At 40.7% G+C, this 71527-nt stretch overlaps 3 protein-coding genes and 5 pseudogenes across 5 annotated transcripts; 4 read left to right on the top strand and 4 right to left on the bottom strand.

Moving 5' to 3' along the window:
- Window positions 1-5849: 5849 nt before the first annotated feature.
- Window positions 5850-25578, bottom strand: LOC139017965 (glycine N-acyltransferase-like). Of its 3 annotated transcripts, XM_070426586.1 has the most exons (6): window positions 25485-25578; window positions 20814-20909; window positions 19647-19754; window positions 12548-12674; window positions 10442-10613; window positions 5850-8313 (listed from the first exon to the last, which is right to left on the bottom strand). In XM_070426586.1, exons 2-6 carry the CDS (start codon window positions 20889-20891, stop codon window positions 7911-7913), a joined length of 888 nt encoding a protein of 295 aa, XP_070282687.1. In that variant the 5' UTR covers window positions 20892-20909; window positions 25485-25578; the 3' UTR covers window positions 5850-7910. The 3 variants fall into 3 exon arrangements, with proteins under 3 accessions (XP_070282687.1, XP_070282689.1, XP_070282688.1); XM_070426588.1 differs by lacking the exon at window positions 20814-20909; XM_070426587.1 differs by lacking the exon at window positions 25485-25578 and having other exon boundaries at window positions 20814-20911.
- LOC139017964 (histone deacetylase 2 pseudogene) lies at window positions 13782-15272 on the bottom strand (annotated as a pseudogene).
- On the top strand, window positions 21508-22652 carry LOC139017731 (large ribosomal subunit protein eL6 pseudogene; annotated as a pseudogene).
- A 7005-nt stretch (window positions 25579-32583) lies between the features above and the next one.
- On the bottom strand, window positions 32584-39882 carry LOC139017966 (glycine N-acyltransferase-like). The gene is made up of 5 exons (XM_070426589.1): window positions 39805-39882; window positions 38594-38701; window positions 34726-34852; window positions 33199-33370; window positions 32584-32986 (listed from the first exon to the last, which is right to left on the bottom strand). The coding sequence occupies exons 1-5, from the start codon at window positions 39880-39882 to the stop codon at window positions 32584-32586; spliced, it is 888 nt and encodes a 295-aa protein (XP_070282690.1).
- A 2509-nt stretch (window positions 39883-42391) lies between these two features.
- LOC139017732 (large ribosomal subunit protein eL6 pseudogene) lies at window positions 42392-43383 on the top strand (annotated as a pseudogene).
- Window positions 43384-52153: 8770 nt separating this feature from the next.
- On the top strand, window positions 52154-53428 carry LOC139017968 (nuclear prelamin A recognition factor pseudogene; annotated as a pseudogene).
- Window positions 53429-58020: 4592 nt separating this feature from the next.
- Window positions 58021-65547, bottom strand: LOC139017969 (glycine N-acyltransferase-like). Its single transcript, XM_070426590.1, has 5 exons — window positions 65470-65547; window positions 64259-64366; window positions 60388-60514; window positions 58632-58803; window positions 58021-58423 (listed from the first exon to the last, which is right to left on the bottom strand). The coding sequence occupies exons 1-5, from the start codon at window positions 65545-65547 to the stop codon at window positions 58021-58023; spliced, it is 888 nt and encodes a 295-aa protein (XP_070282691.1).
- Window positions 65548-68058: 2511 nt separating this feature from the next.
- Window positions 68059-69050, top strand: LOC139017733 (large ribosomal subunit protein eL6 pseudogene; annotated as a pseudogene).
- Window positions 69051-71527: the final 2477 nt, after the last annotated feature.

Consider the following 71527-nt stretch of genomic DNA (forward strand, 5'->3'; position numbering starts at 1 on the left):
TTCCTCCTTTTTCTGGAATGCAACCTTTTCCAGAGCCAGCCAGCCTTTTTAGGTGAGACCAGAAATTTAGGGAAAAAAGTAATTTTTCACCAAGGGTCAGAAGAATTTGATACAGAGTCCACCCATCCCCCAGTAGATCAAGTGCATTGCCTATAGAGATAAAACCACTGTCCTGGGAAGAAATCATCACTTTAACCCCTTGAACTCACCAGGTTATGGTTTACCTGGTAGAAGCTGCAATATGGTGGAGGGGATATGGAGGTAGAACCACGGGGGCAGTGTAAGGGGGAAAAGTGGAGGAGGGGGAGGCTTTTCACCTTCTTGGTTTATGGTGCAGACATTTAACCACAATTGTTCTTACCCCAGGAGCATACTTTCTTTCTGTTTTAAAAGCTGAGTGCCTATAAAGTAAAAGACTCCCCTAGTGGTGAGCAGATTTTATTCTGAACGCAGGGAGCACTTCTCTCTACGTTGGCATTACCTACCAGCAGAGGGCAGTGCAGACCGCAGTTGTTGCCTGCCCCAGTCACTTCCTTCTCCAGGCTTTTTTTTTTTTTTTTTAACTAACATAAAACACTTCCTTTGATTATCTATTAAAATCCACAAGAAAAGTGAATGAATGTTATTAAGCCTTTATAAACAAGTATGAACATAATTGACTATTTTCTTTAATTTCCTGCTCATATGCCCAGCTTTAGAGGCACTGGAGACAGCCAGCCAGCTTCTTCCAATGATCCATAACACCTGCAAGCTAAGGATGTCAATTAGGGTGGGTGCTTCGGTTCCACACAGACACATCACCTTGCAGGCTGTTTTGTGAAACTGAATGACTCCCCTCCCCTCCAATTATGGTTAAAAAGACACATCTATAATAATAAAAGTGTAATATGCTAATTAGACCAGAAGTCTTTCTGGACGAAGCTGGGGCTGTGAGGGAAGCCTGGGTCCCGAGTGCCAGAAGGAAGCCGGTGCTGGCAGCTGGGGGAAGGAAGGCCTACTCGTGCACGAATTTTGTGCATTGGGCCTCTAGTAATATAATAAAACTTACCGTTAGTAACCATTTTAAAGTGCACAGTTCAGTGGCATTAAGAATATTAACATTGTCGTGCCACCATCGCCACCATCTATTTCCAAAACATTTTCATCTTGTACAATTGAAACTGTACACCCATTAAACAATACCTCCTCAGTTCCTCCTCCCTCCAGTGACTGGCCACCACCATTCTACTTTATTTAACTACTTTAGATATCTCAGATAAGTGAGATCATACAGCGTTTTCCATTTTGTGTCTGGCTTATTTCACTTAGCATAATGTCTTCAAAGCTCATTCACTGCAGCATGAGTCAGAATTTCCTTCCTTTTCTGATGACTCTTTTGCCTTTTGCACACTATCGCACAAGTCTCCTCCTCCTCGATTTGAACACCTCCTGGTATGTCATGTATTTGGAAGTGGGAGCATTAGGGTCTCCCTTCACCTCCTGTCTGTGCCAGCCACACATACGTGTTTACTGTACAGCCTGGTGCTCAGTACAAGGGGTCAACTGAGGATGGGGAAGGAGCAGGAAAACTGATACACTCACTCACTGGGCAACTCTGTGGAGGGCATTCTAACTATCTATATAAAACCAGGACATTCTTCATATTCCCCCTTTAACTCAGTGTTTCCATGTATGAGACTCCATTTAAAAGAAATCATTCAAGGAAGGAAAAATCACATTCAGAACATTTAGAGTGGCATTAATGGTGAGGCACAGATCACATCTCACTGCAAGAACGAACCTGCTGGGTCCAAGGAGTGTCCAGTCCTTGCCAGCAGGTCTTAGTGGCAGAGGATCTGCAAGAGCATGTCACAGCTTGCTGCTTGTGCCATCATTGTTTGTGCCTTGCCTGTTGCATAACAACTAATAGATGACACCTGGCCTTTTCCTTAAATGACATTATGGTCAGCATACCTAAGGGGTTGGTATCGTCTTGTTCACTTTTTAGCTGAGAATTTTAGCAAGCCTCTGAGTGTTGCATTGGGCACTGAAAAATGTAATACTCTTAAGTGATAATAATAGTAGTAAATGTAGCAAGTTTTTACCATGCGCCAGGCAACTGAATGAGTTAGCACCATTAGCTCCATTTTACAGATGAGAGAATTGAGGCACAAGGAGATTAATGAACTCAGCCAGGATTGCACAGCCAGAGGAGGCAGTCAAGTTTTGAATCCAGCTAGATGAATACCAGAGACGCTGCTATCCTACATGTTCCTGATTCATTAGGAGTCTCTATAGCAAATTGGGATATGACTGTGAATCATTTAAGAGGGCTAATGTAGGTGAGACTATTTGTAGCTTCTACTGTTTAATTATTACAGCCTTTAACCTATAAATCCCATGGACACTCATTGTAGCATTCTTTCTCTTAAAGAAAAATTTGGGTAAAAATTCTTATATGGCTAATAAGTAGGAATTGGTTAAATTATAATATATCTCCATGATGCCAACATTAAGATAATCTTTCCTACTTTCCAGTTGCTTCTTTGAACAGCATGCCAAAGGGAGAGCAAGCCTGGTTGAACTTATGTTATTTCAGTAAAAGGCATCATTGACCCTTTCCCAGCTCCCCAAGGGCTGCTTCCCTGAACACTCTTTCCTGAGGATGTCCTGCTTTCCAGCAGATTAAATACACCCGCCTTTAGCCCATCTCACATCAAACTTGCTAACAGACTAGAACTTAATCATTTCCAACACAATGGCAATCATCTTGCAATATGTAAACGTACCAAGTCAACAAGTTATACATATAAACTTACACCATGTCATGTGGCAAAAATATTTCAATTAAAAAAAAAGGATCGTTTACAGACTTAAAAAAGAAAAGATTCACTCCAGCCCCCTCTTGTCTGGTTATCGTATTAGCTATAAGATTGGACCAAGAGGCAAACAAAACAAAACAGAAACAAGCTCATAGATACCAAGAACAAAATGATGGTTGCCAGAGGAGAGGGAGTGAGAGGATGGGCATAAAAGGTGAAGGGGACCAAGAAGTACAAACTGTGATTTATAAAGTAATTCACAGGGATATCATGTCTAGCATAGGGAATTGAGTCAATAATACTGTATGTGTACTATGGTGACAGATGGTTACTAGACTTATCAGGTGATCACTTTGTAAGGTATATAAATGTCTAATCATGTCTAATCACTAGGTTGTACACGTGGAACTAATATAATATTGTATGGCAACTATAATTTAAAAATAAAAATATAAAGGATAAAATATTTAAAAAGAGGCTTCCAACTCTTGTAAGATTTTCAGAAAGCTCGAATATTGGAACTTCTACTACCAATCTTGCAGAAGAACCTAGAGCTCGGGTTTATTGACAACTTCCCCCTGTGTAACTGGGAGAGCCTCCTCCCTATCATCTGTGAAGTGAAGGTTGCTTTGAGCTTAGCCAACTTAATATAGAAACAAGCAGTTTGCAGCCAGCTGAAGGCTTCTGGGTTTAGGTTGCTCCTCCTACACTTGCTTGGCTCAGCCCCAGCCCCATGCATGATAATAAAAGCACTGGATTTGGGTTTTGAAGCCCTGGCATTTGGCATTAGCTTTGACACTAAATTGGGGGCGAGGGTGATAATAGCATATAACATTTACAGAGTGCTTACCAGATATAATATTAAATGTTTATTTTTGTTCATTATCTTTATTTAATGCCTGCAACACCAACACCAACACCTATTTTAAAAATAGTAAAACTGTGACCAGCCAGTGTTGCTCAGTGGTTTGAGCATTGACCTATGAATCAGGAGGTCATGGTTTGATTCCTGGTTAGGGCACATGTCCCGGTTGGGGGATTGAAACCCAATGTGGGGCGTGCAGCAGGCATCCAATCAATGATTCTACCTCATCATTGATGATGTTTCTATCTCACTCTCACTCTTCCTTCCTCTCTGAAATAAAAATATATTTGAATAGGAAAACTGGGGCACCAAGCACTCAAGCAAACTGCTTAAGGTCTCAGTTTATAAGCGAGTGGCAGAGCCTTGATTCAGCTCCAGGGGGCGCACTTGTGCTCACTGTGCTGCCTGGAAGACTTTGACATAGCCTCCCAAGCCTAGAACCTAAAGGAAGTCAGCCAGTCTGCAAATGAAAAGCCGTTGTTTCACTTCACCATACTTCCAACTTGGAATGTATTATTTATATCAGCATTTCTCCCACAACTCTCCCCCTAACTTTGATCATATTAAAGAAGTAGAGGCCAAAGCGGAATAATCATGAGGTATAGAGCTGAATAAACCTGGGATTTCCTAGCCACACGAAAAAGAAGGATCTCTTATCCTTTGAGACAGCATGGAGGGACCTGGAGAGTATTATGCTAAGCGAAATAAGCCAGTCAGAGAAAGACAAGTATCACTCATGTGTGGAATCTAATGAACACAATAAACTGATGAACAGAATAGATCCAGAGATATGGAAGCATGGAACAGACTGACGAATGTCAGAGGGAAGGGAGGGAGGGTGAGAAGAGATTAACCAAAGAATGTATATGCATATATATACAACCCATGAACACAGACAATAGTGTGGTGAAGGCCTGGGGCAGGGGCAGGAGTTGGGTAGAAGGGGTCCATGGAGGAAAAAAGAGGGCATCTGTAATATTTTCAACAATGAAGGTAAATTTAAAAAATATTACCTGCCTCCTCCATACTTATGAGAATTAAATTAGATAATGTAAATTCAGTGCCTAGGATAGTAGTTGGCATATGCGAAATGGTTATTAAGTAATCATAATTGTTACTAAGGCAGTAACCTTCAATTACATGAAATTCCATAGGGTGAAAATGAACAGTGATTCTGTGTGGCACCAGACTGAGATGATAAAAGGAGTCACAAAAGAGACTTATCAGACAAGTCTTTTAAATAATAGAGCTACCAGGACAGATTAGGTTGTCTTTGGGATGAGTTCCATGTGACTCAAACCATTTAAGCAGATACCACTTGGTGAACATGCTGTATGTACACAGACCCCAATCCCAGCGGTCCTTAGAGTCTATTTCGATTTATCCACAACCATAGGATGCTCTGTTGTCCTAACTCTCCCTATCCTTTGGGTTGCTACAGGTTTATGGTACCATTTTTCATATACACCATAGAAACCCATTCAAGCTTCAGGGGCTGGTGGGCAGGTGACCTAATTTGAACACAGTCATCATCGGCCACAAGAGTTGATAGGAGTGACTGTTCTCTTATTGGAACCTGAGCTCATTCCTCTGTGATATTTGTGTCAGAGTTCAGATGAACATGTTTTCTATAAATATAGATTCTCCAGTGTTCCAAAGTGCATTTTTAGGAGTCTTTTTCCAATCTGTCCAGATGACAGATGACCTTGATCACTACACTAACACTTACCAAGTTTATTCTAAGAATCTAAAGGATTTACATGAGGTTCTTGGTTTGCCAGGCATTATCAACTGGCAGCAACATTTGCAAATTCAAGGTGAGAGTATGTTTGGGGCCATTTGTGGGAAAGAGATGAGTCTGGTGGGAGCACAGCCCTTGGTAATCAAGGTGGTACTAGGCGGCTTTTGTGTGGCATGTATCTCAGTCAACCAATGACAGGGGTAAAGAAGTTTATACAAACTTATTAACTTGTGGGTATGGGGTAGGTCTTTGGATGAGGTCAAGGTCAAAGATTATAAGAAGCACAAGGTATGCAATACATGCTATATAATACAGGGAAGAATAAAACTTCTGACTAAATCTAAGGCCAGGGCCAAGCCCAGGGAAATCTCTCAAAAAATCTTTGAAAACTATTTTTTAATAGGACACTGATGATTTCTTATAAGATTGATGATCACTTATATACGTTTACTTTACATATGTTTGTTGCCCATTGATATTCTTCCTATAAATTAACTGTCATTGCCTTTGCCAGACACTGCTTTAGCTTGTTTATCTTTTGTGCACTAGTTTTTTTTATATTTATTTTTATTGCAATACGAGTCACACACCATAAACCTCACCTTTTTAAAGTGTACAATTTAGTGCTTTTAAGTATTTGTAAAGTTTGTCATGTGCGGTCACAAAAGTTTCTGATCAGTTAGCTTAGTGGCCAACCAAGTGATTTCCTTCAATGATAGGAACCATTAATCTCCCATTTGTGCTGGGGGCATGCTTTCAGTGTGTAGGCAGGCAGTGCAATTCAGAGACATGGAAACATTGAACAGAATGTGGAATCTCAGAGGGAAGGCAGGGGAGGGTGGGAGGGTGGGAGGTAATCAACCGAAGACCTTGTATGTATATATGTATAACCCATGGACATGAACAACGAACAATTAGGTGTGAAAGAGGGGGGCGAGAGGCAGGTTGGAGTGGGTTAATGGGGGAAAAAGAAGGACATATATAATACTTTCAAAAATGAAGATTTTTTAAAAATAAAAAAATAAAATAAAGATATGGCAGTTAGAGGTGAATGGAAAAAGAGATGGGAGTAGGTGGGAAGGGTGAGAAATTGAAGAGGAGACGTGACTCAATTTGACATAGACAGGATAATGTCATTTTCAGACTTGTTGAGATTCCCTAGAGACCATGAAGTTGTAGGAAGGGATCAAGAGTTTCTGATTAGCACTTACTTCAAAGAATAAGATTATGACACTTACAGGTCATAGAACACCCTGACAGAAAGCAAGTCATTTGCTTGTGGACACATCTATAAGAGAGGCAGGACAGTGGTCCAGGTTTTTAAGTGACTTACCTGAGTGAGTCATGGCTACTTCGGAGTAAAACTAAGACTCTTAAAATCCCATCTCTTTCTAACACTGCTCAGAACATGCTTCCACCTCTTTTTCTAACAGGAGCCTTTTCCCACCTCCTGAAGTCAAGTGAGATTCAAATTTGTAGCTACTTTCACTTTTTATTTAAAGCACTGCAAATTTCTAAGACTATATTCATGTGACTGTACTTGTGATCTCCATCTCTTTCCTTAGATAATTGACTTATTAGATCCGTACAGTTAGGAATCACCTGTTTTGTTCACCGTGGTATGTTGACCAGCACAGGGCCTAACACTGTGCTCAGCAAATGTTCATGGTATGTGTGAATTCCAACATACGGCATTCTCACCAGGCACTCATATTCTCTCTCTCTCTCTCTCTCTCTCTCTCTCTCTCTCTCTCTCTTTTAATTGTAGTAACATTATATAAGTGTCAGGTGTACAACATTATAATTCAACATCTGTATATACTACAGAATGCTCACCATGAAAGGTTTAGTTTCCCTCTGTCACCATATAATTGATCCTATTTACTGTTTTGCCCCCCCCACCCCTTTCCATCTGATAACCACCAATCTGCAGTTTGTGTCCATGAGTTTTGTTTCATTTGTTTGTTTTAATATTCCACACATGAGTGAAATGATACAGTATTTGTCTTTCTCCATCTGACTTATTTCATTTGCATAATACCCTCAAGTTATATGGATGTGCGTGTGTGTTATATTTCACATGATTATAATATAAGGTTTGAGATGTGACCTGGGGAAGGATGACCAGCTGAAAAGACAGACTACTCTCCTGCCAACATTAAAAAGAAAAAAGAAAGCCAGAGGAAAAATCATAGAATCCACCAAATATTTCCACTTCCTGGCAAATTGGCAAGGGTCAATCAATGAGCAAGAGTTCCAGGAAGGACAACATAGGAAAACATGCAACTGATATGAAGTGTGAGGAAGACCCTGGAAATATGGGAGCTATGCTGGCTGGGCAGCTTTCCAAGGAGGAAGCTAAGGGGAGCCTAGGAAGGTGGAGTATGAAGATTGAGCCTGTCCTGAGAGACCACTTCGTTACCACTGATGACAATGCATTCTTTCTCTCCATTCATCCATATGTTCCTCCTGCTACAAGACCAGCCCACCCAACACTGTCTTGTCACAGAGGCACACATTGCCACTGGTTCCAGTCACAGGGCATAAGGACACTCTGGATTTTTGGACTCAGTCTTTGCATGCTGTGGTTGGCTTTATCCACATGGGAATACATGGGGAAGCCAAGTTTATCCAGAGCCTGGATCTGGGCACAGATGACATGAAAGATGAGACGGTGTCCTCGGTACTCAGGCACAGTGCCTGCCATCCGCAGCTCTCCTGTCTGGTCCATCAGGGTCCAGGACACAGGGGTCCCCTCGGGCCCCAGCAGACAGAAGGAGGGGAAGGTCTGGATACAGCGCTCAATGAATCTCTGGCTCCTCTCATTGCCGCCGAAATGCCAGAATTTATTCACCAGGCCAGCATGTGTGACATCCAGGGATGAGAGTTTAAACATCTCTTGGTTGCTATTGGGAACAAGAGAAAAGAACAGCCCAAATATCATACATATTGTGAAGTATTATATTTGTTTCCACGCAGATAGTGTCAAGAGGCAATTAGGCGTACATTTAAGGGTTTGTGCTTTGCAGCCACACTGCCTAGGTTCATCAACTGACTACTTGTGTGATTTGGGGCTGATTATTTAATCCCTCGTTTCCTTTATTTTGTCATCTAATAACTAGAGATGATAATGACACCTCCCTCCTAGAATCATCGTGAGGCTTACATGAGCCCATAGATATCAACGAACCAGTACCTGACAGAGAGTGAGCACCCCACAGAGATTAGCTGCAATTGTTTTATTTGGCCCTGACCACCACCCTCCAAAACTAGGTAGGGTAGGTGTCCTTATTCTCATTTTACCTAGAAGTAAAATGTTTTCAAGAAATTAAACAAGTGCCCTGATGCACATGTTAACGAGCTGTAGGTAAAATAAGAGATGAGAATCATGGACTCTTAGAATGTTGGAGGGGAAGCTCAAGTCCAGAGAGGGGCAGTGATGTGGAGTGCAGGCAGCCCCTGAGGTACAGAACACTGAAGTCTGAAGGCTTCTGCTGTGGTATTAGGGGCTTCAGCAAATGTCTGGGAAAGAACCCACAATGTAGAACTAGAAGATGGAGACTCAAGTCCCAGTTATGCTTGACCTTCCATGTGACCTGAACAAGTGATTTTTTTCATCTGAGCCTGGTTTCCGGCAGGAGATGGATAATATCTCCTACCTTGTCTATCTCATGGGATGGACAAGAAAATCAAGTGAGTTGATAGATTTGGCGGTATCTTTCAGGTGGAATGTGCAATGCCATGCAAATAAAGCTTTCTTAAGCATATTAACACAGAGAGGGCCAAGGGTTTGGGTGTCTCCAGATCAAATCTCTGCCATCACTTTTTAATTCTCTTCAGTGTTCAGTAAAGCACCAATGGGAAAAAATGTATAATTGGTCGAAGTTCTCTTTATTGGAAATCCTTTGTTCTGTGAAGCAAATTCGCTAAACACGTATTTGTTAAGCGCCTACTACATAGCAGACACTGTTATAGCTATTAAGGCTCTATCAGTAAACAAGACAGAGAAGGTGTCTGCAGTTACAATATTGTTGGGCAGAATTCAAACATCAAATAAGTATATAAGTTAACTAAGTTAGCTAATTACAAATAATCATCAGTGCTATGAAAAATAAAAAACTGAGTCATGTGTGGAAAATAACTGGGAAGTGACTTCAGGTGGATGGTATAACCAGGACTCTATGGTAAGGTGACATTTGAGAAGTCCCGAATAACAAAAGAAGTCATGAGAGTAAAAAAAGGGTGGGGTGGAGGGAAAGACACTTTAGGGCCTAAAGTTTAGGCAGAGGGAAAACCTGATTGAAAGGGCCTGATTTTGCAATGATCAACAGCAGGAGGAAGACCAGTGTTACTGGGGGAGTAAGCAAGGGAGATGAGGTCTAAAAGGTAAATGGATGCTGGCTCTTGTAGGACCATGAAGGAGTTCAGAATTATTTCAAGGTGAGACAGGAATACTAGAGTCTTTTAAGAGGAGAGAGACATGTTCTAATTTTTGTTTTTTAAAAGATTAGTTTGGGTGCTTTGCAGAAAATGGATTATAGGGAATCTTAGCAAAAACTGGAAAAGAAGTTGGGAGGTATAATGTGCTGAATGGTGTGTCCACTCAAACGTATTTCTACCTGGAACCTGAAAACATGACCTTATTTCAAAAAGGGTGTTTGCAGATGTAAATAAATTAAAGGTTTCAATATGAAATCATCCTGGACCTTAAATCCAATGACAATCCTTATAACAGACAGAAGAGAAGACACACACAGAGAGGAGAAGGCCATGTGAGCACAGCACCAGAGACTTGAGTGATGCAGCCACAAGCCAAAGAATGCTTAGAGCCACCAGAAGCTGGAAGAGGCAAGGAAAGACTGTCACCTAGAGGCTTTGAAGAGAACAATGGCTTGCCAACACATTGACTTCAAAGAATAAATTTCTGTGGTTCCAAGCCACCCCAGTTTGAGGCCATTTTTCACAGCAGTTGGAAAACAAATGCACGACTCCTGAGAGATATGAGCAGTGCAGAGTGGTTGCTGTCAGACTTACATGGAATCATGTGTGCCCCCACTTGGAGATAACTTCTTTGCATTCAGCAGGGAAGGAACCAATTTCTTTGCTGTCTGAAGGATCATATAGAGGAAGCATTGCGTTCGCTTGACCTGACTCAGTTTAACAGCTACAAGATTTTCTATCACCTCATTCAGGTTGGATTGTGAACCTAGATGAAGAAAAGAGGAATAATATGAGGTATCACTCTTTCTTTCTCTGTTGTCTAGGGGCTGGAAAGTTTGTGGTTTAGAGTCCTCAAAACCCATGTTCAATCATGACATGGCCTCTATAGGATTGAGGCTAAATCACTCCCACATTTTTTAAATTAAAAGTTGGGACTACACAGTACAGTCATGACTATCAAAGTTGATGAGGTATAATTGTGATAACCAAAATGTATCAAACAAGCCTATGCACTGCATGCCATTGGTTGTTGCTGCAATGGTTTTGAGAAGGTTGTATTTTCCTCACTACCCTGATTTTTCCTCCTGATATGACTCTGAGCTTAACCATGAAACTTGCTTTAGCCAGTGAAATGATAGTAAATGTAATTTAACAAGAAGCTTGAAAAGGGATGGTGCACTGAGTCTTGCCCTCTCTTTATTTTTTATTTTCTTTTTCTTGCCTTCTCTTTCTGCTTTTGAAAACTCTGTGACTTCTATATGTTGCCCAATCCATTTCCGCCAGCACAAGCAAAGCCAGTGATAACCAGGCCTGGGGCGGTGTCTAACTAGTTCTACCAGCTCATAGACAAACCCCTGTGGATAGCAGCCGCATGGATGAATCTAGGGGGAGCTAGCCAAAGAATCACCCAGATGAGTCCCATCTAAATTGCTGCCTCATGCCTGACTGGCATGACTCAGTGGTTGAACCTATAACCAGGAGGTCACAGTTCTATTCCTGGTCTGGGTATATGCTCAGGTTGCAGGCTCTATCCCTAGTGGAGGTGTGCAAGAATCAGACAATCAATGATTCTCATTCAACACATTCTCTCTCATCATTGATATTTCTGTCTCTCTCTCCCTCTCCTTTCCTCTCTGAAATAAATAAAAATATATTTTAAAATATAAATTGCTACCACACCAAATTGTGAGCTAATAAATTATTGCTGTTTTAAGTCACTGTTTCGGGATGGTTTGAAAACCAAATGATAAAACCAGACATAGAGGGTGCCAAGCACTTCTCATTCAATATCTGATTTAATCATTCAAAGGCTCTATATTTTAAATACTATCATAATCCTCACTTTTACCCAGGAGGAAACTGATCCACAGACAGGTTGTTACTTGCTCTAGATTACATCCTTCTATATAATAGAGGTAATATGCAAATTAACCCTCACATCCTCACAAGATGGCTGCCTACGATCAGGCCTGCAGGGGGGTTAGTGAGGGATGACCAAATGACTGAATAGCAGTCTGTGTGGGGCGACCAGGCCAGTGGGGGGAGGGGCATGAGGGGCGACCCAACTAGAGGGGGAGCAGTAAGAGGCGACCAGGCTGGTGGGGGGATGCAGTTGGGGGTGACCAGGGCAGCAGGGGGGCAGTTGGGGTGATTAAGTCTGGCAGGGGGGCAGTGAGGAGCAACTAGGCCAGCAGGGGGGGCAGTTGGGGGCAACCAGGCCAGTGGTGGGAAGCAGTTAGAAGCAACCAGGCCAGCAGGGAGGAGGCAATTGGGGGCAACCTGGCTGGCAGCAGGGGGCAGTTAGGGGCAATCAGGCTGGCACACAGAGGCAGTGAGGGGTGATCAGGCTGATGGGGGGGGGGGCATTTAAGGGCAACCAGGCAGGCAGGCAGGTGAGCGATTAAGAACCAGCAGTCTAGGATTGTGAGAGGGATGTCCGACTGCCGGTATAGGCACAATCTCCGGGATTGGGCCTAAACCAGCAGTTGGACATCCCCCAAGGGGTCCCGGATTGGAGAGAGTGCAGGCTGGGCTGAGGGGACCCTCCCCCATGCACAAATTTTGTGCACCGGGCCTCTAGTAACTAATAACTAATGGGGCTTGAAGTAAAGATATATTGAATGTAGGGGTGTTATTCAAAATGAAAAGTGTATAGACATGGAAAATCCCAGCAACTGGAACACATTCCAATCCCCTTACTTTGAATCTGCAAATGTTGTTTCCAGTTTATGACTTCTGGTGAGCCAAGGAATTCATGACAGTTCTTGGGGTCCTTGGAGTAGATTTGGTAAGTATTGGTGTAGTGATCAAGGTCATCTACCATCTCCTGTTTGGGTTGGGAAAAGCAGAATCAACAAAAATAATTGTAGTTTGTGATTGCCATACATGGTTGTCAGTGTTCCGTTATACTATGGTATTTTTAAGTACTAAAATATTAGGTTTTCCTGTTGGTGTATTACCTTTATTGAAGAATGATTTATATTATTAGGTCAAATCAAGCACTTCCTTATTCAACTAACAATAAAAATATCCTGAATAAATTATTCCTAAATCAACTATTACTATAAAATTTCAAACAGAAATGATCCATTTAGAATTTAACATTTCTTTCAAAAAGCACAGGAGAGTCAGACTTCTAGTAAAATGTCTTTTGTACAAGTTTATTCTCTGGTAGTAAATGTGTTAACTCCAATGGCTTCAGTATAAAACAATAGCAAAAGCCCTCCCAAAGCAAAGATACTTTGTGTTGCCTTCTTGTGATTTTTAAAACCAATCAGAATAGGGAAATAATCATATTGTATCATGCTATGCAAATTCTTAGGAACAGGCAGATGCAATGGTCAGATATTTCTAAACATCAATAATGATTTTCTTTCTTTTTTTTTGCTTTTTTTTCCAGAAAGGCAATTACTTCTTTAATAGATCAGTTTTTGACATAATAACACATCTATTTTAAATACTATCACATAAAGCATGGTGGAGAAAAAAAATTTTGCTTCATAATTAGAAACTCACACTAAAACTTGCCAAGAACAAAAACAAACCAAAGAAAAAAGCCATTTTGAAAATAAATACAGTCCATGCCAAAGTAGCATAAAATGAAGCCAGAAGTCTTCAAAAAGAAAACACTTTTCTTGCCAATATTTTCTTTTCTTTTTTTTTTTAAATATATATTTTATTGATTTTTTACAGAGAGGAAGGGAGAGAGATAGAGAGTTAGAAACATCAATGAGAAACATCGATCAGCTGCCTCCCGCACATCTCCTACTGGTGATGTGCCCGCAACCCAGGTACATGCCCTTGACCGGAATCGAACCTGGGACCTTTCAGTCCGCAGGCCGACGCTCTATCCACTAAGCCAAACCGGTTTCGGCTATTTTCTTATTTTTTAATGTTTTCTGAAATTGGAGATGTAAATAAATTACATCTAAATTCAAGGGTTGCTGAGCTGTTCTGATTTGGCTCCTTTGGTATCTGTTTTTTCACCACTATTATCCTTGGATTTATATTCTTCCTTAACATCAGCTTTTTTTGTCTTCTGTTTCCTTCTTGTCTTCCTCAATTCTAGCTTTCTTTGCTCCTTTCTTATGATCAGCCACATTTCTACGACCTCCTTCTCCTTCATCCTCTGAATCTGAGAATTCTTCATCACAAGCTATCTGTTTGTCTGATGCTCGAATAGAAATTCTCTTGTCTGGGTCTTCTCCATCTTCATCTCCACTGTCTTCATGAACAGCATCTTCTGGAATAGCTTGCATTTGGACACCAGGTGCATGAGGCAACATGCGTAAATTTTCAAATAAACGCTGTTTTATCTTTTCCATATATTCTGGAGTGTTCTGGTTTGTCATATTTGAAGGACTGATATGCAGTTTGAAGTCTGGTCCAAAATACTCAAAGTAATCATTATATGGCAATTCATTAGGAATCTCACAATCAAGGGCAACTGCAGTCTCATATGTCCAACAGCGAGCAACGTTACGAATTGTGTATCCACCTCCCCCAAGCATCAGTAACGGTAAATTGAAAGTTTTTACAACTTCTACACATTTAGCATGACCTTTGACTGTCAGATTGAAGCAACCAAGTCTATCACCAGATAGCGAGTCTGCACCACACTGTAGCACCACAGCACTAGGTTGATACATCTCCATCACTTTTGAGATGATAGGCTTAAATATTTGCCCATAAGATTCATCATCTATACCATCTCTCATTGGAAAATTGACAGCATAGTATTTGCCTTTTCCTGCACCAATATCCCTCAAGTCTCCTGCTCCAGGAAAGCATTCCCCGTATTTATGGAATGATACAGTCATTACACGATCTGTTGTATAAAAGGCTTCTTCAACACCATCACCGTGATGGATATCAATATCAATATATAAGACTCTCTGGTGATACTTTAGTAATTCAAGGATGGCAAGCACAATATCATTAACATAACAAAATCCTGATGCTTCTGATTTCTTAGCATGATGTAATCCTCCAGCCCAGTTAAGAGCCATATCAGTTTGTTGTCGGTTTAACTTCACAGCTCCAGCAACTGAGCCACCAGTTGAGAGCTGACAAAACTCAAAGAGTCCATCAAACACTGGACAGTCTTCTCCAACATTAAATCTCTGCATCTGCTTACTGTACTCAGATATGTTATCTGGTCTTATTGAACGTAGAAATTTGATGTACTCATCACTGTGGTATTTTGTCATTTCTTCAGCAGTGGCTTTATGGGGCCTATATATTTCCATTTTTCTATATAAACCATAATTTAGCAGCAAATTATGGGTCATGCGGAGTCTATGAGGTTTCATAGGATGGCCTTGTCCATAGTAATAGTTTCCAATATCATCATCGTAGTAGTAGCAGACTTTCTTTTTGCCGCCTTCCTGACTGTACGCCATGGGCTCCCCGGCCACCGCTGCCTCCGGGCTCCTCCTGCTGCTGCCGCCGCCCCGGCTCTGCGGGGAGAGAAAAGGGCTGTGGCTTAAGTGGGGGCGGCCGTCTCACTGGGGGGAGGACGGCCCGAGGGAGGAGAGGGTGCTGGAAGGGCTCCGTACCAGGCAGAGGGGCTGAGAGCACGCAGCGGGAGAGGCTGCGGCGCCAACTCCAGAAATGTATTTTTTAAACTTACAGAATGGTATTGTTGGGGTCCAGCACCAGCAGGTCCAGGGGTTCCCAAAGGTGTGGATGGAGTCGGCGTTCAGTTGATCAGCATAGCGAGGTTCTCTAGCCGGGTTTGGTTCTTATTGTCCTGTTACATCCGTATTTATACCAGTTGATTTTAATCCTATCCATTCTATTCCAAAGGTTAGGGTGTTTGTTAATCTAGTTCTGTTGAGTTTAATCCTAACAATTCTATTCCAAAGGTTAGGGCGTTTGTTAATCTAGTTCTGTTGAATTTAATCCTGTCTAGGTTAATCTCTGTGTTCCATTATAAGGGCTATTCCAAGGTCACTGCTCTACTGATAAGCTACAAGGAAGTAACTGAAGGAGATTATCCTACCCAGTAAAGATTATGTCCTCTCAGCCTCGATGCTTGCCTTCCCTGGGCTTTGGTGCTTTCCCTGGTGGGCAGACCTCTGGGGATGTGGGCCCAACAAGTCCCAAATTTATTGCCAACAGTCTTAGTCCAAGTTCTTCATAAGTAGTACATGGTATTTCTGTAACACTAGGGGGTTTCACTGATTTATTCTCTTCCTGTTAATCCCTAACTCCAGAGAAAAAATCCTCACCTGGGGAAACAACCTTTCTTGGGGAGGTGGTCTTGTTTAAAACACATAGAGCTAAGAGGGAGAGCAAACATATTAAGAACAGTATGCCATATGCGCCAGGTCCCTTGAAACATATGCTGTGCAGATGTTTCTTCCCTGCAGCGACTGTGTCAAGCAGCCAGGATGGACCGGCTTCCGGCAGCTATGTAAAAACTACATTCCAAATTCCAAGTACTAAGCAAATATTACCTATTAATTACTCCATGGAGTTATTTTCATCTTGTCTTACCTCCCCAATGAGACCTTCAAAGTATGCACTATCTATCTATCTATCTATCTATCTATCTATCTATTTATCTAAGCCTAAGCAACCGAATGACCGAACAACCGAATGACCCGTTGACTGGTCGCTATGATGCGCACTGACCACCAGGGGGCAGGCGCTCAACGCAGGAGCTGCCCCCTGGTGGTCAGTGCACTGCTTAGCTAACCAATGGGTGTCAGATGCAGGGCTCACGGCTGGTGAGCGTTGCTGCGGTGGTGTGAGCCTCTGGATCGGGACTGACTGGGCATTAGCACACAGCAGGTGCAGCAGGGCTGGGATGAGCGGGAGCAGGAGTGGCAGGCAGGAGTGGCAGGCAGTATTGGACTGCCAGTTTTGCCCAATCCCCCCAGGCCACACCGAGGAACCCCACTGGTGTGTGAATCCATGCACCAGGCCTCTAGTATTTTATACATTTTTATATAGCTAACACATTATTCAGCTCAAAACACTGGTTTCCTCAGCAATAACTATTAGAAAATATGGTGAGAAGATAATCTCACCAATAATGATTTTCTAAATAAAGATGCAATATTGCCCCCTCTCCACCTCAAATAAAATAATTTTTCTAACCTTTATAAAACTCAACTAGAGAGTAAAATTGCAAGCAAAATCTTTGGCCAGAGGAATAAATCTTGCTCTAGTCCAAAGATTTTTAGAACATGTGGGCTGTGAACATGTCTTTATCAAAATTGATGGAGGTAGCAGACTTAGAATACCCAACTATAAATGATGAAACTCATGAAAAGTTATAAGATGAGTAAGTTCTGAAGATCTGATGTACAGCATGATAATTATAATTAGTAAATATTGTATTATATATACTTGAAAGCTGCTAAGAGAGAAAATCTTAAATATTTTCACCACAAAAAAGAAACAGTAATTATGTGACAGGATAGAGGTGTCAGCTAAAGCTATGGTGGTGATAATTTTGCAATATATGTGTGTATCAAATCTACACATTGTACATCTTAAACATACACAAGTTTAGATGTCAATTATCTCTCATAAAGCTGGAAAACCTTATTTTAAATATTTTTTCATCAATTCTCCCCTGAGGATTTTTCCCCATTGATTTTTAAAAATCTTTATTGTTGAAAGTCCTCCATTGATTTTTAGTGTGAGTGGAAAGGAGGAGGAGAGACAGAGAGAAAAACATCAATGTGTGAGAGACACATCAAGTGGTTGCCTCCCACACGGTCTCCAGCTTGGGCCAGGGACTGAGCCTGAAACAGATGTATGTGTCCTTGATTGGAATCCAACTCACGACCCTTCAGTCTCTGGGTCGAGACTGTAATCATTGAGCCAAATCAGATAGGGCAAAATTGTATTTTTTTCTTTTTTCTTTTATTGTTTTATTGCTTAAAGTATTACAAAGAGTATTACATATATCTCCTTTTTTTCCTGCCCTTGACAATCCCCTGGCCTCCCCTACCCCCCAATGTCTTATGTCCATTGGTTATGCTTATATGAATGCATACAAGTCCTTCAGTTGATCTCTTACCCTCCCCTCCTGCCCCCCAACCCTCCCCGGCCTTCCCGCTATAGTTTGACAGTCTGTTCGAGGCTGCTCTGCCTCTGTATCTATTTTTGCTCATTGGTTTATAATGGTCTTTATTATCCATAAATGAATGAGATCATGTGGTATTTTTCCTTCATTGACTGGCTTATTTCACTTAGCATAACGCTCTCCAGTTCCATCCATGCTGTTGCAATGGTAAGAATTCCTTCTTTTTTACAGCAGCATAGTATTCCATCATGTAGATGTACCACAGTTTTCTAATCCATTCATCTACTGATGGGCACTTAGGCTGTTTCCAGATCTTAGAAGATTGTATTTTTGACAGTTGCTCAAATAATATTTTTTATTCAGGTTTCTATCAATAATTCAAATTCTTTATTTTTCAAATCATTTAATTTAGTGAAATTTATAAGTAATAATGTTTAATATTAATAAATTTAGATTATTGCTTAATTTATTAAAATATAATTATATATTTTTTAGTTTTGAAATATTTTAACTATTTAATTTCATTAATCTAAAAAAATTATCACAATATATAACAACTCCAACCATGTCTTTTGCTTTTAAATTTCCCTAATCCACGATGTTATTTTAGACCTTATGCTGCTCAATTGGTATTTTGTTTGCTTTGGATGAAGTCCTGCCTTGACCCTCTATAAAAAAAATCTTACTTATCTTTAACATGCAGTTTTGGTAAATTTTCCTCCTTTCCCTGCAACCTCTACTATTTATAGTTTTTTTAAAATGCCCTATTTTATTGACTTACTGATGGCAGTTGGTTACAATACCATGCAGCCTCTCAATGGGAAGACAGTGTCACAAGAAGTTGTGAGTTAGCACTAGTGAGTTAACTAGTGGTGTGGTTTCAAGGTTGGTATTTTTAAAAGATAGGAAATAATTTTTCCCCATAGGCTAAGAGTTAAAAGTGTTTGATTCAAAACAATAAAGATGTCGAGTCTGAGAAATGTTGCTTTAATATCTTGAACAAAAGGTCAGCCTTTTGTCTATGTCCTCAACATAATCTTACATTAGCAAAACCATCCATTGGGTGTCTCTCTTCCCATAAACTAAATGCAAGAAATAATAAAAGGTGCTTGGTCTTCAGCATCACCAGGATGCTGTTTGGGGTCCTGTCTTGAAAACAAATTAAAACAATGAATGAGTATGAAAATGTACCATATAGCCCAGCCGGTGTGGCTCAGTGGTTGAGCATTGACCTATGAACCAGGAGGTCATGGTTCCGTTCCTAGTCAGGGCACATGCTCAGGTTGTGCGATCAATCCCCAGTGAAGGGCATGCAAGAGGCAGTTAATCAATGATTCTCTCTTATCTTTGATGTTTCTATATCTCTCCCTCCCTCTTACTCTCTGAAATCAATAAAAATATGTTAAAATATATAGTTTTAATCAGCTTTCCACATGTGTTACTTCTTTTTTAAGTTTATTTTTCAATTACAGTTGATATTCAATATTATTTTATATTAGTTTCAGGTGTACAGCATAGTGGATAGACTATCATTTGATTCAATTCTCCTGTTGCTGCACATTTCAGACCATGCTGTAATTTATCTGTGGACTCACCTGTATTCTCTTCCAGGCTGTGGAATTTTTGAGGACAGGGACTATTTACTATTCCTGGGATTCATTTCTATATGCCCAGGTCTCGCACATTGCCAGGTCCAGATAAACACGTAGCAAATACATAGATAGATGCACATTCATTCCATATCTGACACCTTACCTGCTCCTGAGGGCGGACAACCACTGTATTAAAATCAGGCCACTTGTCCACCAGAGCCTTCAGCTTGAACGGGTTTCCCTGGTTCATGTGGAAGATGGTCCCATAAACCTGCAGCATCACAAGAAAGTGGGAGGGTCAATGTACAGGGGTTGGTAAAAGTAGGTTTACGGTTGTTCATCTGGAAAAAGTCATGCAGGTTATGATTATTACAATAGCTTTATTAACTCTGTTTCACGTACTCACAACTATAAACCTACTTTTCCCACCCCTGTATTAGGAAAGAATGTTAAAGTAACTTGTTTGATCAGGACAGGTTTATTTCTATGAAATCATGGAATTTTATCATTGAAAGGTCTCTAATGAGTATTTCTGCCAAGCAATTTTAAGTTTTAGTGTTTTGTCTCAATAAATGTATCTTTTAGAAATATAATCACATTGTAAAATATTCAGACTAATAAAATTTATGAATAAAAATCATGAACTCTCCCATTGTAGAATTTAATACACATTTAATGTAATGTATGCCAATTATATCCCAATTTTTTAAAAAAGAGAAAAAAACTTTTAGTAGATTTCCTACTATTCATGCACATGCACAACAAATTTTGCAAAATTAAAAAAATCACATAGATGTGATATTGAAATGTTTCTCCATTGGATAAATACATCCTAGTCATATTTCTTCTCCAATAAATAAAAATAATTTTAATGACTAAAGAGCATTCTATGACATGGATGAACAAACCTTATTTTTTTTAAACTTTTAATTTATTCACATGAAGTAGCAAAAAAAGTACAAAGAGGTTCCATAATATATCTCCCTTGCAAAGAGGTGATGTGAACTAAATGAGCTGTAGCGTGAGTGAATTCCTGCCCAGCTGGCGTGGCTCGATGTTGACCTATGAACCAGGAGGTCATGGTTTGATTCCAGGTCATGGCACATGCCCTGGTTGCCAGCTCAGTCCCCAGTAAGGGGCATGCAGGAGGAGGCAGCTGATAATGACTCTCATCATTGATGTTTCTGTCTCTCTCTCCCTTTCCTGTCCTCTCTGAAATAAAAAAATATATATATTTTAAAAATAGATGCCTAATAACAGCTCATTCTCTTTCCTACTCTGTCACAGGAAGATGCCACCCATTGTTTCCCTGAGATTGTTCCAGTCTCACCTTTAAGGACTCAGGGAGGCTCTTCCTCAAGGATTTTTCTAGCATCTGCAGCATCTGTGGACCCTGCAAGTGGAGCATCCTGGCAGGTATTTTAGCCTAGAGGGAGGATCAACGAACAGCCAGGATGGAAAAATGCTGAATCCATAGGAACTAGATCCACACACCTTTACCTGAATCTTAGAAGGTAACAGATAAGTCTGCCCTCTTCTAAAGTAACTGCCTTAGGGGAAGAAAAAGTAGAGTCACTCTAGATTTCAAGCCTTACTCGGACGGAGACACAGCATAAAAGTTCCGAAGGAACTACCAGGGAGAAACAAGAGTAGCAGGTTCTATGCTAATGCCCATGACCTTCTTCAGTGACCCCTATTGGTGTTACCCACACTGAAGTCCTCAGTAACACCAAGGAAGGACATTGGCAGGAAGCACCTGGTTCTCCTTCTGAAAGTTTTGCCTTCACTTCTGACACTACCCTACATTTTCATTTAATACACATTTATTTTAACAAACATGTTACGTAAATATGCTAGTGCGTCTTTGGGGATCTGGTTGTAGTCAATGATTAGCCCAATGCCACCACTAGCACACTCTGTAATCTCCAAAAAGTTACTTACCCTCTTGGTTCCATAATTTACTCATTAATCCTAATGAAAACAGACTCTACCTAGAAAATTATTGCCTCTTTCCCATCTGCAAGATGGTGGGTGAAGAAGCTGAGAGGCAAGATACTAAGGAGAAGAAACCCAGAGCCAAGAAGGCTGATACTGGTGACAAGGTTAAGAAGGGTAACCCCTGCTCTAGCTGATTTGGCTCAGTGGATAGGGCATCAGCCTGTGAACTCAAGGATTCCGGGTTTGATTCCAGTCAAGAGCACATGCCCTGGTTGTGGACTCGATTCCCAGTAGGGGGTGTGTAGGAGGCAGTCAATCAATGACTCTCATTAATGTTTCTATCTCTCTCTCTCTCCCTCTCCCTTCCTCTCTGAAATTAATAAAAATATGTTTTTTAAAAAAGAAAGGTAACCCCAAGGTCAAGATGAGTAGGAAGAGGAAGCCCCACTACAACCGAAACCCTTTCCTGGTCAGAGGAATTGGCAAATATTCCTGGTCGGCTATATATTCCAGAAAGGCCATGTACAAGTGGAAGTATTCAGTAGCTAAATCCTTGATTGAAATGAAAAAGTTATTGCTACTGTCACAAAACCACTTGGTAGTGACAAAAAAGGTGATACCCAAGTGCTTACACTTTGCAAAATGCCTAGGTACTACCCCACTGAAGATGTGCCTCCAAAGCTGTTGAGCCATGACAAGAAGCCCTTCAGTCAGCATGTGAGAAAACTGTGGGCCAACATCACTCCCGGGACCATTCTGATCATCCTCCCTGGGCACCACGGAGGCAAGAGAATGGTTTTCCTGAAGCAGCTGAGCAGGGGCCTTAATGTCTGCAACTCTGTGCCTTAATCATTAAGTTCCTCTGCATAGAACACACCAGAAATTCATCACTGCCACCTCTACCAAGACGGGAACCAGTGGTGTGAAAATCCCAAACATGTCACTGGTACTTATTTAGGAAGAAGGAGCAGCGCCTGCCCAGTTACCAGGAGGGTGAGCTCCTCAACACAGAGAAACAGAAATATGAGAGGACAGAGAAGTGGGAGGTTGATCAGAAAGTCGTGGGTTTGCAACTTCTGCCAAAAATCAAAGATGTTCCTCAGCTCCAGGCTACCTCCCCTCTGTGTTTGCTCTCCCCAACTGCCTTTACTCTCACAAACTGGTGTCTGAAATTTCTTACAAAAACCAAACTGAATACCTAGTTGGTTTAGAAATAAAAAGAAAATCATAGCGATGGTTAAATGAGTTAATATATATTAAGTGCATAGTACAGTTTCTAGCATATAATAACTCAAAATAATTATTTTATTACTGTTATTATTAATATCATTAATGGCAGCTAACCACACAGTATTTCAGCTCAGCCCATTGGATTTTTTAAAAAAGAAATGGGTGTAACTTTAACCTAGCCCACAGTGTGAGTGTGTGAATAGTGTCCTGAGGATAACACCAACACTTACGTGAGAGACAGTTTGTGGAGATTAAATGAGTAATCCAGGCACTGGCACCAAGTGAGTAAAAAAGCCCAAAGGGAATTTCTTACTAAGTGCCTGGCACAGAATAGAATTTATGTGTCATGATTATCGTCATTCCCTGAAGGAAGCAGAGAAAAGATTGTTTGATGTACTCAGCCCGTTAGTGCTGAGGCACTGGTTTCCCAGAACTCTGGCCAGGATGTTCTTTTCCTCCTTCCTTCCTTCCTTCCTTCCTTCCTTCCTTCCTTCCTTCCTTCCTTCCTTCCTTCCTTCCTCCCTCTCTCCCTCCCTCCCTCCCTCCCCTTCCTTCCTTCCTTCCTTCCTTCCTTCCTTCCTTCCTTCCTTCCTTCCTTCCTTCCTTCCTTCCTTCCTTCCTCCCTCCCTCCCTCCCTCCCTCTCTTTCTTTCTCTCTCTTTCTTTCTCTCTCTTTCTTTTTCTTTCTTTCTTTCTTTCTTTCTTTCTTTCTTTCTTTCTTTCTTTCTTTCTTTCTTTCTTTCTCTCTCTCTCTCTCTCTCTCTCTCTCTCTCTCTCTCTCTCTCTTTCTTTCTTTCTTTCTTTCTTTCAGCACAGGTCCTGTGGAAATGATCAGCTACGGAGACTTGTACAGATAGAACCAGTGGTGGTCGCTTTCAATGGGAAAGATTTCTCGTTCCAAAATCTCATTTACACTTTGGCACCTGCTGTTTGAGCAGGGTTAAAATTGTTTGCACAACTCAATGTTCTTGACTTTTCCATGTGCATGTGTCCTGCCCCACACCCTTAGTTGCTTGCCAGCCATTTTATCCTCTCTAAGGCTACTTCTGAGTTTGGGAAGAGGACAGTCTTTGCTGGCATCATGATTTTTGTTGTCTCTTTTAAAAATAGCTTTAATGCTGAGTAATTTAAATGGACATAATTAAAAGCATGTAATGTGAACAAGTCTACAGATTTAACAGATTATAAGCCCATGAAACCTTCATCATACTTAAGAGAGAGAAAATTTCCTTCATCCTCAACATTTCTGAAACTTTAGTGACTCTAAAACAACTCAGTAGTATGTGAGCTTTCAGCCTTGTCAGTGGGCAAAGTCCACAAAGAAGGCGCTTTAGACCCAGTCTTCCCCTTACTGGAAATGTCTTCAATAGGAACAACTCAAACTAGGAAAATGAGTTGTAAAGAGCAGTTTTATAAAGCAACATCAACAAATAGGAAAAAATAAGACACAGTCTCTTTTGTCACTGGAATAAGGTTACATAAATTATGACCTGTTAGTATATTGCAACTGCAAGGAGCCATTAACATAAGAACTATGATACAACACAGGCAAGCACAAGGGAGAGTATTAAAACAAAAGGAGAAGATGTGGAACAGAAAATAGTACATGGTTTTTAATTATAATATGTATATCTGTGTTTATATAATTCAATATATAACATACATGAGAATTTTAAGAATATAGAAAATAAAATTTAGAAGGGAAAATAAAATATTAAAAACTATTTTATAAAGAAAGAAAAATTCCACTATCCAGTTAATATGGATACATATTACCTTGAGAATATGTATCCATTTGCTTTTACACATTGTTTTATTTTTTACAAAAATAAGGGCATGATATATATACAATTTTGTAACTTGTTTCTAAATTTAAAATGGCATAATCCATGTCATCAAATATGTTTAGAACTTGAATTTTTAAAAGTATCTATATATAGTGAATATATATTTCATTCTTATAAATAATATAGATTATATTTTATTATTCCATTGTATGCATGTACCATACATATTTTGAACCAGTCTCCTATTGTTGGACATTAGGGTTGCTAACTGTTTTTCTCTATTGTTAATAATTTTCTGTTGAACAGATTCTGTAAATATATATCCATGTTTATTTTCTTAAGATAAAGTTTTTGGAAGTGGAACTGCTAGATGGAAAGCTTATTTTTAAGCTTTAAATAATATTCAAATATATTAAACAAAATTTTAAAAGTTAAAAAGCCCATTTATGGTCAGAGCATTATAGATAAAATCTTTTAAATTACCACCCCCCCCCCTACCCCCCCCCCCCCCCCCCCCCCACACACACACGCACATGATTTAAATGAACAGTACATCTGGTCTGAATATTTTCTCTCTGGTTTTACTAGAGTACTTTATTCTCCTGGTTAACATTTATCCAAGGAACAAGCTGCCTCCTTTAGACAGTTTCCCTCCCAAAATACAAAATAATGTCTGCATAGTATCTCTATACACTAGGTACTAAATTAATGTTACTTGGACCAAGAATCCTTTCTTGCCAATGTTATTACCTCTCCCTTCACCCACCCACTTCCAAAATCCCTTCATAACATTTATTCATTCAAAATGGAGAACTGACTTAGTCCTCCTGAGAATGTTTTCACTGCACATCTGGTGTGTACATAGTAGGTGCAGAAACGTTGTCTATCAAATGGAACAGATTCCCTTTCCCATGGTCCAAGTATCACTAAATAAGCTCAAGAGTTCTTCTCTAAAACCACCAATGTCATTTGTTGTAGGAAAAAAGGGAGGAGGTGGGGGAGGGGTGTCACAAAGCAGTGGTTCTTTCCAGTGAGATGAGTTCTCACCTGGAAGGTGAATTCCACGCAGACTGGTCCCCAGGAACAAATGAGAGGCAGCAGACTTTTTCAGACTAAAAGATCCCCTTTATCCTTGCACGCACAGCTCAGACCTGCAAAGTGTGTTTTGGTAAAGTTTCTACAGAAATCATTAAGCTGAAGCTCTTAATGTGGACCTTGCTCTTTGAAAAGCTGGGGGTGGAGGATGGGGAGGTGGAGAGCTTCTGTAAGCTGGTGTGGGTTCCAGAGGCATTCAATTGTTCCCTTTGGGTGGCATATTCAGAGAGCTGCTTCTCCAAGTTTGGGAATCTGCTTGTGTCCCAGGGTTGGATCCATTTACTAGTTGTTTGTCTTTGCCCAGTTGTCTAGTCTTTGTACTTCAGTTTCCGTAGGTAGAGTGAATAATGCTACCCACTCTTACTAGTTTCTGGTGTTTTCTTTCTTCTTCTTCTTCTTCTTCTTTTTTTTTTTAAGTTAAATGAGTTAACATTTGTGAAGTGCTATCAGAAGTGATAGTATTGTTCTATTTTTTTTTTTAAAAGGATCTAGGTTCCATGAATGTAAGCTTGTTTCAACCCCAGGGAACTGTAACTTAAGATCGGTGTGTTTGTAAATTATACCTCATTTTAAAAGATAGAGAGACTCTCTTTGTATTCAACTTCCCGAGTTATTGTATGTCCAAAATTTTTTAAAAAATTGTCGTTCTAATTAAATGCTGTTTTGCCATATTTTCTAATGTATTTAACATTTTTATTTTGTTAGTACATTTTCTTTATTCTTAATTTTTCAGTTACATTTGGCATACAATATTATATTAGTTTCAGGTGAACAACATAGTGGATAGACATTTATATAACTTACAAAGTTATTGCTCTGATCAGTCTATTACCCATCTGATATCAAACATAGTTAATACAGCATTATTGACTATATTCCGTATGCTGTACTTTATTCCCAGTGTTTTGCCTTCCTTTATGTTCATAGGCCCAAGACCTGGAACTTTGATATTGTTTCTTTGTTTACTAGGTACCTGGAACTGCTGGTGAGAAGTCTGAAGTCAATGTGATTCTTAGTCTTCTGGACATAATGAGTCTGTTCCCTCTCTCTGGAACTTGTCCGAATTTGTTCTCATCTCTGGGGCTTTGAAATTGCACAGTAATGTGTCTAACAAGTTTCTTTCACATTTAGTCTGAACTGTGTTCTTTCAATCTTAAGACATTCTTTACTTTTGGAAAATTTTCTGCTTCTCCTGTTACTTCTGCTTTTTCTTCCCGTCCCCTCCTTTTAAATTACTTTTATCCTCCACTTGTTCTGTTCTCACTTTTTGGAATCCCATTTGGATGTTCAAACTTGTCAGTGTTGTTCAGTTCTCTTGTCTTCTCTTTCATATTTCCTATCTGATCTTCATTTTGTGTTATGATCTGCTAGATCATCCAGCTTTCTAATTATCTGTCAACTGTGTCCACTTTCCTACTCAGTCTGTCTACTGATTTTTACTGAAATTCCAATATTTAATTTCCAAAATCTCTAAGTGATTATTTCATATGCCTATAGCAGGAAATACTTGAGAGTCTTCTCTTTGTTCTATTTCTCCTTCAGTAGGTGTAATTCAGCCACAGGTTGAGTCTGATGCCTCTCTTTTCCTTGTCAATTCTTTTTTTTAAATATATTTTTATTGATTTTAGAGAAGAAGGGAGAGGAAGAGAGAGATAGAAACATCAGTGATGAGCGGGAATCATTGATTGGCTGCCTCCTGCACGCCCCCTACTGGGGATTGAGCCAGCAACCTGGGCATATGCCCTTGACCGGAATCAAACCTGGGACCCTTGAGTCCGCAGACCGATGCTCCATCCACTGAGCCAAACCAGCTAGGGCTCCTTGTGAATTCTTTAGTCATTCCTGGTTTCCATTTTATCTTTGAGTTTGAGAGTTCCTCTCCACACCTAAAAAAATGACAATTGCATGTGCCTGGTATTTTGGGAAGATGGGATGGGACACATAGCAAGATGTGACAATAGTTTGCCACCTTTGTGTGAGAGCTTCTGCTCTTCCAAGGGCCAGAAACTCTCTATTCCTTCCTATTCCCAGTTTCTCTCCTCACTGCCTCACACTAGCAAAGTGCTTAGCAAAAATTAGAATGGAATCAAGGGTCAACGTACCAAGCTTTGGGTAATCTAGCTCTGATCAATAATAGCCCTGAGTTGGGTTTCTTCCAACTAGTGTGTCTGTGACTCTGGGCTGATCCTCCCCCTTGTGCCTTCCTAGCAGGCATTTTATAGGTATTTTAAGTGGTGGATTCTTGCAGTTTCGTTTCTCCCTAATCCTCTTCCTCCTCACTCTCCAGCTTGTAAGAATTCTGGAACACATCTGAAGCAGTAATGAATTCTCTTCCCTGGCTCTTATTGATTTAATCATTAAATGAGGCTTAGGCAGATGGTAAGATAACTAGGCTCCAACCTGCAATCTTGAGCCAATTCTCTATCATGCAAGTATACAATCCTCTTTATATCTCTTTTTACAAGTGCATATATTTTATCTGCATTTTAAAAATGGGAAATCAAAACATAGCATGTGATTTGCCTGGTATCCTCCACTGATTGGCTGAACCACACCTGGAATTCAGACACACCCCTGACATTTAGTCCCACCTTGTTACCACATTACCCAGGACACTCAATTTATGTGTATTAAAACAGTAGTCCGTAGTTACACAACATGTAGCAGTCACAACATGCACTGTGTTCTTTTTTCCTCACAAAAGCTCTTAATACAGCACAGTTATTTACCCCAAGCAGGACATACTTGGTATTAAAACAAATAAGAAAGTTACCAGAGACAATGGAGCTATGTTAGGTAGACTCAGGGTCTAGAGACTTTAAGTCTTTTTTTAAAAATATATTTTTATTGCTTTTAGAGAAGAAGGGAGTGGAGAGAGAGATAGAAACATCAATGATGAGAGGGAGTCATTGACTGCCTTCTGCACGCCTCCTACTGGGGATCAAGCCTGTAATTCTAGTATGTGCCCTTGACCAGAATTGAACCTGAAACCCTTCAGTCTACAGGCCGATGCTCTATCCATTCAGCCAAACTGGCTAGAGCAAGACTTTAAGTCTTTAGATCAGCGGTTCTCAACCTGTGGGTCACGACCCCTTTGGGGGTCGAACGACCCTTTCACAGGGGTCGCCTAAGACCATCGGAAAACACATATATAATTACATATTGTTTTTGTGATTAATCACTATGCTTTAATTATGTTCAATTTGTAACAATGAAAATACATCCTGCATATTAGATATTTACATTACGATTCATAACAGTAGCAAAATTACAGTTATGAAGTAGCAACGAAAATAATTTTATGGTTGGGGGTCACCACAACATGAGGAACTATATTAAAGGGTCATGGCATTAGGAAGGTTGAGAACCACTGCTTTAAGTGGACATGAGGGTAAATCCTGGGGTATCCTAGATATTTCTCTACCACCTACATCAAACAGTAAGACACTCAGCATGCTGAAAGATACCCAAAGATATGCATGAAAGACTGCAAAGTCATCTCGTTTTCCATAAAATGTCTTATCTTCATCTTTAAGGACACTGGATTGCTGCTTTAAAAGAATTCTGTAATACAGTTAACATCCATGAGCTTTGTAAAAGAAGCAACTTGGCCCTTGGCAATTTGGCTCAGTAGATAGAGCATGGGCCTGCAGACTGAAGGGTCCGGGATTTGGTTCTGGTCAAGGGCACATGCGCAGGTTGTGGGCTCAATCCCCAGTAGGGGGCATGCAGGAGGCAGCCAATCAATGATTCTCTCATCATTGATGTTTTTATCTCTCTTTTCCTCTCCCTTCCTCTCTGATATCAAATATATACATACATACATATATATATATATATATATATATATATATATACACATATATATACACACATACATATATGTGTGTGTGTGTGTGTGTGTGTGTGTGTGTTTTAAAAGAACAACTTGGCTGAGAACTCCATATCAAGGAAGAATAAGAAATATTAAAGATGTGAGAGGAGGGAAATAAAAAAATGAATGTCCTAGGAGAATGGTGTGAGCCTTTCTAAAGCAACTAGATTAACCTTAGATCAATGAATTCTCACCAATTCTTGAAGAATGGGAATAATCAGAGAATTTGTTTCATATTTTTTCATTTCAGTACTAATAATAAGGATAAGTAACATTTGTTGAACAGTATTGTAGACCAGACATGGGGCACTGTATTTTATATGAATTATCTTGTTTAATTATTTTAACAAGTCAATGTTAGTAGGTAGTGCTATTCTTCTCATTCTACATATGAAAATCTTTTTTTTTAAAAATATATTTTATTGATTTTTTACAGAGCGGAAAGGAGAGGGATAGAGAGTTAGAAACATCGATGAGAGAGAAACATCGATCAGCTGCCTCCTGCACACCTCCCACTGGGGATGTGCCTGCAACCAAGGTACATGCCCCTGACCGGAATCGAACCTGGGACCTTTCAGTCCGCAGGCCGGCGCTCTATCCACTGAGCCAAACTGGTCAGGGCTACATATGAAAATCTTAAGATACAGACATCTTGATCTCTAATATTATTTTTTTTTCAGTAAAAGTAACTAAAACTTTTTGAGGAAATAATTGATTCTGGTTTCCTGCAGACAGATATAAAGTAAATTTGAACCATTTTATGTGTCAGAAAGCAAGAAAGCTTTCAAACATTAATGAGTTCATGTCCAAAGAATTTAAGAATCAACAGAAGAGGGGGTTCTATTGGTGAAAGTTACAATAATAGAGCTATGACTGTCATTGAAATACATTGACTCTATGAGGCATTATGAATCCACAATTACACACAGACAATGTGATATTATTAACTTATTATTGGATCATTGAAAAATGTGAAAATCAATTAATCCTAGTCACAACAATAGGCATTTTAAAAATTTGGACCTTTATTTTGTAAAATTACAAATCCTCAAAATTGCAACAATAATACATTAAACTCTTCTCCAATATTCATTGATTTTAGTTTGCTATATTTATTTATACATGCATTTAAATGCTTTTGTAAGTTGCAGCTATTTGATCATTTGTCCCAAATATTTCATCATGGATCATGGAAGGTACAGGGACATTCTCATCATACTAACCACAATATAAACTTAACATTTTTCTACTATTGGTAACTAATACACAGGCCATAAAACAACTTTGCCAATTATAGCAAAAATATCTTCTATAGAATTTTTATTTATGATCTAGCATTCATTCCAGAATCTCAAATTGCTTTTAGCTGTCAGAGTATTTAGGAACAGACACGGACAGGGACAGGGGGCTGGCCTGCAGCCTCCGCAGCTGAGCGCAGGCCCGGAGAGGAGATGGTGGGCCTGCCTCCCGCAGAAGCAGCGCGGGGCCCTTCCGCCTCCCACGGAATTTTGCAGGAGTCCCTCTATGCTCCAGCAGAAGTGGCATGACTCCCTCCCACCTCCCACGAAATCAGCCCGGCTCCCTCCTGCCGCCGGTGGAAGCAGCGCAGCTCCGGGCAGTGCACTGCGGTTCCTGCCAGCTCCCGCGGAAGCAGTGGGCAGCCTACTGCGCAATATTGCCCAATGTGCTACTAGTATTGTATAAATGCACAAGATGGCCTGATAAGAAAAAATTGTCCACTCTATAATGCCCGTTGTACCAAGGTTGAGAACCCCTCCTTTAAACTGAGCCTCCACTCTCTTGACCGGACTAGAAATTAAACCTTGCTCATTGGTTTCTCTGTTTGTGGTGCCTTCATCTTCAATTCCACAGCCTAATTCTAGTTGTAGATGGACCAAAAGCACACAGGTTCTTAATTCAGGTGACTATCTTCAGTCCAGTGCTCTCTTTGTTGTCCAGTGCCAAGGTTTAGTGCTGTTCCTGTTGAAATGTTGGGGCAGGAAACTCTCCCAACCACCCTGATCCAACCAGGACAAAAATTGCTCCACACCACCAACCAGACTTTCCCATGAGACCATTGTCTGGACTACATAGAATTTAGGCATCCTGAAACAATGTGCCAAGGTCAAGTGAAACAATAGGTACCATGATGTACTGCCCTCCCCTTAAATTTCTCAATAAATAGCCACCTCCCTGGGTCTGGGTCTTCCCACTCTCCATAAACCCAACCCAGGCTCTTCCCATCACAAACCACTTCACTTCAACTTGTTTAATCAAACACAAAATCTCTTTATTGTTTGGGGTTTGGGTGGATTTAGAAAGCTCTGCTGTTAGAAGCAACATTGAATCATTTTCCCTGGTGTGGGAGTGAGGAGGGGACAGGCTAATATAAGTTAGTCTTTTTGTTTGAAACTCTCCCTGCCATATCATGTACACTATGTTTAACCTAGTATTTCATACATATTAGTGCAGGGGGTCCTCAAACTTTTTAAACAGGGGGCCAGTTCACTGTCCCTCAGACCGTTGGAGGGCCGGACTATAGTTTAAAAAAATAACTATGAACAAATTCCTATGCACACTGCACATATCTTATTTTGAAGTAAAAAAACAAAACGGGAACAAATACAATATTTGTATTTGCATGTGGCCCGCAGGCTGTAGTTTGAGGACCCCTGTATTAGTGTATAATCCTTTAATGTATCCAGAAAGCAGCAATCAGAAGAGAGGATAATCTCTACAGACCTACTGAGCAGAGTCTACTTGCTGATCATTAAGAGAAAGACCATAGAAAGAGAGAAGAGTAAGTCATAATGCTCAGAAACTAGTATTGCCTCTCTCTGGAAAATCTGGCAAGGCTCTACAGATCCACACACTACGAGTTCCAGGAGAAGTCATTCTGGGCAGCATGCATCTGATAAGAATGTCATGGAGATCCCCGGAAGCGTGGGGGAACTAAACCTTGTGGAGTGCCTGAGGCTGCTTCAACCTGATACACCTAAGTGAAGCCAGCAATGACTTGAGTGCAGGGACCATGGTATTGAACATCCACACTGCATCCCCAGAGCCCACTACTTTACTGATAATTACAATTATGTACAATTTATTCTTTCTCTGCCCACCCACCCATTGCTCCAGCCACATGTTGGGGCCCATCTGACACTTGTTTGTAGGACAGCGTCACAGAGGCACACAGTTCCACTGATTCCATGTACAGGGCATGTGGATATGATGCAGATTGTAATTCATTTTCTGAATAATTTTGTTATTCTTGTCAGTGTGAGAATATATGGGGAAGCCAAGGTTGTTAAGAGCCTTGGTCTGGTTATACACGACATAGGAGATGAGGCCCTGCTTCCGGTACTCAGGCAGGGTGCCTGCCATCCGTATCTCTCCTGTCTGGTCCATCAGGTCCCAGCACACAGGGTTTCCCTCGGGCTCCAGCAGACAGAATGTGGGGAACGTCTGGATACAGCGCTCGATGAATCTCTGGCTCCTCCCATTGCCGCCAAAATGCCAGAATTTATTCACCAGGGCAGCATGGGTAACATCCAGGGATGAGAGTTTAAGCATTTCTTGATTGCTATGGAGGTTCCAAGAGAAAAGTAAAGTCCATGAGTACTTATTATATCTGTTCTTGTCCCTACTATCTATAATACATTTCTGAAAATGTTGAATTGGGCTGCTTTGAAGAATATTGACTGTAGTGGGGCAAGAGTGAAAGCAGGAAGAGAAGTTGGGAGGCTACTTCAGGAATGGGAGGTGTGAGTATGCAGTGACATATCTCAAACTTACATGGCCTTGGGTTTGCCATCACCAGGTGGTAAGTTCTTTACATCCAACAGAGAAGGAATCAGTTTCTTTACAGTGTCAAGTTCCGCATAGAGAAAGCGCTCTGTGTGGTTGACTTTGAAGGATTTGCTGGCTGCGAGATTTTGTATCACCTCATTCAGGTTGGACTGGGAACCTAGATGGGGTTTTAAGGAGACATGCAACTATTTCAGCACATTTTATGGAGAAACTGTCCAGTAGAGTGGTACATGTCTACATTTACAGTCTAAAAACCTATGTTCTGGCTTGGTACTGCCAATGTGTGATCGAGCACCATGTAGTCAAGATTTGTGCAATGAACATCCTCAGAGATTCATTCACAACCATGGTCATACAATTTGTGGCAATGCCAAGACTGGAACCAAATTTTCTGGGCTACATGACTGTATTGTTTTCATAATCACAGGAGAGTCATTATACAAACTATAGTAGCCAACATCTCATGTGCACTTACTCTGTTCATAGTATGGTAGATTGTTGCAGGAATAACCCACAATGTGCCCATGTCTCTTTGTGTCTTTTCCCTGGAATAGTCCCCTCCTGTAATGTATCTGACCTTGGCCATATGGCTTGCTTTTGCCAATGGAAAAGAGTACACTTGATGCAGAGAGAGGCTAAAGAGGGCTTGCACCATTAGCTTTCTTTGTGCTCCTGATTTCCTTGAGATCAACACCATATGGATAGGATTAGGCTATTCAGCTGAGGACTTGTGCTCCTATCATGCTGTCATCAAGGTATCCAGCACCAACAGCCAGAACTATCATTCAGGCATGTGAGTGAGGCCATGCTAGAGCAACTAGCGCATAGTCCATCCATTAACACCCTGCAGCCACATGAGCAAATCTGGATGAAACCAGCAGAAGAACTGTCTTGCAAAGCCCAGCCCAAATGTTGATTCACAGAATTATGAGGTTTGCTTTGCAGTCCAAGTAAATTGACACATCCAGGAATTGTGCTAAGCAATTCCTATTCAATATGTTATCTAATCTTTTCAACACCCTTGTGCTTTAGCTACTACCATTGTTATCCTCATTTTTATATATGACTCAGTGAGGATAATTCAAGTGGCTAAGATGGCATAGCAAGTAACAGACAAATGCCATCCTAGGGAGTGTGATTCTGGATGACATGCTCATAACCATGCAGTTTCTTTAATGACCTAGGAGGTACTTTATGGCACGAGTTGTCATTCTTAGTCCTGGCATGGAAGGCCCTAGGGGAAGCTCTGCCCTGGCACTCAATCAACCTAAGGGATTCTGGATATGTCTGCAAAATAAATTTGTGGCTATCAAAAAATTATGTTTCCTACAGGAAGCCCATTTTTTGCAAGCGTTGAGGGTGTTTTTCCCCTATTACATTTATATTCACAGCTGAGTAAAAAAAAAACTTATAGCAGGCTGAGGGTCTGAAGTATGGAGAAAGATATGAATCATAAGGGAAATTGTGAGGAGAGAGAAGTGAGTCAGCACACTTCCCATTCCTCTTACTTACTTTGGATCTGCAAATGCTGTTTCCAATTGATGACTTCTGGCAAGCCAAGCACTTCCTGACAGTTCTTGGGGTCCTTGGAGTAGATTTGGTAAGTATTGGTGTAGTGATCAAGGTCATCTACCATGTCCTGTTTGCATTGGGAAAAGCAGAATCAACCAAAATATTTGTATTTTGTGATTGCCATACTGGTTGTACGTGTTCCATTATGCTCTGTTATTTTTAAATATCAGGTGTTTTGTTGGTGTATTACTTTTATTGAGGAATTATTTATGTTATGAAGTCAAGTCAAGGACTTCCTTATTCAAGTCATATTAAAAAATTTCCTGAATAAAACTATTCTGAACTCAGCTCTTGCTTTAAAATTTCAAACCAAAATGACCCATTTAGAATTTAACATTTCTTTTAAAAAGCACAGGACAGTCAGACTTTTAGTAAAATGCTTTTTAGTACATGTTATGGTAGTAAATGTGTAAGCTCCAAAGGCTTCAGTAAACAAAAGCAAAACAAAGCAAACAAAACAAAAACAAAGATACTTTGTGTTCTCTTATGATTTTTAAACGAATCAGATTAGGGAAATGTTCACATTCTACCATGCTATGCAAATTCTTAGGAACAGTCAGATGCAATTGTCAGAACTTTCTAAACATCAATATGATTTTCTAAATAAAGATGCAACATTTCAAAACTAAAATCAAATAAAGTATTTAGCTAACATTTGCAAAACTGAAGTAGAGAGTAAACCATCAGTGAAAATCTTTGGCCAAAAGTATAAATCTTGCTGTAGACCAAAGGTTTCTACAAAATGTGAGCTCTGAACATGTCTCTATCAAAACTGATGGCGGTAACAGACTTGAAAACCCACCTATGAATGATGAAACAAAAAAAAAGTTAAAAGATGAATAAGTTTGAGGATCTGATGTACAGCATGGTGATTCTAGTTAGTAATACTGTATTATATGTTCTTGAAAGCTACGAAGAAGAAAATCTTAAATATTTTCACTACATAAAAGAAATAGTCAATATGTGACATGAGGGAGGTGTCAACTACAACCATGGTAATGATCATTTTGCAATACATGTGTGTATCAAACATACACATTGTACATCTTAAGCATACACAATTATGTCAATTAACTCTCATAAGATGGAAAACTTTATTTTTAAAACTGTGTTTTTGAAAGTAGCTCAAATAATACTTCTCTTTGAGGTTTTTAACAATAATACAGTCTTTTCCCCCCAAATTATTTGATTTGGTGAACTATTTTTCTTTTACCAGTTTTACTTCTATACAAGTTATATACAAGTTCAATATTTTAATGTTAATAAACTAGAGGCCCGGTGCATGAATTCGTGGACCAGTGAAGTCCCTCAGCCTGGCTTGTGGGATCGGGCCATAACCAGCTCTCTAACATCCCCCAAGTGGTTCCGGATTGTGCGAGGGCGCAGGCAAGACTGAGGGACCCCGCTGGTGCATGATTGGGGCCGGGAAGGGACACAGGAGGTTGGCCAGCCAGAGAGGGACTGTGGGAGGGCTCCAGGACATGTCTGGTCCATCTCACTCAGTCCCAGTCAGCTGGACCCCAGCAGCAAGCTAACCTACCAGTTGGAACATCTGCCCTCTGGTGGTCAGTGCATATCATAGTGAGTGGTTGAGGAGTCTTAGCATATCATTAGCATATTACACTTTGATTGGTTGAACCGAAGACCAGACGACAGGACACTTAGCATATTAGGCTTTTTATTATATAGGATTTTTAGTTTTAAAATATTTTAACTATTTAATTTTTTTAACTTTTAAAAATTATCACAATATGTAACCAACAACTACAATCATGTCATTTTGCTCTAACATTCCCTAATTCTCCGTGTTGTTTTAGACATTATGTCTCACAATTTGTAATTTGTTTACTTTGGATGAAGTCCTGTCCTGACCCTCTATAAAAAAAAAATCTTATTTATCCTTGACATACAGTTTTGGTAAATTTTCCACCAGGAAGCATTTCTGGTCTTTTCCCTGCAACCTCTACTACATATAATTTTTTAAATGCCCTATTTTATTGACTTTATTGATGACAGTTGGTTAAAATACCATTCAGCCTCTCAATGGGAATGCGGTACCACAAGGAGAAGTTGCGAGTTAGCACTAGTGAGTTGGTGTGGTTCAAGGTTGATATTTTTAAAAGATAGAAAATAATTTTTCTCCATAGGTTAAGAGTTAACAATGGAACTAGGGTTTGATTCACACCAATAAAGATGTCGAATCTGAGAAATGTTGCTTTAATATTTTTAACAGAAGATCAGCTTTTTGTTTATGCCATCAACATAATCTTACATTAGCACAATCTTCCATTGGGTGCCTCTCTTGCCATAAACTAAAGGCAAGAGATAATGGAATACTATGCTGCTGTAAAAAAGAAGGAATTCTTACCATTTGCAACAGCATGGATGGAACTGGAGAGCATTATACTAAGTGAAATAAGCCAGTCAGAGAAAGATAAAAATCACATGATCTCACTCATTTGTGGAATATAATGAACAACATAAACTGAGGAACAAAAATAGAACCAGAGTCATAGGAGCATTGAACAAACTGTCCAAGCTATGAGGGAAGTCGGAGGGTGAGGGGGTAAGAGATCAACCAAAGGACTTATATGCATGCATATGAGCAAAACCAATTGACACAGACCGGCGGGGGGCAGAGTGGGGCAAGGAAGAGGTCAGGTGTTGGGGGTGGAGGCAGCCGGGGAGAGGTCAATGGGGTTAAAGGAGACTTATGTAATATTTTAAACAATAAAGAATTTCATTTAAAAAAAGGAAATAATGAAGGGTGCTTGGTGTTTAGTATAACCAGGATGCTGTTTGGGGTCCTGTCTTGAAAACAAATTAAAACAATGAGTGAGTATGAAAATGCCTCCTATATAATTTTAATCAGCTTTCCACCTGTGTTATTTCTTTTTATAATAAAGTTTATTTTTCAATTATAGTATATTATTTTATACTAGAGGTCCAGTGCATGAAATTTGTGCATGGGTAGGATCCTTAGGCTTGGCCGGTGATCAGGGCTGATCTGTGGGGCAACTGGTGGGGCGATAGGGGGGTGGTGTCAGCCCACTCACCAGCCTGCCCCCCCTCCACCACCGCCGGTCGCCTCCCTCTACGGGGTGACCAGTGGGGTGATTGTGGGGCCCCCTCTGGCACCCACCTTGGTGGGTGCCAGTGCATTGAGCATCTGCCCCCTGGTGGTCAGTGTGAATCATAGCGACCGTTCATTCTACCGGTCGTTCTGCCATTTGGTCAATTTACATATTAGGCTTTTATTATATAGATTAGAAGCACATTGCACGAAAATTCACACAATAGGCCTTCCTTCTCCTGGCTGCTGGAACCAGTTTTCCTCTGGCACCGGGGACCAAGGCCTTAGGTCTTACAGCAGCAGAGAATCCAAGCCTTCAGTCTTCACTCCAGCCGTAGCCTTCAGTCTTCGCTCTGCACCTGCTTATGCAAATTAACTGCCATCTTCGTTGGGTTCATTTGCATAGTTGCTCTGATTGGCTGCTGGGAGTAGTGGAGTGATACCAATTTGCATGTTTCTCTTTTATTAGTGTAGATTAGTTTCAGGTATACAGCATAGTGGTTAGACAATCATTTCATTCAATTCTCCTGTTGCTGCACATTTCAGACCATGCTGTAATTTATCTATGGATTCATCTGTATTCTCTTCCAAGCTGTGGAATTTTCAAGGACTGAGACTGTTTACTATTCCTGGGATTCATTTCTATACGCCCTGGTCTCCCACATTACCAGGTGAAGATAAACACATAGCAAATACATACATAGATGCACATTCATTTCATATCTGACATCTTACTTGCTCCTGAGGACGGACAACCACTGTATTCAAATCAGGCCACTTGTCCACCAGGGCCTTCAGCTTGAAAGGGTTTCCCTGGTTCATGTGGAAGATGGTCCCATAAACCTGCAGCATCACAAGAAAGTGGGAGGGTCAATATACAGGGGTTGGTAAAAGTAGGTTTACAATTGTTTATCTGAAAAAAAATGCAGGTTATGATTATTACAATAGCTTTATTAACTCTGTTTCACGTACTCACAACTTTAAAACTACTTTTCCCCAACTCTATATTATGAAAGGGTGTTAAAATAACTTGTTTGATCAGGACAGGTTTATTTCTATGAAATCATTGAATTTTATCATTGAAAGGTCTCCAGTGAGTATTTTTGCCAAGCAATTTTAAGTTTTAGTGTTTTGCCTCAATAGATGTATCTTTTAGAAATATAATCACAATGTAAAATATTCAGACTAATAAAATTTATGAATAAAATCATGAACTTTCCCATTGTAGAATTTAATGAACATTTAATGTAATGTATGTCAATTATATCTCAATTTTTAAAAAGGTGAAAAAATCTTTTAATAGATTTCCTACTACTCATGTACATGCACAAGAAATTTTACAAAATGAAAAATTTCAGATAAATGTAATTTTAAAATGTTTCTCTCCATTGAATTAATACATTCTAGTCATATTTCTTTTCCAATAAATAAAAATAATTTTAATTTAATGACTTTAGAGCATTCTATGACATGGATGAACAAACCTTATTTCTTAAACTTTTCTTTTTAAATATATTTTTAATAATTTCAGGGAGGAAGGGAGAAGAAAAGAGAGGGAAACATCAATGATGAGAGAGAATCATTGATTGGCTGCCTCCTGTATGCCCCCAAGTGGGGATCAAGCCCACAACCCAGGCAGGTGCCCTTGACCAGAATAGAACCAGGGACCCTTCAGTCCTTAGGCCAACGCTTACCTACTAAGCCAAATCAATTATAGCTATTTCTTAAACTTTTAATTTGTTCACATGAAGTAGCAAAGATAGTACAAAGAAGTTTCATAGTATACCTCCCTTGTAAAAGAGGTGATGTGAGCATGAGTGTAAATGAGATGGAGCATAAGTCAATTTCCACCACAAAATAGCTGCTCCTTAAAAGATCATTCTCTTCCCCACTTGTATCAAAAGAATACACAACACTTTCTCTCCCTGAGGTTGTCTCACTCTCACCTTTAAGGACTCAGGGAGGCTCTTCCTCAAGGATTTTTCTAGCATCTGCAGCATCTGTGGACCCTGCAAGTGGAGCATCTTGGCAGGTATTTTAGCCTAGAGGGAGGATCAACAAACAGTCAGGAGGAGAAAATAGGAATTAGATCCACACACCTTTACCTGAATCTTAGAAGGTAACAGGTAAGATAAGTCTGCCCACTTCTAAAATAACTGCATTGAGGGGAGAGAAAGTAGAGACACACTAGATTTCTACCATTACTACGAAGGAGACACACCATAAAAGTTCAGAAGGAACCACCACCAAGACACTAGAATAGCAGGTTCTATGCTAATGTCCAGGACCTTCTTCCGTGCCCTCTATTGGTGTTACCCACACTGAAGTACTCAGTAATGGCCAGGAAGAAGGTGGATGGCAGAAAGCATTTGGTTCTGTTTTTGAAAATGTTCACTTCACTTTCTTACACTACTTGAATTTTTTTTTAATTAAATCTTTATTGTTCAGATTACATTTGTTCCTCTTTTTTCCCCGATAACTCCCCTCCTCCCAGTTCCCGCCCCACCCTCCACCCTCACTCCCCACCCACTGCCCTCATCCATAGGTGCACGATTTTTGTCCAGTCTCTTCCCGCATCTCCCACTCCCTTTTCCCCCCAAGCATAGTCAGTCCATTCCCTTTCTATGTCCCTGATTCATTATAGTCACCAGTTCATTCTGTACATCAGATTATTTATTCACTTGATTCTTAGATTCACTTGTTGATAGATGCATGTTTGTTGTTCATAATTTGTATCTTTACCTTTTTCTTCTTCCTCTTCTTAAAGGATACCTTTCAGCATTTCGTATAATACTGGTTTAGTGGTGATGAACTCCTTTAGCTTTTCCTTATCTGTGAAGCTCTTTATCTGACCTTCAATTCTGAATGATAGCTTTGCTGGATAAAGTAATCTTGGTTGTAGGTTCTTGGTATTCAGCACTTTGAATATTTCTTGCCATTCCCTTCTGGCCTGCAAAGTTTCTGTTGAGAAATCAGCTGACAGTCGTATGGGTATTCCCTTGTAGGTAATTGAGTCTCTTTCTCTTGCTGCTTTTAAGATTCTCTCTTTGTCTTTTGCTCTTGGCATTTTAATGATGATGTGTCTTGGTGTGGTCCTCTTTGGATTCCTTTTGTTTGGGGTTCTCTGTGCTTCTTGGACCTGTAAGTCCATTTCTTTCACCAGGTGGGGGAAGTTTTCTGCCATTATTTCTTCAAATAGGTTTCCAATATCTTGCTGTCTCTCATCTTCTGGCACCCCTATAATTCTGATGTTTGTACGCTTGAAGCTGTCCCAGAGGCTCCTTACACTATCTTGGTATTTTCGGGTTCTTTTTTCATTTTGCTTTTCCTGTTGGGTGTTTTTTGCTTCTTCGCATTTCAAATCTTTGACTTGATTCTTGCACTCCTCTCGTCTGCTATTGGGTGTCTGTATAATATTCTTTATTTCAGTCAGTGTATGCTTAATTTCTAGTGGGTTCTTTATCACAGCATTGAGGGTCTCATTAGATTTTGTGAGGCTCTCATCAAGTTTATTGGCAGCTTGTAGCACATTATTGCAAGCCCTCAAAATTGCGTTTTTTAGCTCTATATCCTCCATTTCTGTCATGTTTTTTTGTCTCCGCATTTTTTATGCTTTCTTGGTGCACTCCCTTGTGGTCTTTGTGCTCAGTCTTGTTCTAGTTAAGCCTTGATTGTTGTAGTTAATACTAGAGGGATTTGACCACCAGGCCGACTGGCTGTGAGAATCACCTGTATCTGCAGTGGGAAAACTTCTGTCCTCTGGAGAGGTGCTAATCTAGCCTTTGCCTGAGGCTATCCGGCAATTGGCTCTGCACAGGGCTTGGGCGGGTTTTGGTCACTGGGGATCAACAGGGCGGGCAGAGGGAGCAGTTATGGCTGCTCTCAGTCCCGTTCCCAGAGGCTCTGCTTCTCAGAACCCCAGCAACCGCTGCAAACCTCGGAGAGAAAACTGTCCTCACGTTCCAACTGATGCCAGACAATCCCGCCTCTCCCGTTTGAGTCTGAGTCCCTAGAGACTTGCCCGGATCTGGAGCTCAAAGTCTGAGACTCCCTCCTGATTGAAAAAGACAACCGCGCCCTCAGCCACCAGCCCACTTTGCCCGCGCACCTCCACACCTTTGTATTTTCTACACTGCGCCTCCTCTGAGCCTCGGTATGCTGTTCTCTTTCCTTCTAGTTGAAGAGTCTCTCCTCAGCCAGCCTTCCTGTGGTTCTGGGTGATGTCCGTTCCGTCTTTTAGTTGTAGTTTTGAAGTGGTTGTTTGCGGCAGCAATCTCCGGTGTTTACCTATGCTGCCATCTTGGTCTCTCTCTTGAATTTTTATTTAACACACATTTATGTTAACAAATATGTTCTTTAAATATGCAGTGCATTTTGGGGATTAGGTTGCAGTCAGTGATGTCCCCAGTGCCACCACTAACAAACTGTAGCCTTGGAGAAGTTACTTACCCTCTTGGTTCCATGGTTTACTCATGAATCTTAATGAAAACAGATTGTACCTAGAAAATTATTGTCTCTTTCCTATCTTGCAAGATGGAGGTTGAAGAAGCTGAGAAGCTTGATACTAAGGAGAAGAAACCTGGAGCCAAGAAGGCTGATGCTGGTGACAAGGTCAAGAAAGGTAACCCCAAGGTAATATGTGTAAGAAGAGGAAGCCCCACAGAGGTGAAACCCTGTCCTGGTCAGAGGAATTGGCAGATATTCCTGGTCGGCTATATATTCCTAAAGGCCATGCATAAGTGGAAGTATTCAGTAGCTAAATCCTGGATTGAAACGAAAAAGGAGAAAGTTCTTGCTGCTGTCACAAGCCCAGTTGGTAGTGACAAGAAAGGTGGTGCCCAAGTGCTTACACTTTGCAAAATGCCTAGATACTACCCCACTGAAGATGTGCCTCCAAAGCTGTTGAGCCATGACAAGAAGCCCTTCAGTCAGCATGTGAGAAAACTGTGGGCCAACATCACCCCTGGGACCATTCTATCATACTCCTGGGCACTACGGAGGCAAGAGAATGGTTTTCCTGAATCAGCTGAGCAGGGGCCTTAATGTCTGCAACTCTGTGCCTTAATCAGTTTCCTCTGCATAGAACACACCAGAAATTCATCACCGGCACCTCTACCAAGACCAATATCAGTGTTTAATTAGTTTTTTTTGTAAGAAATTTAGTACACCAGTGTGTGAGGATAAAGCCCACTGGTAAGAACAAACACAGAGGGGAGGTGAAAATCCCAAACATGTCACTGGTGCTTACTTCAGGAAGAAAGAGCAGCGCCTGCCCAGTCACCAGGAGGGTGAGCTCCTCAACACAGAGAAACAGAAATATGAGAGGACAGAGCAGCACAAGGTTGATCAGAAAGCCATGGACTTGCAACTTCAGCCAAAAATTAAAGGTGTTCCTCAGCTCCAGGCTACCTCCCTCTGTGTTTGCTCTCCCCAACTGGCTTTATCCTCACAAACTGGTACCCGAAATTTCTTACCAAAAACTAAATGGATGCTTTGTTGGTTTAGAAATAGAAAGAAAATCATAGTGATGGTTAAGTGAGTTAATACATATTAAGTGCATAGTAGAGTTTCTAGCATATAATAACTCAAAATTATTATTTTATTACTGTTATTATTAATATCATTACTGGCAGCTAATCACACAATATTTCAGCTCAGCCCATTTGATTGTGTGTGTGTGTGTGTTGTTGTTTTTTTAAAAGAAATGCAGTGTAACTTTAACCTAGCTCACAGTGTGAGAGCTTTCAGTGGGAATAGTGTCCTGAGAATAACACCAACACTTACGTGAGAGACAGTTTGTGAGGATTAAATGAGTAATCCAGACACTGGCACCAAGTGAGTAAAAAAGCCCATGGGAATTTCTTAGTAAGTGCCTGGCACACAATAGTATTTGTGTATCATGATTATCATCATTCCCTGAAGGAAGCAGAGAAAAGATTGTTTGACGTATTCAGCCCGTTAGTGCGTAGGCACTCTGGCTACTCAGACCTTAGGCCAGGATGTTGTTGGCTTTCTTTTCTTTTCCTTTCTTTTCTTTTCTTTTCTTTTCTTTTCTTTTCTTTTCTTTTCTTTTCTTTTCTTTTCTTTTCTTTTCTTTTCTTTCTTTTTCTTTTCTTTTCTTTACTTTACTTTTCTTTTTCTTTTCTTCCTTCTTTTCTTCTTTCCCTCCCTCCCTCTCTCCCTCCCTTCCATCCTTCCTTCCTTTCTTCCTTCCTTCCTTCTTTCCCTCCTTCCCTCCTTCCTTCCTTTCTTCCTTTCTTGTTTAAGAAACATATGTCCTTTTGAATGATCAGCTACAGAGACTATAGAGATGGGACCAGTGGTGGTTGTTTTCAATGGTTCTAAATGTTTCTGGATCTAAAGATCTCATTTACTCTTTGGCACCTGCTGTTTGAGCAGGTTTGAAATTGCACATGTGAATGTTCTTGACTTTTTCATGTGTATGTGTCCTGTCCCACACCCTCAGTTGCTTGTCAGTCCTTTGAGGGAAAATAACAGCCATTTTATCCCCCCTAACACTACTGCTCAGATGGGGGAGAGGAAAGTCTTTTCTAGCATCTTTTGATTTTTGTTGTCTCTTTTAAAAACAACTTTAAAGCTCAGTAATTTATTTTATTTTGTAAATTATATTTTTATTGATTTCCGAGAGGAAGGGAGAGGGAGAGAGAGATAAAAACATCAATGATGAGAGAGAATCATTGATCAGAGGCCTCCTGCACGCCCCCTAGTGTGGATGGAGCCCACAACCCAGTCATGTGCCCTTGACCTGAATCAAACCTGGGACTCTTCAGTCCGCAGGCCAATGCTGTATCCACTGAGCCAAACCAGCTAGGGCACACTGAGTAATTTAAATGGACATAACTGAAAGCATATAATGTGAACAAGTCTATAGATTTAACACATTATAAGCCCATGAAACCTTCATCATACTTAAGAGAGAGAACATTTTCTTCATCTTAAACGTTTCTGAAACTTGAAGTGGCTCTAAAACAGCTTATGTGAGCTTTCAGCCTTGGCAGTGGGCAAAGTCCACAAAGAAGGCGCTTTAGACCCAGTCTTCCCCTTACTGGAAATGTCTTCAAAAGGGACAACTCAAACAAGGAAAATGAGTTGTAAAGAGTAGTTTTATAAAGCAACATCAACAAATAGGAAAAAATAAGACACAGTCTCTTTTGTCACTGGAATAAGGTTACATAAATTATGACCTGTTAGTATATTGCAACTGCAAGGAGCCATTAACAGAAGAACTATGATACAACACAGGCATGCACAAGGGAGAGTATTAAAACAAAAGGAGAAGATGTGGAACAGAAAATAGTACATTGTTTTTAATTATAATATGTATATCTGTGTTTATATAATTCAATATATAATATGCATGGGAATTTTAAGAATATAGAAAATAAAATTTAGCAGGGAAAATAAAATAATAAAAACTATTTTATAAAGAAAAATTCCACTATCCAGTTAATATGGATACATATTAACTTGAGACTATGTATCCATTTGTTTTTACACATTGTTTTATTTTTTACAAAAAATAAGGGCATTTTATATATATATATATATATATATATATATATTTAAAATGACATAATCCATGTCATCAAATATGTTTAGAATGTGAATGTTAAAAAGTATTTATATATAGTGAATATATATTTCATTAATATAAATAATAGATTTTATATTTTATTATTTCATTGTATGCATGTACCATACATATTTCGAACCAGTCTCCTACTGTTGGACATTAGAGTTGCTAATTAATTAGGGTTATTTTTCTCTATTGTTAATAATTTTCTGCTGAACAGATTCTGTAAATATGCATCCATGTTTATTTTCTTAAGATAAAGTTTTTAGAAGTGTAATTGCTGGAAGAAAAGAAAGGCTTATTTTTAAGTTTTCAATAATATTCAAATATATTAAACAAAATTTTAAAATTAAGAAACCTATTTTATGGTCAGAGCATTTTAGATAATATCTGTTAAATTACCCCCCCATCCCCGCACACACACCCACATGATTTAAATGAACTGTACATCTGGTCTGAATATTTTCTCTCTGATTTTAACAGAGTACTTTATTCTCCTGGTTAACATTTATTCAAGGAACAAGCTGCCTCCTTTAGACTGTTTCCCCCAAAAACAAAACAACATCTGCATAGTATCTCTATACACTTAGTGCCAAATAAATGTTACTTGGACCAAGAATCCTTTCTTGCCAATGTTATTACCTCTCCCTTCACCCACCAGCTTCCAAAATCCCTTCATAACTTTTATTTGTTCAGAATGGAGAACTGACTTAGTCCTCCTGAGAATTTTTCCACCATAGATCTGCTCTGTACATAGTAGGTACAGAAAGGTTGTCTCTCAAATGGAACAGGTTCCTTTTCCCATGGTCCAAGTATCACTAAATAAGCTCAACACTTTTTCCCTAATACCAACAAAGTCATTTGATTTTTCCCAGCAAGGTCAGTTGTTGTAGGAGAAAAGGGAGAAGGGGGGGTGGGGTGGGTGTCACAAAGCAATGGTTCTTTCCAGTGAGATGAGTTCTCACCTGGAAGGTGAACTCCACGCAGACTGGTCCCCAGGAACAGATGGGAGGCAGCAGACTTTTCCAGAATATAAAATCCCCTTTATCCTTGCACGCACAGCTCAGACCTGCAAAGCGTGTTTTGGTAAATTTTCTACAGAAATCATTAAGCTGAAGCATTTAATGCAGGACTTGCCCTTATAAAGGCTGGGAGGAGTGGGAGATTTCTGTTAGCTGGTGTGGGACCCAGGGGCAGTCCCTCCCTCTTGGTGACATATTCAGAAAGCTGGTTCTACAGGTTTGGGAATCTGCTTGTGTCCCAAGGTTGCATCCATTTACTAGTGTTTGTCCAGTTGTCTAATCTTTGTGCTTCAGTTTCCTCATCTATAGGAAGGGTGAATAATAGTGCCCACTCTTACTGGTGTTTTTGTTTTTAAGTTAAATAAGCTAACATTTATGAAGTGCTATCAGAAATGATAATATTGTTCTATTTCTTTGAAATGATATAGGTTCCATAAGTGTAAACTTGTTTCAATCCAACGGAATTGTAACTTAAGATCTGTGTGTTTGTAAATTATACCTCATTTTAAAAGATAGAAAGTGAGAATCTCTGTGTATTGAACTTACCGGGTTACTGTATGTCCAAATTTTTTAAAAACTTGTTCTTCTAATTAAATGCTGTTTTATCATATTTTCTAATGTATTTAACATGTTTATTTTATTAGCACATTTTATTTATTCTTAAATTTTCAATTACATTTGCCATACAATATTATATTAGTTTCAGGTGAACAACATATTAGTAAGACATTTATATAATGTTTTACGAAGTCATCACGCCCATCAGTCTAGCACCCATCTGATATCAAACATAGTTAATACAACACTATTGACTATATTACCTATGCTGTACTTTATTCCCAAGGTTTTGCCTTCCTTTATGTGTGTAGGCCTAAAACCTAATAACTTTTATATCACTTCTCTGTTTACTAGGTACCTGGAGCTGCTGGTGAGAAGTCTGAAGTCAGTGTGATTCTTAGTCTTCTGACCATAACCCATCTATTCCCTCTCTCTGGAACTAGTAGGATCTTGTCTTCATCTCTGCTGCTCTGATATTAGACAGTAATATGTCTAATGAGTTCTTTTCACACTCAGTCTGAAGTGCATTCTTTCAATCTTAAGATACTCTTCACTTTTGGAAAATTTTCTGCTTCTTCTGCTACTTCTGCCTTTCCTTTCCTTTTCCTCCTTTTAAATTATTTTTATCACTCCATTTGTATTGTTCTCACTTTCTGGAATGCCATTTAGGTGAATGTTTAAACTTGTTCGTGTTGTTCAGTTCTCTTGTCTTTTCTTTCATATGACCCCTCTGGTCTTCAGTTTGTGTTATTATCTACTAGATCATCCAGCTTTCTAATTATCTGTCAGCAGTGTCCACTTTGCTACTCAGTCCGTCTACTGAGATTTTTTACTGAAATTCCAATATTTAATTTCCAAAATCTCTAAGTGATTCTTTCATATGCCTGTAGCAGGAAATACTTGAGAGTCTTCTCTTTGTTCTATTTCTCCTTCAGTAGGTGTGAATTCAGCCACAGGTAGAGTCTGATGCCTCTCTTTTCCTAGTCAATTCTTTAGTCATTCCTGGTTTCCATTTTATCTTTGAGTTTGAGAGTTCCTCTCCACACCTAAAAAAATGACAGTTGAATGTGCCTGGTATTTTGGGAAGATGGGATGGGACACATTGCCATACATGACAATAGTTTGCCATCTTTGTGTAAGACCCTCTGCTCTTCCAAGGGTCAGAAACTCTTTGTTCCTTCTCGTCCCCAGTGTCTCTCCTCAGTGCCTCACACCAGCAAAGTGCTTAGCAAAAACCAGAATGGAATCAAGGGTCAACCTCCAAGCTTTGGGTATTCTAGCTCTGATCAATAACAGGCCTGAGTTGGGTTTCCTCCAACTTGTGTGTTGACTCTAGGCTGATCCTCCGCCTTGTGCCCTCCTAGCACACGCTTCACATGTATTATAGGTGGTGGATTCTTGCAGTTTCATTTCTCCCTAATCCTGATCTTCACTCTCCAGCTTGTTGGAATTCCCCAACACAACTGAAGTGTTAATGAATTCTTCTCTTCCCTGGCTCTTATTAATGTTAATTTAATCACCAAATGAGGATTAGACTGATGATAACTAGATTCCACCTGCAATCTTGAGCCAATTCTCTAACATGCACTTATACAATCCTCTTTATATCTATTTTTACAAGTGCATATATTTTATCTGCATTTTTGAAATGGAAAATAAAAACATAGCATGCTAATGTAATTTGCCCAGTATCTTCCACTGAGTGGCTGAACCACACCCAAATGTAAACACACTCCTGACCTCTAGGTCTTCCTTGTTACCATATGAGCTAGTGCACTAGATTTGGGCATACTAAAACAATAGTCTGTAGTTCCACTACATGTAGCAGTCACAAGTCACTTTCCCATGCAGTGTGTTCTCTTTTCCTTATAAAAGCTCTTTAATATTTAGATATAGATAGATATAGATATAATATATATCTACCTATATATCTATATCTATATGTACATCTATATGTATATCTATATCTATATCTATATGCCAGAGAGGGAGGGAGGGAGAGAGAGATGGAATCATCAATAATAAAAGAAAATCATTGATGAGCTGCGTCCTGCATGCTTTTCACCAGGGATCGAGGCTGCAACACTGGCATGTGCCCTGAGCCACGCCTGCCGGGCCTTACAAAAGCTCTTGATAGAGCACTATTATTTACTCCAGGCAGGAAATCCTTCATATTAAAACAAATAAGAAACTTAACAGAGACAATTTATCTATGTTAGGTAGACTCGGGGTCCAGAAATTTTAAGTCTTTAGATGGACATGAGGGTAAATCCTGAGGTATTCTGGATATTTTTCTATCATCTACATCAAACAATAAGGCACTCAGCATGCTGAAAGATATCCAAAGATATGTATTAAAGACTGCAAAGCCATCTTGTTTCCCATAAAATATCTTATCTTCATCTTTAAGGGCATTGGATTGTTCCTTTAAAAGAACTTCCTAGTAAAGTTAGAATCCATGAGCTTTGTAGAAGAAGCAACTTGGCTGGGACCTCCAGTTCATGGAAGACTAAGAAATATTAAAGATGTGAGAGGAGTTGAGAGGGAAATAAAAAGTGAATGTCCTAGGTGATTGGCCTGAGCCTTTTCTACAGTAACTAGATTAACCATAGATCAATGAATTCCTCACCAATTCTTGAGGAATTGGAATAATCAGAGAATCTGTTTCATATTTTTTCCATTTCAGTGATAATAATAAGGGGAGGTAACATTTATTGTGGACCAGACACTGAGCAGGGAAATTTATATGAATTATTTTGTTGAATTATTTTAACAAGTCAATGTTGGTAGGTAGTGCTATTCTCATTCTACATTTGAAAATTTTAAGATACAGACATCCTTATCTCTAACACTATTTTTTTTTTCAGTAAAAATAACTATGACTTCTTGAAGAAATAATTGATTCTGGTTTCCTACAGAGAGATATAAAATAAGTTATAAGCATTTTATGTGTATGAAAGCAAGATAGCTTTCAAACATTAATGAGGTCATGTCCAAAGAATTTAAGAATCAACAGAATAGGGGGTTCTATTGGTGAAAAGCCGGGGTCCAGCCCCAGCAGTCCAGGGGTTCCCAAAGATGTGGACGGAGTCTGCGAAGAATGTTTTCTCCGTGGATCTTCCTGTGCCTAGCTGAGGCCACAGAGAAAAGATCCCGAGGCAATCTGAGCCTTTATTTTTATAGTCAGAGGTAAACAAGATAGTGGTTACCAAAGTTACACTGTTCTTGTGAGTTTCTCTTGTTTACACTGTTCTTGTGAGTTTCACTTGTTTTTGTTCTTGTTGCACTTCCCTCAGCCCATTAGCTTCCCAGGTAAGATCTAGGGAGCGTTATAAGGTCAAGCCTAAATATGCTAAGAGGACTGTGCCCTCTAAGCTGGGACTTGTTTGTGACTTTGCCAACAGGTCAGTCCGAGGCTTAACCCTAAATGGGCTCCCCACAGTGAAATTTGCAATAATGGAGAGTTATGACTGTAGTTGAAATACATGGACTCTATGAGGCATTATGAGTCCACAATTACACACAGACAATGTGGTATTATTAAGTTATTTATTGGATCATTGAGAAATGTGAAAATCATTTAATCCTATCCACAACATAAGGCATTTTTAAAATTTAGACCTTCATTGTGTAAAATTACAAATCTTTAAAGTTGCAACAATAACACATTAAACTCCACTCTCACTTTGCCTGCTGTGTTCCATAGTATATCCTATGGATTTCATAAATGTCATGAGATCTCCTCTTTTGTGCTGGTGTCATGAGTGGGGTGTGCTTTCCTTTACCTGACCCTGAGGTCCTTCTCCCTATTTCATTGTCATCAGCCTCTTCCTCCTCACTGACCACAGGTAGTTCTTAGAGTGGTGGTGGTGAGGGGGTGCGGGGGCGGGGGGGGGGGGCGTTTCTTATCTTGTCCATTGTAATTCTTCCTGCTCTTGACAAAGGCACTAAAAACAAATGGCAGCTTTCATGTGTGGAGGTCTGCAGCTTCGCTCAGAAAGCACTTTGAAGAATGCCAGATTGTGTATGCAATTTACCTTGGGGTGGTATGAAGGGGGCTCATGAGAAGTAGTTGTAGAGCTGAGCTGGTGCTGAGCGGCACAGACAGAAAATGTGCCCTTAAATGTGGGGCCATGAGGACAGTTGAGATGTCACTCTGAATAGAAAAGATTCTTTAGGTCAGATTTCAAACAACCAGTTGAATACACACATGATGGGCAAAGACTTATTACTCAAATGTCTGTGCTTTTCCACTGCACAACACTCAATAGCTTAAGATTATTTTCCATTTATTAAAAAAGAATTTCAGATGCTCTCTAGTTGTCAGGTATCATGACAAAGTTGTAAAAGGGTAGTTTGGTGTGTAGCTATTGCACTGATTAATGACAATGTTTATGTGAGTTTTGAGAATTTTTTATGATGAGCCTAGAGATATTAGGCTAAGTGAAGTAAGTCCGATAAAGAAAGGCAAATACCACACAATTTCACCTTTATGTGGAATCTAAAGAACAAAATAAATGTCCAAACAAAATAAAACAGACTCATAGATACAGAGAACAAACTGATGTTTGTCCGATGGGAGGGTGTCAGGAGGGTAGGTGGAAAAGGTGAAGGAATTGAGAAGTACAAATTGGCAGTTACAACATAGTCATGAGGATGTAAAGTATGGTATAGGGAATCTATATATACGAAACTGGTCCATCCCCCTGGCCCTCAGGCTCCAATTGATCAGGGGATGGCTAAAAGAGGAACTGGGGTCCCTCAGGCTCCAATCAGTCAGTGGCAGTAGCTGGCAGTGGCGACAGGGAAGCAGCTGGAAGGCAGACCTCTTGGCCCCTCCTCCAGGCCCTCAGACTCCAATCAATTGGTAGTGGAGGCAGGGTGGGACTGGGGACTGGCTCCCTTAGTAGTCCTGCAGGTTCAATCTCTAGAGGACAGGCCAGGCACCAACCAACTAACGCCACCGGCACTATCCCAACAGCACTGCCAGTCTCCTGGATCTCAGCCTCGAGCACTGCGGCCACTTTCCCCCCCTAAATGCTCCACAAGGAAGAAAGGATACTGCCAGCAGTGCCGGGGGCAACCAAAGGTGACCGCTTTCCCCTACCTGCCCCGCTCCAGATGAAGTGTGAGCACTGCACACGGAAGGGATGTAGTAAAAAAAACAAAAACCAATGATCAAGAGAATGCCGCAGTCAATGCCCGGAGTCCGGCTCAGGAGAAGGGAGAGAAGAGAGAATTCCATAAGTTGGACAATGCCAACATGTTTCTGAGTGACTGCCTGGTGTGTGACAGTTGTGTGACCACAAAGGAGGGAGTCCAAGTTTCTCATCAGAACACCACAGACTTCTTCCATGTTCTGAACCTTAATAAGAAATGTGATACCTCATAACACAAGGTGCTGGCAGTGTCAAGTGTCCTCAGTCTCTGCCTTATTTTGCTGCTAAATTCAACCTGAGTGTCGCTGATGCACCCAGAAAGCTCTGCGGCTGCTCAAAAGCCTTGGGGTACACTGTCTTTCACATGAAGATAGCTGCAGACTTCAGCATTCTAGAGATTCAGAAGGAATTGGTGCGTCGGTACTGCCAGCACTGTGAGGAAGAGCCCCGGCTATCCATGCTGACCTCCGCCTACCCTGGCTGAGTTTGATATGCAGAGAGTGTGCTGGGTCACCCCATCACCCCCCACCTCTGCATGGCCAAGTCTCCCCAGCAGATCATGGGCTCTCTGGTGTAGGATTACCTCACCAGATTGGAGAACCTGTCCCCAGGCACAGACAAGATTTTCCAAGTCATTGTGGCCCATGTTACGACAAGAACTTGGAGGCCCTTTGAGAAGATGTTCCCACAGCTTTGCATAGTTCCCAGGGTGCTGACTGCATGTTAACCTCAGGTGAAATTGTCCAGATAATGGAGCAAAGTGACCTTGCCTCAACTGACACCACCATGGACACTCTGTTTGGAGACATGAAGGAGGAGGAGGTAAGGCTCCACGAGGGTGCCAGCTCCGGCGGGTACCAGGCACAAATCTTCAGGCACATGGCCAAAGTGCTGTTCAACAAGGACATGGGGGTGCTCACCTACTGCACCCTGATGAACAAAGACTTCCAGGAGGTCACCCTTGAAAGGGACGGAGAAATTCTGCTATGCTTTGAGGCTGCTTATGGCTTTTGGAACATCCAGAAGTGGTACTGAAGCTGTAGAGCGGCAAACTCCCCTGACACTCCGTGGAGGTCCTATCCTGTGCTGGGGATGCCTAAGCGACAGGGGCCAGGACCAGGCGGAGGACGAGCTTGCAGAGAGGGCACTGCTGTGGCAGATGGAAGGCATTTACACTGCCATCCCGGTGTGGTCCCCGGAGACCAGCGCCCATGTGCAGAAGCTGTACCAGGAGTGACTGGCGGGGTGGACTGCCCCCGGGCTCAGACAGACCTGCACACCACCTAGCAGGGCCCAGGGCAGCCTGCCAGGACATCATGTGGTAAAGGTCCAGCAGACACCCAGCCTGAAGGCTGCCTAAGGATGGGTTTCAGACGCTTGAAGGAAAGGCTTAGCATCTCTGTCATTGCTTTTGCTTTTAGAATTCCCTATTCTCCATCTGTCAGCTTCCTCTCTCTAAGTGGCACTATCGTCATCACATGGGTGCAACTGGAATATTGTATCTATAGAGGATTGCCCCAATGTATGTATCCTCTTATCCAACGATGAAAAAAATCCCAAAGAATAAGAATGGAGACAGACTACTGTCCTTTAGGCTTAAAAAACACCCAGAAGTGTCCTTCTAAGAGCTGAGACTTGGTTCTGTCCACATGCCTCAGAGAGATTGGATGAGGAAATGGCCTGATTTGACTCTGACTTTACCCACTTATGTTACTTTTGAAGGTGTCTTTGCCACAATGTGAATAAACTGCCACCTTTTGGAATAGGGGCTCATACAAAATTCTGCATTCCCAACTTCTCTGGAAACATAGCTCTGTTCTGCAGCTGTGGCCACCGTCCTGAGACCAGGTCCTGTCACTGGGAATCAGGGGGCACTGGAGTGGAGCCCCCCTGTGGGAAGCCACCTGTTGTCTTCTCTAGAATAGAAGTGTGGACAAGGAGCCCGGAATGCTGGTGACCCTTGAGCCCTGGCAAAGGTCATGGCTATGCACCAACTGTTTAGTCCAGACAATGGTAGCTGAAGCAACTTTCCCACCAGATAGTCATGTAAATCCTTACTGATAAGAATGTCTGTTACTGGAAATTGCCTGCCTAAGGGCTATAGGTGTATCACAAACTGAATAAAAGGATGGCAAGGCCAGAGCCCAAGTGGAGTCCTTCTTCTTCAGATGGGCTCCCGTCTGGCCCCCCCAATTTCCAAATTATTATTTCTTGTCTTGTCTCTTTCATTTGCGTGCAGCCCCTCTTCCATAGCCCAAACCCCGTGGGATGTGGTATCATTCACATCACACCTCCCATGCCCTTTTAGGTTCAGGGATTGAGCTGAACTCACTTTGGGGGAGGCCTAGAAAGGGTGTCAGGTGTCACAGATGGAAGGATGGAGAATGGAGAGGCAGACACCCTGCTCGGTCCCTGCCTGGGTGGGGTCAGGCAGATGAAGGCTGGCCAGCCAGCCCCACAATTGGATGAGATAATGTCCTCTGTGTCCACCTCTCACCCCATGGGCCCAGCCACTCCCCTCAGCTCCAGGCAGCTCTCTGCGTTCCACGGCAGTGTGCTCTGCCCTCATATTCTGCTAACCCTAAATGAGAAGGAAGAAAGCAGTTGGTACACAACTACACAGAAAAGTAGGGCTCACGGCTGGCAAGTGCAGTGGCAGTGGCGGGAGCCTCTCCTGCCTCCATGGCAGTGCTAAGGAACAGCGAGCTGAATGGTAAGGAGCAGTGAGCAGGTGAGCGGTAAGGAGCAAGGAGTCCCGGACTGCGAGAGGAATTTCCAACTGCTGGCTTAAGCCCATTCCCCACAAGGAATGGGCCTAAGCCAGCAGGTGGACATCCCCTGAGGGGTTCCAGATTGCGAGAGGGTGCAGGCCGGGCTGAGGGAACCCCCCCCCTCCAGTGCATGAATTTCATGCCCTGGGCCTCTAGTCCTATATCTTAAAACCCTAATATGCAAATTGACCAAACAGTGGAACGACCTGTCTCTATGACATGCACTGACCACCAGGGGACAGACACTCAATGCAAGAGTTCTCCCCTGGTGGTCAGTGTGCTCTCATAGGAGGAGCCCCACTCAGCCAGAAACCAGGCTCATGGCTGACGAGCGCAGCGGCGGTGGTGGTAGCCTCTCCTGCCTCTGCGGCAGCACTAAGGACCAATCAGGCATCACCCAATGGGTCCAAAACTGCAAGAGGGTGCAGGCTGGGCTGAGGAACCCCCCTGCACTGGGCCTCTAGTATAGTCAATAATCCTATATAATAAAGAGCTAATATGCTAATTTGACCAAACAGCAGAATGACCATCCAGATGATCTTCCAAATGAAGCTGGAGCTGCGAGGGCCAACCCCTTTCACAAATTTTGGGCATCAGGCCTCTAGTATTGTAATAACTATGTATGGAATAAGGTAGGAACTAAACTTATTGGGGAAACCATGTTGTAAATTATATAACTATCTAACTGCTATCCTATATAATAAAGAGCTAATATTCTAATTAGACCAGATGGTAGAACAACCTTCTGGAATGACCTGCCAGAACAACCAGTGGGCAAGGGGCAAGGCCAGCAAGCCTGCACTGCCTGGTCAGCTATGGTGGGCCTGGCACCTCCCCTTTCACAGAGGTGGTGGGAGAGGCAGTAGCGTGGACCTGGTCCTTCCACAGAGACAGCCGCAAAGGAGCTGGCCAAAGCCATAGTCGAACATCCCCTGACTCCCAGGCTGCCAAAGGGATGTCTGATTGAGAGCTTAGGCCTGATCCCCCTGTGAAAAGGCCTAAGTTGTCGGTCGGACATCCCCCAAGGGGTCCCAGACTGCAAGAGGGGGTAGGCAGGGCTGATGGACACCCAAGTACACACATTTTTGTGCATTGTGCCTCTAGTAATATATAGCTGCAGTGGATATAAAGTATTGAATGTCTATTTAATTAAAAAAATAATTTTATGAAATATGACATATCAATTAGAAAAAAATTTGCATTGCCCTAGCCAGTTTGGCTCAATGGATAGAGTGTCGGCCTGGGGACTAAAGGGTCCCGGGTTCAATTCTGGTCAGGGCACATACCCAGGTTGCAGACTTGATCCCCAGTAGGGGACATGCAGGTAGCAGCTGATCAATGATTCTTTCTCATCATTGAAATTTCTATTTCTCTCTCCCTCTCCCTTCCTCTCTGAAACCAATAAAAATTTATTTTTAAAAATTTACATTATAACTATTAAGGCAAAACAATAAATCTAAGAAGTGTGCAATACTAATTTTCATCTATAGTTCTATGGCTCCTGGACCAGCAGCATCAGGAAACTCGTTAGAAATGTAAATCTGGAAATCTACCCCAAATCCATTGAATCAGAAAATCTAGGGGTGAGGCCCACTATCTGTATTAACAATCCCCCTAAGTGATTCAGATGCATCCTCGAGTGAGAGAACCTCAACTCCTAAACCAGTGGCTCTCAACTGAAGCTGATTTTGCCACCCAGGGAGGTTATCAAGAGCTGGAGACATTTTTAGTTGTCATAACTGGAATGGAAAGTGTTACTGACATCCAGTGGGTAGTGAGCAGGGATCCTGCTCCATATCCTATAAATGCAAAGGATGGCCCCATGAGAAAAAAATTGTCCACTCTATAATGCCCATTGTACCAAGGTTGAGAATCCCTTCTCTAAACTGAGCCTCCACTCTTTTGAGTGCATAAGAAATTAAACCTCACACATTGGTTTCTCTATTTGTGGGGCCTTCATCCTCAATTCTACAGCCTAATTCTAGTTGTAGATGGACCAAAAGCAAACAGGTTCTTAATCCAGATGACTATCTTCAGTCCAGTTTTCTCTTTGGGTCCTAGTGCCAAGGTTTAGTGCTGTTCCTGTTGAAATGTTGGGGCAGGAAACTCTCCCAACCACCCTGATCCAACCAGGACAAAAATTGCTCCACACCACCAACCAGACTTTCCCATGAGACTATTGTCTGGACTGCATAGAATTTAGGCATCCTGAAATAATGTGCCAAGGTCAAGTGAAACAATAGGTACCATGATGTAATGCCCTCCCCCTAAACTTCTCAATAAATAGCCACCTCCCTGGGTCTGGGTCTTCCCACTCTCCATAAACCCAACCCAGGCTCTTCCCATCACAAACCACTTCACTTCAACTTGTACAATCAAACACAAAATCTTTTTATTGTTTGGGGTTTAGGTAGATTTAGAAAAGTTCTGCTGTTAGAAGCAACATTGAATCATTTTCCCTGGTGTGGGAGTGAGGAGGGGACAGGCTAATATAAGTTAGACTTTTTCTTTGAAACTCTCCCTGCCATATCATGTACACTATGTTTAACCTAGTATTTCATACATATTAGTGTATAATCCTTTAATGTATAGAGAAAGCAGCAGAGGAGAGGATAATCTCTACAGACCTACTGAGCAGAGTCCACTTGCTGATCATTAGGAGGAAGACCATGGAAAGAGAGAAGAAGTCATCATGCTCAGAAACTATTACCTCTCTCTGGAAAATCTGGCAAGGCTCTACAGATCCACATACTACGAGTTCCAGGAGAAGCCATTCTGGGCAGCATGCAGCTGATGAGAGTGTCATGGAGATCCCCGGAAGCGTGGGGGAACTAAACCATGTGGAGTACCTGAGGCTGCTTCAACCTGATACACCTAAGGGAAGCCAGCAGTGACTTGAGTGCAGGGACCATGGTATTGAACATTCACTCTGCCTCCCCAGAGCCCACTACTTTACTGATAATTACAATTATGTACAATTTATTTTTTCTCTCTGCCCACCCACCCATTGCTCCAGCCACATGTTGGGGACCATCTGATACTTGTTTGTAGGACAGCATCACAGAGGCACACAGTACCACTGGTTCCAGGTACAGGGCATGCGGATATGATGCAGATTGTAACCGATTTTCTGCATAATTTTGTTATTCTTGTCAACGTGAGAATATATGGGGAAGCCAAGGTTGTTAAGAGCCTTGGTCTGGTTATACACGACATAGGAGATGAGGCCCTGCTTCCGGTACTCAGGCAGGGTGCCTGCCATCCGTATCTCTCCTGTCTGGTCCATCAGCTTCCAGCACACAGGGTTTCCCTCAGGCTCCAGTAGACAGAATGTGGGGAACGTCTGGATACAGCGCTCGATGAATCTCTGGCTCTTCTCATTGCCACCAAAATGCCAGAATTTATTCACCAGGGCAGCATGGGTAACATCCAGGGATGAGAGTCTAAGCATTTCTTGATTGCTATGGAGGTTCCAAGAGAAAAGTAAAGTCCATGAGTACTTATTATATCTGTTCTTGTCCCTACTGTCTATAATTTCTGAAAACGATGAATTGGGCTGCTTTGAAGAATATTGACTGTAGTGGGGCAAGAGTGAAAGCAGGAAGAGAAGTTGGGAGGCTACTTCAGGAATGGGAGGTGTGAGTATGCAGTGACATATCTCAAACTTACATGGCCTTGGGTTTGCCATCACCAGGTGGTAAGTTCTTTACATCCAACAGAGAAGGAATCAGTTTCTTTACAGTGTTAAGTTGCAAATAGAGAAAGCACTCTGTGTGCTTGACTTTGAAGGATTTGCTGGCTGCGAGATTTTGTATCACCTCATTCAGGTTGGACTGGGAACCTAGATGGGTTTTAAGGAGACATGCAATTATTTCAGTGCATTTTATGGAGAAGCTGTCCAGTAGAGTGGTACATGTCTACATTTACAGTCTAAAAACCTATGTTCTGGCTTGGTACTGCCAATGTGTAATCGAGCATCACATAGTCAAGATTTGTGCAATGAACATGCTCAGAGATTCATTCACAACCATGGTCATAGAATTTGTGGCAATGCCAAGACTGGAACCAAATTTTCTGGGCTACATGAACATATTGTTTTCATAATCACAGGAGAGTCATTATACAAATTATAGTAGCCAACATCTCATGTGCACTTACTCTGTTCATAGTATGGCAGATTGTTGCAGGAATAACCGACAATGCGCCCATGTCTCTGTGTCTTTTCCTTGGAATCATCCCCTCCTGTACTGCATCTGACCTTGGCCATATGGCTTGCTTTTGCCAATGGAAAAGAGAACACTTGATGCAGAGAGAGGCTAAAGAGGGCTTGCACCATGGGCTTTCTTTGTGCTCCTGATTTCCTTGAGACCCACACCATATGGATAGGATTAGGGTAGTCAGCTGAGGACTTGTGCTCCTATCATGCTGTCATCAAGGTGGTCAGCACGGACAGCCAGAACTGTCATTCAGGCATGTGAGTGAGGCCATGCTAGAGCAACTAGTGCATAGTCCATCCATTAACACCCTGCAGCCACATGAGCAAATCTGGATGAAACCAGCAGAAGAACTGTCTTGCAAAGCCCAGCCCAAATGTTGATTCACAGAATTATGAGGTTTGCTTTGCAGTCCAAGTAAATTGACACATCCAGGTATTGTGCTAAGCAATTCTTATTCAATATGTTATCGAATCTTCTCAACACCCTTGTGCCTTAGGTACCATTGTTATCCTCATTTTTTTAAAAAAATATATTTTATTGATTTTTTACAGAGAAGAAGGGAGAGGGATAGAGAGTTAGAAACATCGATGAGCGAGATCAGATCTATCAGCTGCCTCCTGCACGCCCCCCACTGGGGATGTGCCCGCAACCAGGGTACATGCCCTTGACCAGAATCGAAACCGGGACCCTTGAGTCCGCAGGCTGACGCCCTATCCACTGAGCCAAACCGGTTCGGCTGTTATCCTCATTTTTATATATGACTCAGTGAGGATAATTAAAGTGGCTAAGATGACATAGCAAGTAACAGACAAATGCCATCCTAGGGAGTGTGATTCTGGATGACATGCTCATAACCATGCGGTTTCCTTAATGACCTAGATGGTACTTTATGGCACGAGTTGTCATTCTTATTCCTGGCATGGAAGGCCCTAGGGGAAGCTCTGCCCTGGCACTCAATCAACCTAAGGGATTCTGGATATGTCTGCAAAATAAATTTGTGGCTCTCAAAAAATTGTTTCCTATACGTATACAAAGCCCATTTTTTGCAAGCTTTGAGGGTGTTTTTCCCCTATTACATTTATATTCACAGCTGAGTAAAATAACTTATAGCAGGCTGAGAGTCTGAAGTATGGAGAAAGATATGAATCATAAGGGAAATTGTGAGGAGAGAGACGTGAGTCAGCACACTTCCCATTCCTCTTACTTACTTTGGATCTGCAAATGCTGTTTCCAATTGATGACTTCTGGCAAGCCAAGCACTTCCTGACAGTTCTTGGGGTCCTTGGAGTAGATTTGGTAAGTATTGGTGTAGTGATCAAGGTCATCTACCATGTCCTGTTTGCATTGGGAAAAGCAGAATTAACCAAAATATTTGTATTTTGTGATTGCCATACCGGTTGTACGTGTTCCATTATGCTCTGTTATTTTTAAATATCAGGTGTTTTGTTGGTGTATCACTTTTATTGAGGAATTATTTATGTTATGAAGTCAAGTCAAGGACTTCCTTATTCAAGTCATATTAAAAAATTTCCTGAATAAAACTATTCTGAACTCAGCTCTTGCTTTAAAATTTCAAACCAAAATGACCCATTTAGAATTTAACATTTCTTTTAAAAAGCACAGGACAGTCAGACTTTTAGTAAAATGCTTTTTAGTACATGTTATGGTAGTAAATGTGTAAGCTCCAAAGGCTTCAGTAAACAAAAGCAAAACAAAGCGAAACAAAACAAAAACAAAGATACTTTGTGTTCTCTTATGATTTTTAAACGAATCAGATTAGGGAAATGTTCACATTCTACCGTGCTATGCAAATTCTTAGGAACAGTCAGATGCAATTGTCAGAACTTTCTAAACATCAATATGATTTTCTAAATAAAGATGCAACATTTCAAAACTAAAATCAAATAAAGTATTTAGCTAACATTTGCAAAACTGAAGTAGAGAGTAAACCATCAGTGAAAATCTTTGGCCAAAAGTATAAATCTTGCTGTAGACCAAAGGTTTCTACAAAATGTGGGCTCTGAACATGTCTCTATCAAAACTGATGGCGGTAACAGACTTGAAAACCCACCTATGAATGATGAAACAAAAAAAAAGTTAAAAGATGAATAAGTTTGAGGATCTGATGTACAGCATGGTGATTCTAGTTAGTAATACTGTATTATATGTTCTTGAAAGCTACGAAGAAGAAAATCTTAAATATTTTCACTACATAAAAGAAATAGTCAATATGTGACATGAGGGAGGTTTCAACTACAACCATGGTAATGATCATTTTGCAATACATGTGTGTATCAAACATACACATTGTACATCTTAAGCATACACAATTATGTCAATTAACTCTCATAAGATGGAAAACTTTATTTTTAAAACTGTGTTTTTGAAAGTAGCTCAAATAATACTTCTCATTGAGGTTTTTCTCAATAATACAGTCTTTTCCCCCAAATTATTTGATTTGGTGAACTATTTTTCTTTTACCAGTTTTACTTCTATACAAGTTATATACAAGTTCAATATTTTAATGTTAATAAACTAGAGGCCCGGTGCATGAATTCGTGCACCAGTGAAGTCCCTCAGCCTGGCTTGTGGGATCGGGCCATAACCAGCTCTCTAACATCCCCCAAGTGGTTCCGGATTGTGCGAGGGCGCAGGCAAGACTGAGGGACCCCGCTGGTGCATGATTGGGGCCTGGGAGGGACACAGGAGGTTGGCCAGCCAGAGAGGGACTGTGGGAGGGCTCCAGGACATGTCTGGTCCATCTCACTCAGTCCCAGTCAGCTGGACCCCAGCAGCAAGCTAACCTACCAGTTGGAACATCTGCCCCCTGGTGGTCAGTGCATATCATAGTGAGTGGTTGAGCAGTCTTAGCATATCATTAGCATATTACACTTTGATTGGTTGAACTGAAGACCAGACGACAGGACACTTAGCATATTAGGCTTTTTATTATATAGGATTTTTAGTTTTAAAATATTTTAACTATTTAATTTTTTTAACTTTTAAAAATTATCACAATATGTAACCAACAACTACAATCATGTCATTTTGCTCTAACATTCCCTAATTCTCTGTGTTGTTTTAGACATTATGTCTCACAATTTGTAATTTGTTTACTTTGGATGAAGTCCTGTCCTGACCCTCTATAAAAAAAAAAATCTTATTTATCCTTGACATACAGTTTTGGTAAATTTTCCACCAGGAAGCATTTCTGGTCTTTTCCCTGCAACCTCTACTACATATAATTTTTTAAATGCCCTATTTTATTGACTTTATTGATGACAGTTGGTTAAAATACCATTCAGCCTCTCAATGGGAATGCGGTACCACAAGGAGAAGTTGCGAGTTAGCACTAGTGAGTTGGTGTGGTTCAAGGTTGATATTTTTAAAAGATAGAAAATAATTTTTCTCCATAGGTTAAGAGTTAACAATGGAACTAGGGTTTGATTCACACCAATAAAGATGTCGAATCTGAGAAATGTTGCTTTAATATTTTTAACAGAAGATCAGCTTTTTGTTTATGCCATCAACATAATCTTACATTAGCACAATCTTCCATTGGGTGCCTCTCTTGCCATAAACTAAAGGCAAGAAATAATGGAATACTACGCTACTGTAAAAAAGAAGGAATTCTTACCATTTGCAACAGCATGGATGGAACTGGAGAGCATTATACTAAGTGAAATAAGCCAGTCAGAGAAAGATAAAAATCACATGATCTCACTCATTTGTGGAATATAATGAACAACATAAACTGAGGAACAAAAATAGAACCAGAGTCATAGGAGCATTGAACAAACTGTCCAACCTATGAGGGAAGGCGGAGGGTGAGGGGGTAAGAGATCAACCAAAGGACTTATATGCATGCATATGAGCAAAACCAATTGACACAGACCAGCGGTGGGTGGAGAGTGGGGCAAGGAAGAGGTCAGGTGTTGGGGGTGGAGGCAGCCGGGGAGAGGTCAATTGGGTTAAAGGAGACTTATGTAATATTTTAAACAATAAAGAATTTCATTTTAAAAAAGGAAATAATGAAGGGTGCTTGGTGTTTAGTATAACCAGGATGCTGTTTGGGGTCCTGTCTTGAAAACAAATTAAAACAATGAGTGAGTATGAAAATGCCTCCTATATAATTTTAATCAGCTTTCCACCTGTGTTATTTCTTTTTATAATAAAGTTTATTTTTCAATTATAGTATATTAATTTATTCTAGAGGTCCAGTGCATGAAATTTGTGCATGGGTAGGATCCTTAGGCTTGGCCGGTGATCAGGGCTGATCTGTGGGGCAACTGGTGGGGTGATAGGGGGGTGGTGTCAGCCCACTCACCAGCCTGCCCCCCCTCCACCACCACCGGTCGCCTCCCTCTACGGGGTGACCAGTGGGGTGATTGTGGGGCTCCCACTGGCACCCACCTTGGTGGGTGCCAGTGCATTGAGCGTCTGCCCCCTGGTGGTCAGTGTGAATCATAGCGACCGTTCATTCTACCGGTCGTTCTGCCATTTGGTCAATTTACATATTAGGCTTTTATTATATAGACTAGAAGTCCGTTGCACGAAAATTCACACAATAGGCCTTCCTTCTCCTGGCTGCTGGAACCAGTTTTCCTCTGGCACCGGGGACCAAGGCCTTAGGTCTTACAGCAGCAGAGAATCCAAGCCTTCAGTCTTCACTCCAGCCGTAGCCTTCAGTCTTCGCTCTGCACCTGCTTATGCAAATTAACTGCCATCTTCGTTGGGTTCATTTGCATAGTTGCTCTGATTGGCTGCTGGGAGTAGTGGAGTGATACCAATTTGCATGTTTCTCTTTTATTAGTGTAGATTAGTTTCAGGTATACAGCATAGTGGTTAGACAATCATTTCATTCAATTCTCCTGTTGCTGCACATTTCAGACCATGCTGTAATTTATCTATGGATTCATCTGTATTCTCTTCCAAGCTGTGGAATTTTCAAGGACTGAGACTGTTTACTATTCCTGGGATTCATTTCTATACGCCCTGGTCTCCCACATTACCAGGTGAAGATAAACACATAGCAAATACATACATAGATGCACATTCATTTCATATCTGACATCTTACTTGCTCCTGAGGACGGACAACCACTGTATTCAAATCAGGCCACTTGTCCACCAGGGCCTTCAGCTTGAAAGGGTTTCCCTGGTTCATGTGGAAGATGGTCCCATAAACCTGCAGCATCACAAGAAAGTGGGAGGGTCAATATACAGGGGTTGGTAAAAGTAGGTTTACAATTGTTTATCTGAAAAAAAATGCAGGTTATGATTATTACAATAGCTTTATTAACTCTGTTTCACGTACTCACAACTTTAAAACTACTTTTCCCCAACTCTATATTATGAAAGGGTGTTAAAATAACTTGTTTGATCAGGACAGGTTTATTTCTATGAAATCATTGAATTTTATCATTGAAAGGTCTCCAGTGAGTATTTTTGCCAAGCAATTTTAAGTTTTAGTGTTTTGCCTCAATAGATGTATCTTTTAGAAATATAATCACAATGTAAAATATTCAGACTAATAAAATTTATGAATAAAATCATGAACTTTCCCATTGTAGAATTTAATGAACATTTAATGTAATGTATGTCAATTATATCTCAATTTTTAAAAAGGTGAAAAAATCTTTTAATAGATTTCCTACTACTCATGTACATGCACAAGAAATTTTACAAAATGAAAAATTTCAGATAAATGTAATTTTAAAATGTTTCTCTCCATTGAATTAATACATTCTAGTCATATTTCTTTTCCAATAAATAAAAATAATTTTAATTTAATGACTTTAGAGCATTCTATGACATGGATGAACAAACCTTATTTCTTAAACTTTTCTTTTTAAATATATTTTTAATAATTTCAGGGAGGAAGGGAGAAGAAAAGAGAGGGAAACATCAATGATGAGAGAGAATCATTGATTGGCTGCCTCCTGTATGCCCCCAAGTGGGGATCAAGCCCACAACCCAGGCAGGTGCCCTTGACCAGAATAGAACCAGGGACCCTTCAGTCCTTAGGCCAACGCTTACCTACTAAGCCAAATCAATTATAGCTATTTCTTAAACTTTTAATTTGTTCACATGAAGTAGCAAAGATAGTACAAAGAAGTTTCATAGTATACCTCCCTTGTAAAAGAGGTGATGTGAGCATGAGTGTAAATGAGATGGAGCATAAGTCAATTTCCACCACAAAATAGCTGCTCCTTAAAAGATCATTCTCTTCCCCACTTGTATCAAAAGAATACACAACACTTTCTCTCCCTGAGGTTGTCTCACTCTCACCTTTAAGGACTCAGGGAGGCTCTTCCTCAAGGATTTTTCTAGCATCTGCAGCATCTGTGGACCCTGCAAGTGGAGCATCTTGGCAGGTATTTTAGCCTAGAGGGAGGATCAACAAACAGTCAGGAGGAGAAAATAGGAATTAGATCCACACACCTTTACCTGAATCTTAGAAGGTAACAGGTAAGATAAGTCTTCCCACTTCTAAAATAACTGCCTTGGGGGGAGAGAAAGTAGAGTCACACTAGATTTCTACCATTACTACGAAGGTGACACACCATAAAAATTCAGAAGGAACCACCACCAAGACACTAGAATAGCAGGTTCTATGCTAATGTCCAGGACCTTCTTCCGTGCCCTCTATTGGTGTTACCCACACTGAAGTACTCAGTAATGGCCAGGAAGAAGGTGGATGGCAGAAAGCATTTGGTTCTGTTTTTGAAAATGTTCACTTCACTTTCTTACACTACCTTGAATTTTTTTTAATTAAATTTTTATTGTTCAGATTACATTTGTTCCTCTTTTTTCCCCTCCATAACTCCCCTCCTCCCAGTTCCCTCCCCACCCTCCGACCTCACTCCCCACCCACTGTCCTCATCCATAGGTGCACGATTTTTGTCCAGTCTCTTCCCGCATCTCCCACTCCCTTTTCCTCCCAAGCATAGTCAGTCCATTCCCTTTCTATGTCCCTGATTCATTATAGTCACCAGTTCATTCTGTACATCAGATTATTTATTCACTTGATTCTTAGATTCACTTGTTGATAGATGCATGTTTGTTGTTCATAATTTTTATCTTTACCTTTTTCTTCTTCCTCTTCTTAAAGGATACCTTTCAGCATTTCGTATAATACTGGTTTAGTGGTGATGAACTCCTTTAGCTTTTCCTTATCTGTGAAGCTCTTTATCTGACCTTCAATTCTGAATGATAGCTTTGCTGGATAAAGTAATCTTGGTTGTAGGTTCTTGGTATTCAGCACTTTGAATATTTCTTGCCATTCCCTTCTGGCCTGCAAAGTTTCTGTTGAGAAATCAGCTGACAGTCGTATGGGTATTCCCTTGTAGGTAATTGAGTCTCTTTCTCTTGCTGCTTTTAAGATTCTCTCTTTGTCTTTTGCTCTTGGCATTTTAATGATGATGTGTCTTGCTGTGGTCCTCTTTGGATTCCTTTTGTTTGGGGTTCTCTGCGCTTCTTGGACCTGTAAGTCCATTTCTTTCACCAGGTGGGGGAAGTTTTCTGCCATTATTTCTTCAAATAGGTTTCCAATATCTTGCTGTCTCTCATCTTCTGGCACCCCTATAATTCTGATGTTTGTACGCTTGAAGCTGTCCCAGAGGCTCCTTACACTATCTTGGTATTTTCGGGTTCTTTTTCCATTTTGCTTTTCCGGTTGGGTGTTTTTTGCTTCTTCGCATTTCAAATCTTTGACTTGATTCTTGCACTCCTCTCGTCTGCTATTGGGTGTCTGTATAATATTCTTTATTTCAGTCAGTGTATGCTTAATTTCTAGTGGGTTCTTTATCACAGCATTGAGGGTCTCATTAGATTTTGTGAGGCTCTCATCAAGTTTATTGGCAGCTTGTAGCACATTATTGCAAGCCCTCAAAATTGCGTTTTTTAGCTCTATATCCTCCATTTCTGTCATGTTTTTTTGTCTCCGCATTTTTTATGCTTTCTTGGTGCACTCCCTTGTGGTCTTTGTGCTCAGTCTTGTTCTAGTTAAGCCTTGATTGTTGTAGTTAATACTAGAGGGATTTGACCACCAGGCTGACTGGCTGTGAGAATCACCTGTATCTGAAGTGGGAAAACTTCTGTCCTCTGGAGAGGTGCTAATCTAGCCTTTGCCTGAGGCTATCCGGCAATTGGCTCTGCACAGGGCTTGGGCGGGTTTTGGTCACTGGGGATCAACAGGGTGGGCAGAGGGAGCAGTTATGGCTGCTCTCAGTCCCGTTCCCAGAGGCTCTGCTTCTCAGAACCCCAGCAACCGCTGCAAACCTCGGAGAGAAAACTGCCCTCACGTTCCAACTGATGCCAGACAATCCCGCCTCTCCTGTTTGAGTCTGAGTCCCTAGAGACTTGCCCGGATCTGGAGCTCAAAGTCTGAGACTCCCTCCTGATTGAAAAAGACAACCACGCCCTCAGCTACCAGCCCACTTTGCCCGCGCACCTCTGCACCTTTGTATTTTCCACACTGCGCCTCCTCTGAGCCTCGGTATGCTGTTCTCTTTCCTTCTAGTTGAAGAGTCTCTCCACAGCCAGCCTTCCTGTGGTTCTGGGTGATGTCCGTTCCGTCTTTTAGTTGTATTTTTTAAGTGGTTGTTTGCGGCAGCAATCTCCGGTGTTTACCTATGCCGCCATCTTGGTCTCTCTCTTGAATTTTTATTTAATACACATTTATGTTAACAAATATGTTCTTTAAATATGCAGTGCATTTTGGGGATTAGGTTGCAGTCAGTGATGTCCCCAGTGCCACCACTAACAAACTGTAGCCTTGGAGAAGTTACTTACCCTCTTGGTTCCATGGTTTACTCATGAATCCTAATGAAAACAGATTCTACCTAGAAAATTATTGTCTCTTTCCCATCTTGCAAGATGGAGGTTGAAGAAGCTGAGAAGCTTGATCCTAAGGAGAAGAAACCTGGAGCCAAGAAGGCTGATGCTGGTGACAAGGTCAAGAAAGGTAACCCCAAGGTAATATGTGTAAGAAGAGGAAGCCCCACAGAGGTGAAACCCTGTCCTGGTCAGAGGAATTGGCAGATATTCCTGGTCGGCTATATATTCCTAAAGGCCATGCATAAGTGGAAGTATTCGGTAGCTAAATCCTGGATTGAAACGAAAAAGGAGAAAGTTCTTGCTGCTGTCACAAGCCCAGTTGGTAGTGACAAGAAAGGTGGTGCCCAAGTGCTTACACTTTGCAAAATGCCTAGATACTACCCCACTGAAGATGTGCCTCCAGAGCTGTTGAGCCACAAGAAGAAGCCCTTCAGTCAGCATGTGAGAAAACTGTGGGCCAACATCACCCCCGGGACCATTCTATCATACTCCTGGGCACTACGGAGGCAAGAGAATGGTTTTCCTGAAGCATCTGAGCAGGGGCCTTAATGTCTGCAACTCTGTGCCTTAATCAGTTTCCTCTGCATAGAACACACCAGAAATTCATCACCGGCATCTCTACCAAGACCGATATCAGTGTTTAATTAGTTTTTTTTGTAAGAAATTTAGTACACCAGTGTGTGAGGATAAAGCCCACTGGTAAGAACAAACACAGAGGGGAGGTGAAAATCCCAAACATGTCACTGGTGCTTACTTCAGGAAGAAAGAGCAGCGCCTGCCCAGTCACCAGGAGGGTGAGCTCCTCAACACAGAGAAACAGAAATATGAGAGGACAGAGCAGCACAAGGTTGATCAGAAAGCCATGGACTTGCAACTTCAGCCAAAAATTAAAGGTGTTCCTCAGCTCCAGGCTACCTCCCTCTGTGTTTGCTCTCCCCAACTGGCTTTATCCTCACAAACTGGTACCCGAAATTTCTTACCAAAACCTAAATGAATGCTTTGTTGGTTTAGAAATAGAAAGAAAATCATAGTGATGGTTAAGTGAGTTAATACATATTAAGTGCATAGTAGAGTTTCTAGCATATAATAACTCAAAATTATTATTTTATTACTGTTATTATTAATATCATTACTGGCAGCTAATCACACAATATTTCAGCTCAGCCCATTTGATTGTGTGTGTGTGTGTATTGTTGTTTTTTTAAAAGAAATGCAGTGTAACTTTAACCTAGCTCACAGTGTGAGAGCTTTCAGTGGGAATAGTATCCTGAGAATAACACCAACACTTAGGTGAGAGACAGTTTGTGAGGATTAAATGAGTAATCCAGACACTGGCACCAAGTGAGTAAAAAAGCCCATGGGAATTTCTTAGTAAGTACCTGGCACACAATAGTATTTGTGTATCATGATTATCATCATTCCCTGAAGGAAGCAGAGAAAAGATTGTTTGACGTATTCAGCCCGTTAGTGCGTAGGCACTCTGGCTACCCAGACCTTAGGCCAGGATGTTGTTGGCTTTCTTTTCTTTCCTTTTCTTTCCTTTCCTTTCCTTTCCTTTCCTTTCCTTTCCTTTCCTTTCCTTTTCTTTTCTTTTCTTTTCTTTTCTTTTCTTTTCTTTTCTTTTCTTTTCTTTCCTCTTTTCTTTTCTTTTCTCTTTTCTTTTCTTTCTTTTTTCTTTTCTTTTCTTTTCTTTACTTTACTTTTCTTTTTCTTTTCTTCCTTCTTTTCTTCTTTCCCTCCCTCCCTCCCTCCCTCCCTCCATCCCTTCCTTCCTTCCTTCCTTCCTTCCTTCCTTCCTTCCTTTCTTGTTTAAGAAACATATGTCCTTTTGAATGATCAGCTACAGAGACTATAGAGATGGGACCAGTGGTGGTTGTTTTCAATGGTTCTAAAATGTTTCTGGATCTAAAGATCTCATTTACTCTTTGGCACCTGCTGTTTGAACAGGTTTGAAATTGCACATGTGAATGTTCTTGACTTTTTCATGTGTATGTGTCCTTTCCCACACCCTCAGTTGCTTGTCAGTCCTTTGAGGGAAAATAACAGCCATTTTATCCCCCCTAACACTACTGCTCAGATGGGGGAGAGGAAAGTCTTTTCTAGCATCGTTTGATTTTTGTTGTCTCTTTTAAAAACAACTTTAAAGCTCAGTAATTTATTTTATTTTGTAAATTATATTTTTATTGATTTCCGAGAGGAAGGGAGAGGGAGAGAGAGATAAAAACATCAATGATGAGAGAGAATCATTGATCAGAGGCCTCCTGCACGCCCCCTAGTGTGGATGGAGCCCACAACCCAGTCATGTGCCCTTGACCTGATTCAAACCTGGGACTCTTCAGTCCGCAGGCCAACGCTGTATCCACTGAGCCAAACCAGCTAGGGCACACTGAGTAATTTAAATGGACATAACTGAAAGCATATAATGTGAACAAGTCTATAGATTTAACACATTATAAGCCCATGAAATCTTCATCATACTTAAGAGAGAGAACATTTTCTTCATCTTAAACGTTTCTGAAACTTGAAGTGGCTCTAAAACAGCTTATGTGAGCTTTCAGCCTTGGCAGTGGGCAAAGTCCACAAAGAAGGCGCTTTAGACCCAGTCTTCCCCTTACTGGAAATGTCTTCAAAAGGGACAACTCAAACAAGGAAAATGAGTTGTAAAGAGTAGTTTTATAAAGCAACATCAACAAATAGGAAAAAATAAGACACAGTCTCTTTTGTCACTGGAATAAGGTTACATAAATTATGACCTGTTAGTATATTGCAACTGCAAGGAGCCATTAATAGAAGAACTATGATACAACACAGGCATGCACAAGGGAGAGTATTAAAACAAAAGGAGAAGATGTGGAACAGAAAATAGTACATAGTTTTTAATTATAATATGTATACCTGTGTTTATATAATTCAATATATAATATGCATGGGAATTTTAAGAATATAGAAAATAAAATTTAGCAGGGAAAATAAAATAATAAAAACTATTTTATAAAGAAAAATTCCACTATCCAGTTAATATGGATACATATTAACTTGAGACTATGTATCCATTTGTTTTTACACATTGTTTTATTTTTTACAAAAAATAAGGGCATGATATATATATATATATATATATATATATATATATAGTAACCCATTTTTAAATTTAAAATGACATAATCCATGTCATCAAATATGTTTAGAACATGAATGTTAAAAAGTATTTATATATAGTGAATATATATTTCATTAATATAAATAATAGATTTTATATTTTATTATTTCATTGTATGCATATACCATACATATTTCGAACCAGTTTCCTACTGTTGGACATTAGAGTTGCTAATTAATTAGGGTTATTTTTCTCTATTGTTAATAATTTTCTGTTGAACAGATTCTGTAAATATGCATCCATGTTTATTTTCTTAAGATAAAGTTTTTAGAAGTGTAATTGCTGGAAGAAAAGAAAGGCTTATTTTTAAGTTTTCAATAATATTCAAATATATTAAACAAAATTTTA

This window comes from Myotis yumanensis, unplaced genomic scaffold (assembly GCF_028538775.1).
Source record: "Myotis yumanensis isolate MYYU_CA2020_CCGP unplaced genomic scaffold, mMyoYum1.0.hap1 SCAF_10, whole genome shotgun sequence".
NCBI lineage: Eukaryota > Metazoa > Chordata > Mammalia > Chiroptera > Vespertilionidae > Myotis > Myotis yumanensis.

Bases quoted from the DNA above. Each gene is read 5' to 3' on its own strand.
- LOC139017966 (XM_070426589.1), bottom strand. From the start codon at position 39,882: ATGCTCCACTTGCAGGGTCCACAGATGCTGCAGATGCTAGAAAAATCC. The intron at 34,853-38,593 runs GTAAGATGTCAG...CAATGCAAACAG, and splicing joins TTGTCCGTCCTCAGGAGCAA to GACATGGTAGATGACCTTGA. The intron at 33,371-34,725 runs GTAAGTAAGAGG...AACCCCATCTAG, and splicing joins ACAGCATTTGCAGATCCAAA to GTTCCCAGTCCAACCTGAAT.
- LOC139017965 (XM_070426586.1), bottom strand. From the start codon at position 20,891: ATGCTCCACTTGCAGGGTCCACAGATGCTGCAGATGCTAGAAAAATCC. The intron at 19,755-20,813 runs GTGAGACTGGAA...GTGATGCTGCAG, and splicing joins GCCTCCCTGAGTCCTTAAAG to GTTTATGGGACCATCTTCCA. The intron at 12,675-19,646 runs GTAAGGTGTCAG...CAACCCAAACAG, and splicing joins TTGTCCGCCCTCAGGAGCAG to GAGATGGTAGATGACCTTGA.
- LOC139017969 (XM_070426590.1), bottom strand. From the start codon at position 65,547: ATGCTCCACTTGCAGGGTCCACAGATGCTGCAGATGCTAGAAAAATCC. The intron at 64,367-65,469 runs GTGAGAGTGAGA...GTGATGCTGCAG, and splicing joins GCCTCCCTGAGTCCTTAAAG to GTTTATGGGACCATCTTCCA. The intron at 58,804-60,387 runs GTAAGTAAGAGG...AAACCCATCTAG, and splicing joins ACAGCATTTGCAGATCCAAA to GTTCCCAGTCCAACCTGAAT.